Source organism: Chanodichthys erythropterus, chromosome 3 (genome assembly GCF_024489055.1).
Source record: "Chanodichthys erythropterus isolate Z2021 chromosome 3, ASM2448905v1, whole genome shotgun sequence".
NCBI lineage: Eukaryota > Metazoa > Chordata > Actinopteri > Cypriniformes > Xenocyprididae > Chanodichthys > Chanodichthys erythropterus.
Window position 1 is genome coordinate 38025951 of NC_090223.1, and position 71879 is coordinate 38097829.

The 71879-nt window shown below is 38.1% G+C and overlaps 3 protein-coding genes, 1 long non-coding RNA gene and 1 gene segment (V, D, J or C); 3 read left to right on the top strand and 2 right to left on the bottom strand.

The window, feature by feature from the left end:
* Positions 1-12379: 12379 nt before the first annotated feature.
* On the top strand, positions 12380-12843 carry LOC137017675 (uncharacterized). Its single transcript, XR_010894628.1, has 3 exons — positions 12380-12436; positions 12522-12615; positions 12723-12843. It is a non-coding gene; the product is annotated as an uncharacterized lncRNA (long non-coding RNA).
* A 133-nt stretch (positions 12844-12976) lies between these two features.
* LOC137017666 (uncharacterized) lies at positions 12977-15577 on the top strand. Its single transcript, XM_067382138.1, has 7 exons — positions 12977-13067; positions 13151-13268; positions 13385-13476; positions 13582-13696; positions 14766-15038; positions 15175-15350; positions 15435-15577. Exons 1-7 carry the CDS (start codon positions 13014-13016, stop codon positions 15450-15452), a joined length of 846 nt encoding a protein of 281 aa, XP_067238239.1. The 5' UTR covers positions 12977-13013; the 3' UTR covers positions 15453-15577.
* A 6920-nt stretch (positions 15578-22497) lies between these two features.
* LOC137017669 (protein TsetseEP-like) lies at positions 22498-28756 on the bottom strand. Of its 3 annotated transcripts, none has more exons than XM_067382143.1 (7): positions 28737-28756; positions 26966-27115; positions 24952-25089; positions 24461-24855; positions 24120-24187; positions 23878-23921; positions 22498-22711 (listed from the first exon to the last, which is right to left on the bottom strand). In XM_067382143.1, the coding sequence occupies exons 3-5, from the start codon at positions 25061-25063 to the stop codon at positions 24140-24142; spliced, it is 555 nt and encodes a 184-aa protein (XP_067238244.1). In that variant the 5' UTR covers positions 25064-25089; positions 26966-27115; positions 28737-28756; the 3' UTR covers positions 22498-22711; positions 23878-23921; positions 24120-24139. The 3 variants fall into 3 exon arrangements, with proteins under 3 accessions (XP_067238244.1, XP_067238242.1, XP_067238243.1); XM_067382141.1 differs by lacking the exon at positions 28737-28756 and adding an exon at positions 27540-27618; XM_067382142.1 differs by lacking the exon at positions 28737-28756 and having other exon boundaries at positions 26966-27350.
* Positions 28757-60294: 31538 nt separating this feature from the next.
* On the bottom strand, positions 60295-60863 carry LOC137017670 (immunoglobulin heavy variable 1-46-like). The segment is given in 2 exon segments: positions 60295-60636; positions 60718-60863. Coding segments are annotated over 2 exon segments (366 nt in total).
* Positions 60864-62341: 1478 nt separating this feature from the next.
* LOC137017658 (HMG domain-containing protein 3-like) lies at positions 62342-69738 on the top strand. Of its 9 annotated transcripts, none has more exons than XM_067382125.1 (21): positions 62345-62650; positions 62896-63060; positions 64711-64850; positions 64950-65154; positions 65236-65340; positions 65417-65607; positions 65683-65824; positions 66176-66823; positions 66916-66987; positions 67064-67164; positions 67235-67354; positions 67436-67483; positions 67604-67687; positions 67769-67834; positions 68360-68420; positions 68531-68581; positions 68796-68840; positions 68921-68982; positions 69196-69248; positions 69453-69485; positions 69600-69738. In XM_067382125.1, the coding sequence occupies exons 2-15, from the start codon at positions 62901-62903 to the stop codon at positions 68408-68410; spliced, it is 2133 nt and encodes a 710-aa protein (XP_067238226.1). In that variant the 5' UTR covers positions 62345-62650; positions 62896-62900; the 3' UTR covers positions 68411-68420; positions 68531-68581; positions 68796-68840; positions 68921-68982; positions 69196-69248; positions 69453-69485; positions 69600-69738. The 9 variants fall into 9 exon arrangements, with proteins under 9 accessions (XP_067238225.1, XP_067238224.1, XP_067238223.1 ...); XM_067382126.1 differs by having other exon boundaries at positions 69597-69733; XM_067382128.1 differs by having other exon boundaries at positions 69471-69485; positions 69600-69728.
* The last annotated feature ends 2141 nt before the right edge of the window (positions 69739-71879 follow it).

Consider the following 71879-nt stretch of genomic DNA (forward strand, 5'->3'; position numbering starts at 1 on the left):
TTTAGTGAATTTAAAAAGTGCTATTTTGAAATGCAAAATGTGTGTAAAACAGAAAAGGTGTTTAGACTTTTGGAGACTTGAGAAGAAGTTTTGCTCTCTGTGTGTCAGTTTAAATAATTGTGCTGTGCATGTCATTTTAGTGTGTTAGCAATTGGAAAAAACTGTAATAATCGTGAACATAACATAAAATTGCGAGTTTGGTGGTGTATAATTTGGTACAGTCATTAATCTCAAAGAGAAAGTTAATGATTATTTTTTAATTATTAGGTTTTTTAACAGTAGGCTACAGAGAACTGTGCATGCAATACACCATTTGTATATCCAGTGTCATCAGAACAGGAAAGTAAAAGAAAAAAGTTATTGATAAAGAAAATACGAAAACATAGGAAAAACATGAGGGTAAGATATTAATTTATTGTGGTGGCGACGTGCTCCTTCTCCGGCGTTGGTCTCACGCGTCTGTGTTGCGACGTGCTCCTTCTCACACGTAAAAAGTACACGACTGTTTCCTTTGGTTGGTAATCAATGGCACGAATCCGCCCCCATAGCAGGGTAGTCCGATAGACTTCTATAGAACTCAACAGCGTTGAAATTTGACGTCTTGGGTCAGCACACCGCAACCCGTTGTCTGCCTTATGGGTCGACACTACAATAAATAAAAATAAAAAAGGAATAGGCTACAAAAAATGATTTCTGCCAGGGCGAGTCAAATGGCGGCTCCCAGATCATTTTTATCTGGCCTTCCAACTGGTTTTTGATGTTTAAAAACCAGGGGCGTCACTAGGCCCTTTTTAGGGGGGCTTCAGCCCCCCTAAACTTCTGCCCAGCCCCCCTAAAAAAAATATTTGATTAATAAATTTTTGATCGCTTCAGTCCCCTTTAAAAAAACTCATTTGAAACGGCGGCAAGCTGCGGCAAGTTTCGGCTCCTCCCCTTATCTGAGTCTGCTTGGATTTAGCGCACTTTTCAATCTGCAGGGGCGCCGAGCAGAGCGAACATCAGAGAGCACAAGGTGTGTGTCGTGTGTGCGTGCATTTATTGATAGATTGCTAATGCTATGATATTACATCTGCATCGGTGCAGTTCTTTGTCATAAATGCATTGCAGTTTACATAATGTAATGTTACTGGAGCATTGGGAGCACACGGGACGGCTCGGTTTCTCATCCAATACCAATACGTTTCGCTGCATTCACCTTCAGCCCTTGTGTGATAGTTGTTTTTTATTCCTACAAAAATGAAGTGATTAACACCCATGAAAACATACTTTAGATTCAGAAAACGATCATGATTTATTTTAATTTACTTTTTACAATTACAGACATATTATAATGTATTTTGACATTACATTATGCAGCCATGCACAGAAATGACACGCATCATTGTCTGAAAGCACTAGATGGCCCAGAGAGAGAATGTGGAGTTATTTTGTTTTGTATTATTAAATATAGTTTTGTATTAAGTAATAATGAATCAGGAGGAGTGTCATGATACATAAATTAGAGTAAGCGTAGAGTAAAGGGATTTTTGATTTTCTTGATTTATACTATTTATACTAGATTTGTACTTGATTTATAGAAGTGGCAAATTGATAATTCATGTTGTTATTTTTAATAAATAGAAATAAATATAGAACAGATTAATCATATTGCCAATAGACAATTACATTAATACATAGTTTGTCTATATTCTTAATGAATAGCTATTAGCTGGTTAGTTAAAATACTTAAAATGACATCAATTTTCATGGGGTGACTTTATGAATATCCAACCGTATTGTTGATTATAAAGGCTAAAAAACTAAAATAATTTATATTTCATTGTAGATGGATATACGACATTTTTTCTTGTCGTGCGGGAGTAGGTCTGCAAATGAGCAACAGTCAGTCAAATAATATTTTTTTAATCATACCCTTATTGGGGGCTGAGCCCCCCTAAAATCAAAATCCTAGAATCGCCCCTGTTAAAAACCCTTGCAATCTGATATCAAAGTGCCCTCTGCCAGGGGCGGACTGGCCATCGGGAGCACCGGGACATTTCCCGGTGGCCTGATGGTCATTCTGGCCTGCCGGCTGCCGCTGTGCTGTCGATCAGACTGACGTGCAATAGGCTGTGCAACTGCGAATTAATTGACGCACTTATGAATCTTCGAATCAGAGCGATCGCGGAGTGAAAATGACACCACCACATGACCCAACATCAGCGAAGCACTGCCTAATTGGCTATATCCAGATGCAGGCTTTATCGTGAAAAATAGTGCAAAAAATGGAGCGTAAACGCAAAGGAGGAGCAGAGAGGGAACGCATAAAAAGGAGAAAAGCCCTGGCCACAGACGCAGCAAGTTGCTGCAAAATCCCAGCCATGTTCGCCGGTAAGGGAACAGGTCGGCCAGAATTACATTTACATAATATTTACCAGGGGTGGGGAAAAAAAATCGATCCGTTCGGTTCTCCACACTCGGTTCGGCACGCGCTCGGACCGCTGTTCTACTTAAATCTGACGAAGCATCTGTAATATGGTTTAATATAAATAACACGTAAAACAATCAAGGTTCAGTTAATATATGTTTCTGTTGATGGATGAACATTCTGGGTTCCCAGACATTACAACAACATGAAAAAATAAATAAAACCGTGGACAAACCATTCACTCTTATTAAATACGAACACTGTATCAGTGACAGTCTTTATATTAATTGAACAGCAACAACGAAGAAATCACTCACTGCTCTTGATTAAAAAGCTTTTGTAACTTTAATAAAGAATAATCTTTAATGCAATGCTGTTTTACATTATTACTTTATTCAATTTCTGTAGCCTACCAAGTCAGTTTATTTTATTTGTATCTTTAATCTATTATATTTAATTGTGCTGTTTTTTGTAGTTAGAATATTCTAAATAATATGAGAAAATATATATATTTTTGAAAGTATAGTTTTTCCATAAATATAGCACATACAACGCCGTTGTAACAACGGTACCGAAACCGTGACTCTAAAACTATGAAACAAACCGAACCGTTTGTTTTGTGTTTGTGTTGTTTTTGTTTGTGTTTCTGATACTTTTGATATACTTGAGTTGAGCATTGGAAATATATAAAATATAAATATTTTAACATGTGAATATGTATCTTTTATTATCCCTTCTTAAAATGTGTAAGCCAATTTTATATTTGTCTTTGGTGTGGTAGTATGGTCTATTCCTAGTGAGTTTTTGAGGGTTTATTTATTTATCCATTCATATTATGAATGGTAGTCTACCTGTTACATCAACTAACAGGGTTACCCTATAAGTTTAGTGTAACCCAGGTTACTAAGAGCCTTTTTAATGAAAAACAGAAAAGGGAATAAAAACTATAACACTCATGAATATGTAAATCAGTAATTTATTTTAATAACATTTGTGAAATAGAAAATAGGAAAATGCATAAATTCAAAAAGAAATAAACTAATTTGAAAAATATTCAAATAAAACAAATTTGAGATTGGTCCAATTAGGAGAGCGAAGAGTTAGCCCCGCCCTATGATCGGAGCTGTGCGAGAGAGAAGACGAAGCGAGAACGCGCGAATGTGAAAGAGAGAATCAGCAGTTACGACACGGTCCTAAAAAAGAAGAAAACAGAATTAGAACACATAAATCAGCAGTTGTATTAAGAAAAATAACAGATTTTGAGAGAAGAAATGTGAATTGATCATCGTCAGTCGATTATCACGGTTGATGCTAGCGCAAACTGTTATAGAGGATAGAGAAACTTCCGGAGGTTGGAGTTTTGCCTGTCTGGAAACTTCATAACTAGAAAACTAATGTTCAGGCTTAAAAGTTACTTTAAGCAGTTTACAAGTGTTATTTTAATGGTTTTTTGTCGTGTATTCAAGCTATGAAAAAATGGCTGATCGTGACGCACATGCGATACGGGCAGATGAGGCCTAAGCGCGTCATTTGAAAAAATGCTCTTTGCATGTTTATGCAAATTACAATGTGTTAATGTTAAATGAACATGGAGTTAAATATGTTGAAATGTTGTTTATTCGCAGATTAACTGCTGTAATGATGTATATCTTGAACGGAATGTCTAATTGTATTTTTGGCCTTGTCTTTTGCAAGGTTGGGTTTTTTTTTTGTTTTGGTTTTTTTTTTCCTTTCCCATCTCTGTCTGTCTTTTGCCTATCTTCTGCTTTCCATCATCTCTTGAGTCGGGTGCAGCATATTTTCTGGAATCGGACGATCGTCGAAGAAGACTTTGAACTTGAACTGTCCCTGCATTGCACTAGAAAGAGCCTGCGAGCAGGAACTGGCGAGCCATACCCATATAAGGATCGAGCTACGAATCAAGAAAGTGGTAGGATTGTGCACACGCTTTTCCTTCGGTTTTCCTGACTGAACTGTGTTGCTCAGAACTAAATTGCGGAAGACGGATCTCGTGTATGCAGCACTGAACTGGGTTAAAGTTTGGTGAAACCCTAATCCACACTGGGACTCTTATTGTGAGCATCAAGGGTTATCTATTGTAATTTTTCTCTTTTTTTTTTTTTTCTTCTGATTTTCTACTCTCAAATTCCACTGTCAAATTATTTGGTTTTATTTTATTTTATTTTTGTTGTTGTTGTATTTCTGAAGAACAAGAGGGAAAACAAGTGTCATTTGGAAGAATTGTATTCAAAGTTATCTATATTAAATAGGCCAATTAGAAACAAATTTGATAAATAGTTGAAATATATATTCTATATTATTCTATATATTCCATATTAGCAGGATAAGAGTCAATTAATTTTATTAGATTGAATCTAAATAGGTCAAAAAAAAAGATATAGACAAACAATTAATAAAATAGAAAAATAAATAAATAGAAAAATAGACAATTTAAGTATATAAGGGTTATAAGAAGAATACATTTAATTATTTTCTTCTTTTCATTTATTTACCCTTTTTGGTGAATATATCCATTTTTTTGTGTGTTGTTTGTTTGTTGGGTTGGTGATGTATTGAAACTCTGACTTTTTTTTTTTTTTTTTTTTCCTTTTATTATTGCATTATTAACATTCCCTTTAATATACTTTACCTGATTCTGATGCAGCCAGTGTTGTCGTCTTTTTCTTCTACCCCTGTTGCTGACACAGTCTCTTGAGCGAGTCTGATCTTCTGGTCGCTGGTCCAAATTTAGAACCCGTGTATTCCTTTTCCACTCATTTCCGGTATTTACTGTTTGAGAGGGAGGGTCGCACTTGCGCCGCGAGGTGCGCGTTACATTAGCAGGCTGGTGGACACATGAATTTGGTGGTGGTGACCATAGACATATAATAAACACTAGACGCCCTATTGGCCGCTGGACCGTACGTCAACGGCGCCGCCATGTTGTGCGGGGCAACGTTCCCATAACGCTCATAACTGGAACTGAGAAAAATGCCTGCTTCGTGTGCTGTTTGGGGCTGTACAAATCGCTGCACAACTGAAAACCGGTCTCAGGGAATAACCTTTCACAGGTAAGGCTTAACATTTGTTTCTGGTTGTATTTTCATTATATAATTGATAGTAGCTGGCCACCGGAGTCAGTCAGACTAAAATAGCTAGCGTTGTCACTAGTTAGCTGTGAAAGTTGAGACGTGAGTGTACATGATTTCTAATATAGTTTTAGCTTATGTTATTTTATAAACTAAGGTTTAAATATGCATCTCTATTTTATTAAAACCGACTTTTATGACAAGTACTCGTTACGGCTAGGTGACTGATATTTTGTTAATCTTAATCTAACCCTTAGGTTAGTTAGCTTTTCACACATTTAAGGTTTCACAAAGACAACGAGTTGAGAAGTAGCTAGAAGGGAAGTTTACCGACTCATCTACATTATTTAAAAGTTTGCCATTAAATGGTGATTTGTTTATATTTTTATTTCTTTTTCAGCCCATTGCAACCAGGGCTATAGCCTCAAGGAAAGCTGAGGAGAGCCTGTCAGTGGACTGTTCTCACCATTTCCAAGAGACTGATGGAAAATATATAGCCTTTTGTTGTTATTATTATTATTATTATTATTATTATTATACCAATACTATATTATTATTATTGTAGTCACTATTTAATTTACTATTTTTATTATTGTCTATATTATTCTGCAATTGATATTACATTGTATTTGCGATTATTATTATTATACCACTATTATTATCAATCTATTATAGTTATGATGTTATTATTGTCTATATTCTGTAAATGATACTACATATTCTATTGCTATTATTATAGTATTATTATACTATATGCTATTATCAATATATTATTATATTATATTATTGTACTTATACTATTTTATAAATGTTCTATTCATTACTATTTTATTTGCTGTATACTGTTTGTTTATTGACAATATTATATACTACATAAACTACTTCTTATTGTGTATAACAAACTATTTACTATTCTCAATTTCTTTATTTGCATTGCACTGTAGTTGTACCATCATATGTATTACCATAAAGGATCCATCAGTTATCTTTGTTGTTGTATGTTTTTGGAGTATCTTTCTGTAAATATCTGTATCATTTTAGTGCTATAAAATACAGAAAGCAGCCTGTGTGATTTGTATTTGATGATTTGTTTAATTTTATCAATGGTGGTCAATTCTAAGCTCAAAAAAGACAGAAAATCCCTTTTTTACAATAAGAAAACTTTATTTAATTTAATGTGAAAATTAAATTATATCTCAGTATGGGCGTTTTCACAATTCTTATGCAAGAATAAAGCAGTCAAATACATGACAAGCCTGAGCTTTGACTATTTCTTAATTAAAATAAATATTTTATATGTCTAACTATAGAGATCTTAAGTAACTAGAACGTTTTGTACACCACGTACATTATAAACCACTGAAATTGGTTGATAAATGTAAACGTTATTTTCGTTTTTATCCAGAAAAACCGCAGCTCGTCCGTTTACTTGTGTTTGTTAACAGCGCAGTCTTGCCCCGCACAATATGGCGGACTCGTTGACGTATCGCAGCAAAAGTCCAAAGCGGCCAATAGGGCGTCTAGTGTTTATTATGTCTATGGTGGTGACTGCAGCAGCAGAGGTGGCCTGGGGTGGAGTCAAATTCCCGGCCTGATTTACTGTCCCAGTCCGCCACTGCCCTCTGCATAAAGGTTTAGCGCGTTCATCAGCGGTGAGTTTAACAACGCACACGGTGTACAACCGCATTCAGCGGTGAGTTTAACAACAATCAACTGCAGGTAAGACGGCATTCAGAGGTGAGTTTGACAAAAGCAACGCTAGACTGCAGGTAAAATGGCATTAAAAGGTGAGTTTAACAAAGCTTCAAGGCGCGTGCAAGTAAGCATTTTAAGAGTTTTCTTGTCATAGGTAGGACACTGCTCTAATTATAGCATGCTGGATAACGTTTTTATCGGAGGTTTGTTGATTTTAATAAATATATATAATATGCTACGATTGAGTTCAATTAATCTTTTTTTGTTATTGTTGTTTTATTAAATCCTCTAAATTAATAACGCTGACGTCAACGTATATGGGCGATCCCAAGGTCCATTGCGATTTTACACTCGGTAAGTGGAAGGGTTAACGTTAATTAATAGAGATGGATTAACTTACACATCAAAAACTGTTGAATCAGGACAAGAAGTTGTGTTTAGAAACTAGATTTGTAAGGTGGCCATTTCTGATGACTGATGATATTTCTGATGATATTTCTGATAAAAATATAGCTTTCTGCACCACATGTGCGGGCTAGCAAAGTTAGCTAATTGAATTCAAGTTCATTTTTGTCGCATATAATCATGTAAGGTACAATTATTGGGGAATGTAAGATTTTCATAATGAGACATACTGTAAGTGTTAGCTGTAATGTATGTCTGCGTTGGGATTCTTCTTGTGGTTGTGTGTCGTTGCTCTTTGCCCAGTGTTTTGTGCCCATTTATACACATGCTAGTCAGTGTAACTTATAACTGCTAATGAAAGCATAGACATGAAAATAAAGCACATTAACAAATTAAATCAGTGTTAATTAAAAGCCTGTATTCTAAACTACTATGAATGCTGAGGGAAGTTTTTGATTAAAATCATCACAGGGAAAAGGAAATAATCTAGTTAAAGAGATGTGTTTCCTTGTTAATACAAAAGTATAATTAATAACATAAACAGATTTAAAAAATGGCACTGATTATCAACCAAACTGGCATTTTGAATGGTTGGTATCAATATCAGCCATGAGTGTCAAGATCAGTCCATCCATACCTAGTGAGATATTGTATTGTGAGTTTGCAGGCAACACCCAGCCCTACAGTATTCTGGCCTAATATTTATATAAGCACCCACAGACCTCCTCCACCACATCCCAAAGCATGGGCAAACTAGACCAACATTTTCTCAAGTTCTTAAGTATTTTTGTAGTTGTATGTAGCATGATCTTCAAATCTGAATTTATATTCTTTCCCTTCTCTCAACAGGTCCCCCTAGTCCCTTCATCATTTACTTTAAAACTTCAGCTTCGTTACAAAGCAAAAACAAAGGCACTTTTTAGAGCCACGTTTGTCTTAATTGTTGTCAGTCCATCTGGTTCTCTGTTGTTCTTGCTCTCTGTTGTTCTTGCTCTTTTGCTCTTCCCCCCATCCCTTTAGTGTTGTCTTGTTTGTCCTTGTTCATCATGAGTGACCATTGCAATTTCGAACAGGTCCTTAATGAGCTTGATGAGCTCGTTGAACATTCTAAATTAAATTATGAACTCCAGACCTTGGAAGATTTCATCAATAAGATGCCGGGAGAACAGGAGGCAGCACCATCCACCAGCCATCAACCAGTCCAGAAGGCTCCACCATCCACCAGCCATCAACCTGTCAGGTGGCTGAAGAGAGACAGTGATGGAAATGTTGTCTATGACAGACCAAGATCATCCCGAAACCAAACAGGTCAGTTTTCTTTTTTCAGTCATATTACTTAAAGGAGAACTCCTGTGATTTTTCACACATATCTAAAACAGAGATATAGATTGTTTTACCACTTGGGATTGAATACACAAATCAGTAACGTGTCTGGTATGAGATTTTTATTACATACTCATCCAAAGTGGTATAGACAACGAAACTGGGCCAATAGAAGTTTGTATCATTGTGTGGAATAAAATAAGCTTGTCAAAATCTATGGAATTGTAATGCTTTAAAGGTTGAGGGTTTTATTTTCTGCTACAGCTAGTAGTCACAGCTACAGTCGTAAGACTGGTGCTCATACTAGGATGTTGGACAGCAGCAATGAGATGACCAACTACTGTCCTCCTGACACTGTTGGTATGTTCTTTATTTTGTCTCTATTAGTTCATTATGTTTATAGATTCTAATAATTAGAATGTAAATTACATGTTTTTGCATCAGAATAGCCGACAACATCCATGTTGCACACTTTGATAGTGTAGAAAATTATTATTATTATTATGTACTATTTTAACAGAGACTTTCCTTGAAGAGCTAAACCACTCACAGGGTGATGATTTGGATGATCAGGAAACGGCACCAGCACCACCACGAGCTTCCTCAGACTGGTCTACTCGAAAAAGTCTCCTCTCAGAGAGGTGGGAGAAAGAGAGACCCTGTCTGGTGAATGCCATGGTGGCACAACAAAATGCAACAACTCAGATCTGCCAACAATGTGGCAACAGTCCAGCTGCTGTCAGTTGTCGTGACTGCCGACCACAACCATTCTTCTGTGCTGATTGTGATGTCAGTATACACCGAAACCACGTGTTCCACAACAGGGATGCAACAATAGCTGGATTCTTTCAGCCATTGCCTCCAACAACCTGTGTCGTGGAGAGGGCTCTTTCTCAGTGTGGTAAGCTGTATTTCTTTTTTTTTTTTTCTTTTTTTTGAGTGTCCCATTTAGGGCTGCACAATTATTGCAATCGTAATTGCAAATATGATCCAATGCAACTGCCTAATGGTAAAATCTGCAAATAATCATGAATAGGTGACATTTGACTTTTATATTCACGTCATCCTCCTTGACTGTGCAACTTCTGGTTGGTGAGTGTGCGTAGTGCGTGAAGGGTACAAAAATTCTGACTGGTGAACTTCAGTCGGTCAGTGGGTGTTTTGTCTTCTTGTACACTGGCTGTGCTTACCTATCAGAGGTGGCACAAATTAAAGAGACATTTGGAATATTGAACTGAATCAAATCATTCACATTAAAAAATCATATTGGAAATGGTAATCGCTTTATCTGTCAGAAAAAGTGCAATCATATATTGTGCAGCCCTAGTCCCATTCTCAGTTTATTTAAATAACTTCACAGTATTATAGGCTTCACAGGAATATTTTGAGTACTTTCTCTGAAACACACTTAATGATCTTTTATCTTTAAAGCTTTTCAAATCATTGATTTAAAAAAAAAAAAAAAAATCATTACAGAATACTTCCCAGTTAGTACATAGGATGATGCATGTCTTTAATCCCTGCATATGATGTGTCTTACAGTGTGTATTGTGCCGTTGGAGATGCCCGAGAAAATATGTAGTTGTTCTCCAGGATCGTTGAGTGTCAACCCAGGAAAAGTTGTTGCTGTGGTTACAATGAATGGTAAGAATAAAATGAACTTAAGGGAACATTCCCAATCAAGTGGCTGTAGTGTCCATATCACACTGGGTTGGACTTTAACCTGATTCCACCCCATAGGGCTCTCCCACTCGCTTCCTGCCACTTTTCATTGTCCTATTTGAATAAAAAAACAAGGCTGTGCTATTGGCTTTGTAAATGTGTCCTGATCTATTTCTATTCAAATGTTCCCTATAGTGGTCTGAGCTGGGCAGGATTTTCAGTCCTGCACCCCCCCGTTCCCACAATATTCTGTCCCGTTCCGCAATAATGTGACGGTTTAGTCCCGCTCCCGCCCGCATCTATAACCTTATGAGCATCTCCCGCCTGTGAAAGACCGCAGGATAGGCAGGAGGTAGGTTCAGTTTTGTGTTCTGTCTCACGAAAGAGGCACTTGACAACTGGGTGATAGTAATGTAGGCTACTATTCTTTAGAAATTCACAAATATCTGAAGTAGCCCAGTGGTGTCCTCTTCTTCTGTCATGCTTTCAATTTAAAGTTTCAACAACGGAGCAGCAGGAAAGAATTGAAACCACGTAAACAACACTGTCAGTAAGGCTGCTTAAACCCCTTTTTTATCTTTTTTTTTTTTATTGCTGCCTAATAGATCATCTAGCTGAACTATAATTACATACACTACTTTCATTTGCAGAAGTGCAGTGAATCATCTGTTCCTCCCGCACCAGCAAACACACCTGTCTCATCCCGGCCAGTCCCGCATAGAGCTTTCAAAACCTGTCCCGCGCTGCAGTCTTTTGTGTCGGGACATGTGGGAGGGGCCTCTAGTTCCCAATGCATTTGTAGTGCATAATCCAATGTGTTCTTGATTTTTCCAGGACGATATGATCTCAGTATGCCTGAGATGAAATGCGAGGCATGCAAAGCCACTTGGAGCGCTGGAGTGGATGACCTGGTCCGAAATGACTACTGGCCTGCTACCCTTCACTTTTCCACGGTGTACGCTACAGATGTGTTTTGTTCATATGAAGAGTTGAAGATGGCAGCACCAGGACTGTCCTGCCAAGCATTTTTAAGAATGCTTGATCAACGAACTGTCCGATTTGGCCGTGTGAGTATTAGTGGTGGGAATCACTAACAACTAGTACTAGTATTGACGTGTATCGCAGAATGACTATGGTGACATTATCAGCACATTGATTATTATAATTGGAGCATGTTGATGATATCAAAACACAGTGATTCAGCTGTACTTGATACATCTATAGAACATCATCTAAGATTCAAAGTCTTTGTGTAAAAACTACCGCTCAGTAAAAAATCTAAATTCGTACACTACATGTACAAAAGTATTGGAGCAATTTATCAACTCAATCACTCAAAACATTAGACCTGTGTATAAGATCAAGTAGTGATGTCCTTGTCACATTCTAGTCATGCAGTTTGCATTCAGAAAAAAAAAAAGGTCCATAAAGACATGGTTGGTTAAGTTTGCTGTGGGAGTTGAGTTTGCTGTGGAATTTGCCTTTTTTTTTTTTTTTTTTTTTTTTTTTTGGTCGTGATGTTTTCCAAAAGATTTCCAATGATGCACTGGGCTGCCTGTGATGAGCAGCTGCCTGTGGAGGCTCGATGCTGGAGGATTTGGTGTCACCTTTGACCTTATTAACTTTAGTTAACTTTACTGTGAATTATGTTGACATGTTTTACTGTTCTGAAACAGACTGGGAAGATCACAGCAGACAGCTTCAGAAAAAGCTTTTTGGAGTGGGAGGCTGTTAGATTTGAGGTGGATAAGATCTGCAGGGAGGAGCATTTTGTCTGTCCTGCGTGCACCCCAGACATGTTTGCTGTTTCTGTGGATGGAAATCGCAAGCACTACCGCTTTAAGAATGCAGCAAGGTACTTACAAAATGTGTGTAATTTGCAGTGTTGTTAAAGTAACCTTTGCTGTGTCATATTGAAAGTGTACCTTTCTTTCATTTAGATCTGAAGAACAAGCCTTATTTGATGGCATCTTCATTGCAAAAGATGATGAAGTAGAGAGATTTGTGGATTACATTCATTCTACCACCAACCATGTAAACTTGTTGTATAATATTTCTAAAAACACCACCAATAACATCTTACAGTTGACATTGTTTGGGTGAGTCCTGACTATTTATATGAACCTTTTTCCATGTTGTAGGTGTCTGGAAGAGGTGTCTGTGGAGGGGAGTGGTCAGCTGCCAGGGAAACGTCTCAGAGATCCTCAAGTAAAATTGATGAGGAGGGACTTGAGCTTGCAGTCTGTCGACATGGAGTTTTTCTTGGCGCTCTCAACATGTTCAGGGGAGAAATCTACGCTTATCCCCTCTACCTGCAGAACAAGCTGGCAAATAAGCCAATAAGCTTTTTTGCCATGGATGTAACCTGCAAGTACTGGCCCTACCTCAACAAAGTGGCAAAAAGCTGCCCGGAGCTCCAGCACCTACTTAGCATGAAACCATTTCTCTCAGTGTTTCATGCCAAAGCCCATGATTTTAAATGTGAGGTAAGAAAACATTACCATGTCATTGACTGTCCCTAAACACCTGCAAAGGTATGTTGGCAGCTTTTAAGTATTTTCTTTAATAGGTTAAATGGAGTGGAGCTTACCAGCAAGGGGCCGGATTGACACTCGGGGAGGAGGTTGAGCAGTGTAACGCCTTCCTCTCTAGGATTGCTGTGACCACGAAGCACATGTCCAAAGCAGGTAAGGTAACCACACACTGGACTACTTAGATTGAAAGTGTTACAAGAAAATTGTAGCCAGTGAGGGACATGTGGTACAACACAGATTAGTGTATTTTTTTAATTTTTTTTTTGCAGGACGTACAGACATGCTTACACTGATGGCCATGCGCTGGAATCAGCAAAAGTTTAAGAACTTGGCTACTTCACTTGCCTGCCGATATCAGAAGGTAGAGATGAGTATTGTTATTTTCTTATATTGTAAATACCTTCTATTGTATATTTTTGTAGGTATAACAGTTTTCTTCTTTCATTTCCTTTTTTTGTTATTTAAGGCCACAAAACGCCTGGAGAGCCAACTTCAGGACCTGGAAAGCATGAGAATCCAGCTGGCAGTGACACAGGTTGAAGTTGAGGGCTGGGTCACTGATATTAAGGAGTGGGCAGAAGGTGAGAGTTATACTATTACTTTAATGTCTCAGTTCTGCAGAATAATGGGAGACATGCTTCTGCAAGTAATTACTGTTTTAAAATGAAATCATACATACAATGTTTTCTTGGTCATGTACTTATGCAATTAAAATGCCAAATTGTAGTATGTAGTGCATGCACACTGGAAATCATGCCGAAACAAAGTGCCCTGAAAGTACCTGAATGGTTCACAGTCCAAAAGTTGGAACATTGGACATTTCTCGCAGTTAGCGGATCCTATCTTGGCTACGTTGTCATTTTCTTTGGTACCCTGTTACATTAGCCTGGGTGCCAGCCCGAACCCCGCCCACAACATTTTTTGGACGGGAAGTTCGGTCTGGACTCGATCCATTGTGCAGTAATTATGCTCGGCTCCCAGAAGGCCGAGCCAATCAAATTGCCAGGGCGGGCTTTAATCGATGATGGACAGGCTATCTGCGGTTACGTAACCACCCACGTCATCAAAGAGCGCTTGATGACTGCAGCTGGAGAAGTAAGATGTTTAGATTCCGCTATCACGTCTGTAATAAAAGAAATCGACAGCGCATTAATTTTAAAAGACGAACAAAGAACCGCAATCAAGGCATTTGTCGATGGGAAAGATGTGTTTGCCGTCCTTCCAACGGGATTCGGCAAAAGTTTAAGTACAAGTTCAACATACGTCACTTACTGCGGAAGGATGGCTCTGATTGGTTGTAGGTCTATCCAATTGAGTGCAGAGTTTTTTTTTTTTTACTGGTTCGGTTAAGACACGCCCCATAATTCAAGTGCAATGGAGCAGTATCAGACTCACATTCTGCCTAGAATATGAGTATGACGAAGTCAGGCTACTGTTACATACTTCCTATACACGCTAAGAAATATGAAATGATTATTGAGACTCACCTGTCCTTCCTCCAGGAGCTTTTCTTTTATAAAGAAAAAAAAGGAAGCAAAGAGGAATAATCCTTATGACTTCCCTGTGGCATTCTGTTACATTGAGACTTAGCTCATTTCAGTTACTGTCATGAAAATGTAAGCAAAATGTTTGCATTTCTTTTCTTCTCAGCAACAACATCCCAAAAGAATGCCGATCTTGACGCGGTGACCAGTAGAATGGAGGTGCTGGTGGCCAGCATTAAAAGAAGGTCCCAGCGCCTTTACAAAGACACCGATGGCAGCAAAGGTCGGGCCCGGATTCGGCGCAAAATCAGAGAGGAGAAGGCCATTCTTAGCTCTGTTGTTGAAAAATACAACAGTATGGTTCCAGATACAGAAAGAATCGCCTTTGACATCATTCTCTCTGACGAGACAGTTTGGCCATGGCAACTTTCACATCGTGGTATGTACACAAATCTGTTGACAATTTTGTTTTATTCACATAGTAGCACAAAACCAATTATGCCTTATCACAGATTATTTCAGAAATTCTTTGGAAAATACTTACAATTGACTTATTTTCCACAACTGTATCCCAGACGCTGTAGATTTGAAAACCAAGAGGAAGGCGTTTGATGTTGTGATGGCAATAAGGAGACTTGAGGAGGAGAAGAAGATTGTTCTTTCTGAGATGGCAAAGCATTGGAAATCTCTCTCCACTCGTGCAGACACACTCAAGGAGATGTCATGCCAGCTTTCCAGTGAGGCAAAAAAAGTACGTATTTAAGTAATGTGTTGTAATACTATACTGTACATTGTAATTTTTTTTTCTGATAATTTTTTGTTTTACTCCCATAAGGTGAGCTGTGGGCTCTAAACGAAGAAGGGATCAAGGGTTTCCTCAGCTTAACTTTGAGAAAAAAGCAAGAAGTCACCAGAATGATGAAGCATGCAAGAGACTGTTATGCTCAAGTTTTGACTGGAACAAGTATGGACTTCCAGAATGATTGGGATGGATACGACAGTTATTCTGAATTGTCAGACTGAGTATGAGGAGCTCTCAAAGTGAGAAATCAGCATTAACTCACTTTTGTTTTGATTCCTTATATTTGTCAGTGTTTCTTTTTTAGTTTTTTAGGTTTTTTAACTTAATTTAAATTTGCAAGACCAGGCTTAAATGAACTGACAACATAAGTTATACGACTTACGGTTCTCAAGAACGTACACACACAATCTCAACTGGCTTATCACCCGTACAGCGTCTCTTTTTCCTTTCTCCCTTTTTCTGCTGAGTGACGCACATGCCCGCTTTCATACATTCATATATTTCTGATATACAAATCTTTGTAATGTAAACAGTTTAAAAATGTCATTACAAAGTGACAATTATATTTTGGATATAAATATAAATTCTCTTCAGCCTTCTGCTTTACTTCACCCCATTCTGTCAGGGAAATCTGTAGAAGCTTTACAGGTTTAACAAAGGCCATCCTTATATTTAACATTTTTCAGAAATTAAATACATGATTTCTGTATGTTTTATTTTGCCATTTCTTTCAGCCTAAAGGCCTGGCCCCCATCTTGGGGACATAGGAATGACTGTGTCACAGAAGAAGGTCTGCTAAAATGACTGTTGTCACATTGCTGGTTCCAAGAAACAAAAAAATGTGGCCATGTGGACAACAATAAAGTTCTACTGTTCTTCTAATGTTGTAAATAAAAATTATTTGTTTATAAATCTCTGCTTCATTATTCAAAATGTTTCCTTAATTTTGGACAAGCTGCTGTCTAAGTAACATTTTAAAGCCTTGTAGTACTCAAGGTATAGCCAGCTTTGGTGTTATGAATAACCTTACAGTTGACACTAACCATATTATTGTATCTGCACTGTTTTTGGGGGGGAAAAAAGACACGTTTGTAAAATGGAGCTTGCCCTCAATATGTTTTCTATGTGTAAATAAAGTTTACTGCTACACACTATATAAGTTTGTAACAAATAAAAAGGAACATTTAAGTGTATTGACTACAAAACGGCTTTCCCATGAGTTATAGCCATGTTTTCAACCATTGTCAGCACACCTGAGAAGTCAATAAAAAAAGTAATAGTACTTAATAAATTATTAATACAATGATCTTACTGTAATAATCAGCCAGACAGTGTGTCACATACAGTAGGTTCTGACATAACAGTTAACGTTAGGCGTTAATGCTCCAGATCCAGGCCTATGTAACGTTAGATGAGCAACTTTTCTCGTAGTTTTCTCTTCCTTTTCCAATTGGCTGCTTTGTAGTGAGAAATGTGCATTTTATTTTTACAATACTAAAGATACAGATAATATACATTCATTGAACGAAGATTATCTTTCGTTGCTATGGCGGTTGCTATTGACGCAGCTGAAACCACGTAGCTTGCATTACGTACTTCCGCCCGGAAGTATTTTCTTCACTTTAATTATATTTATAACATTTCTCCACAGAAAAAAAAAAAACAATACGATAAGTCAACAATACGATATGTTCATGTTAATGCTATCACATTTAATAATTTCTCCTTCGATTCTGAGAATTGTTTTTTAGTTTTTTTTTTTCTTTTTTGTAGCTGAAGGTTATGGAAGTGCCTCGTGTTGTGGGCGGAGTTTGCGCGTTCTACTGTTTGGCTAAAATATCTGAAATAAACCAACTTTTTAAATTTTTGTTAACACAGATTATCTAAATGCAGTGTAATTACTAGTTTGACTGCACTAGATATTTGATATCTTCAGTAGATATATCTTTTTACAACCCTAGTTTACAACCCTAATTTGCAAACCGAAAGAACTACAACTGTAGTGCTCATTTGTATCAAGCTGCATGCTGTGGCTATTGGGAATTGTAGTTTTTACCAAATATGTATTTTCCTTAGAATTTGAGGTTGTAAATAGTTAGTTGAAATTATAGTGAGGGGTTTAGTAGTATGGTAAACACATCTATGTAATCAGATTTTAAATATGTAATTGTTAAGTGGGTTTAAATACACTTTAACCATATTTGACAGCGCCCCTAGTTGTTGCCTATACTGTATATACCTCAGCATGATAGCTGAGGTCAAGAGCTCTCTATACCAGTTTATCCCATGTATGTAGCCCCTTTTGTTGCTGAATTATAAGCCTTCAAACATGCACCATGGTGAAGTTTCAAAGGTCAGTATTTCAAAGTAGGAGCTATATAGAATTTTTATATTAACATATGTTACTCTCCAGGTCAAGACCTTTCCAAAAATGTATTTGGTTTAGCTGTACAACAAAATTTTAATTTTCTCATTTCATGGACATAAGGCTATCTCAGGTCTAGTTTCAGAGAGCACTTTTAGGTGTCAATAAAGTGAACATGTTTGTTTGTTTGTTTCTGAATGTGTAAACAGATTAATTAATGACCCCACAACATGAGGAATACCTTGTCCACACACACACCCCACCAGGCTAGAAAAACATGTACACACACACACACACACACACACACACACACACACACACACACACACACACACACACACATTTCTGTGAATTGTGGGGACTTTCCATAGGCATAATGCATTTTATACTGTACAAACCGTATTTTCTATCCCCCTACACTACCCCTAACCCTAAACCTAACCATCACAGGAAACTGTGCACACTTTTACTTTCTCACAAAAACATAATTTAGTATGTTTATTAATCCATTTACATTGTGGGGACCAGCGGTCCCCACAATGTAATATAAACAAGTACACACACACACACACACACACACACGTGTATTTCTGTTTGGGACACACACATGGATTATAAGCATAACTATTTATGTTAATGCTGCTATGATGGTACACATACTGTAGGCCCTGTTGCATCCTCTGTATTTATTTCTCTGTTTAAAGATTTAGTTTGTATCTGTACAAAAAAGGGCAAATAGTTTTTCCATTAACATTTTCCTCCTTCCAGCACCTGTGAGAAACTACAAACCCCATTTCCAGAAAAGTTGGGATATTTGTGCACCAGTACCCATGGCATGGGTGAGCTGCATGTGTGTGAAGGTGTTGACACAGAGGCATGTATTAGGATTTTAGAGAGACATATATTGCCATCAAGGCAACGTCTCTTCTCAGGACATCCATGCTTATTTCAGCAGGACAATTCCAGGCCTTATTCTGCACAGGCTACAACAGCGTGGCTTCCCAAACGATTAGAAAATGTTATAAAAAGGAAAGGTGATGTAACACAATGGTAAACATGCCTCTGTCCCAATTTTTGTTGAGCATGAAATTATAACTTTCTTTATATTTGCAAAATACAATTGTGCTGGTCATTAACTAATTGTTGAGTCATGTTTTTGTGGTTATGGCTTTTGAATTAATTTTAAATTAGTTAATAGTCATGTGCCTCAACAAGTAAAGTCATAACATGATGCTTTTGCAAATCGTTAGCTAATGATTAATTAAATCAGACAACTGGAAGTTGAAATGCATGGCTTTGACCCATTGTGATAATTAACAAATTAATTTACATTATTAGTTAATATAATGTTATTTGGAATTAACACAATGTCATATTTAATTAACAGCAATTCATATATTATTTAATCTATGAATCATATAGAATGTCCGTTAGTTGCTGATGCAGTGATCATTAATAAATGGTTTAGTTCTTAATGAGTCATACATTAACTCATGATTATCTGTGCATTAGGTATGCATGAATTAATGCATATTAGTGCACCCGTATTGTATTTGTAAGTGTTACCAGTTCATCTTTCCACTTGTCCAGATGGATATGGTCATTACCTTTACTTTGCATGGGCTTGGGTTGTTGCTAAAATGTATATTGCATAACTGATTACTAATATTGTCATGTTGTTTGTATTCAGTGCATTTCAAAGTAATCTGTATGTATGTATGTAATCTGTACAGTAATAAATGATTACTGTATGTAATCAGTATGTAAGTTTCGTACATCTTAATATGGGACCTTCTGTGACCTCTAATGTTCCAAAATGTTGGTAGTTCAGGTTGAATCTGAAAGTTCCCAGTTCTCTCTTATCCTAAGGGTTGATGAGCCAAAGTCAACTCAATAGTCAGATGACAAATCACATTTGTATTTCTGTTTACATATATACAGTTATCAGCAAGTATTTACAGTGACATTATCAGTTGCATACATAACCATGACTATCACAATTCCAGTAACATAAAAGAGAGTAGAATATGAGAGCATATGTAGCAATCGAACTAATTTACAAAATGACAGTCAAGACTTGTCAAGACTTTAGAAACCTTTTCAAATCATCAAAGTACAAGTCAAAGCAAAAGTGATTACAACTGTGACCTGAGTCTGATTCGAGTCCCCAACTCTGCATCACCATCATCATCATAATCATCATAGCTGATGTCACGTAGCCAATCCAATTCTTCATCCATTTCCCCTTCCTCCTCTTCCACCAGCCTAGGAGTTTGTTCGAGAATGCCTCTGTATGTGCTTGCTACAGTCTGCTGTCTGAGTCTGAGGTCTTGCAGTCTTCTCTTATGAAGACTGATGAGGCCCTTGGACCCCTCCACTGTGAATCCATTCGTATAGCCTATAAGTCCACACATGAAGAATAATGGAATTACCGTCGCACTAAACATTTAATCAGAGAGAGCTTATTTATGTTAAGACGAATCTTCAATACAAAATCAAATTATCAAATCAAAATAATCTTTGAAGGCTATTTATTCTTAGTTTTTGAGCCAATACTGGCATGATTGCTTTTCACTTGAAAATAGTTTGACCTATGAATGTTAAAATGCATAAAGCAAGATAGTTTGACTTACTTGCTGTTTGTTTGCACACTGAAACGGTGGCCATCAGTGACTGAACCTTTTCTGCTGAGTCCTTAAGGTACTGACAGTGCTCTCCTTCACAAGGATCTGTTTTTCTTCTGTCAGTCGTGAGACAAGCATTAGTTGGTCAAAGAGCTTCTTCTTGGTGATAATGTCGACACCATCTGAAGGAATGAAAACATTATACATTAATTAGCAAATTTGATGATGATACATTTAAAAAAAATACTAAAAGTTAAATCTTCATACAACACCTGTGTTCTGTTCCTGCCAAGGCCAGATCATGCTCTCTGCAGCTTTGTTGGAGAGTTTCTGCACAACTGAGATTGTGTCCACAAGACCACCATCAGGTTGTTGGTTGTATCTCTGGATCTCTTCTAGCAAGCGTTTCTTTTCTTGGGCAATCTTCTGACTAATCTTCTGACACCTTTTGTTGCGGTCTATAATAAGAGCAAAAACAATGCTATTACAAAAGAGCTGCCATGGCATTTAATGAACAGAACCAATATATCTTCAATTTGCATTACTTACATTTACTAATACATACCATTCTGTCTGTAAAGGTAGTGCTTCTTCTGACAAATGCTCACAAAGAGTGCTTCGATGGAGATCTGCAAACCATGAGCATCAACCGGACTGGATGCTGCATTTCCTAGATTAAAGATAAGAAGAAAGAAAAATGTTTCAAACACACTCTCTACCAAAAGAGATGGCAACCTCACGAGTGTCACAGGAGCATATCATTTGAGGAAAGGCTGTTGGCAGCAAACACTCTGCAAGAGCAAAAGACAATCAGGATGACATTAAAGAATGTTTGGATTGTGAGCAAGTACTTGGAAAACATAATGCATGATTTACTAATGTTGTCTGAAAAAATGCAAATCAATTGAAAAAGAGACACCAACCTTGTTCACAGACAATGTACTTGCCATCATGGAGTTTCACAAACTCGGTTGGAGGAATGTATTTATAAAAGCCATACATGCTGGTTTGCCTACTGTGCAGAGTGTGGCGTTTATGTACCAACTGATCACACTCTGCACAAAACCACTCTGAGGGCAAACATTCCCCACAACAAATGATGGCTTCTCTCATGTGACAGTGATTACATGTCATCTGGAAGATGTTCTCAGCTGACAGCAAGTTGTCAATGTTTTGTGGCCTCGCCTGTTGCCAACATTGTTGGACCTCTTTCTGTCTTTGACACCAACTCGACAATGGTGGCTGCTGAGCAAAATCCTGCCCATCAATGCTCTCTGAATCCCGAAGAAGATCCTCAAGCCTTTGCATATTACAATCTTCAAAGAGAGTAAGAGAAAAATACAAACATAATAGAAATCCAGAAATCCAACATTGCAATTCCACTACCACTGACTTCTTTTGTGGCATTTCCATTGCTTTTAATACAGGGACAGTCCAGGGATAGCAGAGAAGGCAGAGGGTGAAAGGATAGTTGGAAATGGGCAATCAAACCCATGACTCTTAAAGGAACATTCCACCGTTTTTAGAAATAGGGCTTATTCAACTTTTTCATACATTTAGATATGTGGGCAAATACATTTTTGTCTCAGTGCATGCATTGTTTTAGTTTGGCAGGGTCGGCGCTAGCTTAGCTTAGCATAATGAATGGAATCCTATGTTGCCAGCTAGCATGTCCCGAGTAAAAGTGATCCAAAAAAACAAAAAAAAAAAACACCTAATTACTTAATTACTGGCCTGCGTATTCACAATGAATACAAATAGCGATGCAGATTAAGACTAGGCGATTTCCTAGGCAGATATTGACTTGGGACTATATAATGAGGAAGCACTGAGGAAGCACAGGCGAAGCACTGCTACTTGGGCGCAGAGATGTCATGCAACAGATGAAATCCACAAATATCTCTGCGCCCAAGTAGTAGTGCTTTGCCTGTGCTTCCCCATAATATATATGGTTTAGCTGGTGGAATCAATTGTCTCTTAATGGTGTCAATTCATATAAATGAAAACAGAAATATAGGTATACTTTGATTTATTTGAACACAGCTTTTTTTTTTACAAAAAACAATAATAAAGAAAAAAACAGCATGACAGCATGTTAGGGTGGAAACCATTGAAAGTGTGTAACGTAACGTGGCTCCTCCTTCTCGTCTAAAATAGTCACATCCGCAACCAGGATGGCTGTGCCCGTAACGGGTAACTCGACAACTCATAGCAGGTATTCAATTCATATTGAATTACAGACCAATGGGTGACGTCACACATGGTTGGCACCTGGTGGGAACTGGCAGGCTGGCTCCCATGTCTCCTCCCAGATTTTTCCACTGTATCAGTTAAAAAAAAAAAAAATAAAAAAAAAATTATATATATAGTTTCACAGCATAAATATTTTCAAAAAATTGTACGGTCTTGTATTTCATTGTTTTTATACAAACCTATACATATATAGTGCTTGATGCAATGTAACAGATAAACATCAGCCACTCTCATCGATAAAGTCATAGAAAGTTAACTAGCCAATAGCCGATATCAGTCAACAAGGATGATCTTGGCCGATACTGATGTTCTGCCAATATATTGGTGAATGTCTACTTCCTACATATAATCACACAGGGGCAATTATGCATGGTACTGAAAAGAGCAAGTGGCTAAATCCTGTAGGCAATATTTGACACTGCATTTAATCCATCCTATACCAACAGTGTAACCAACAGTGTAATTAATATACAGATTGGTCTCCAAAATTACAATATTGTGCAATATTTCAAGCAATTTTTGTTGTTTTAATCTTGATGATTACAGCTTACAGCTCATGAAAACCATAAATCATCAACTCAAAATATTAGAATAAAGAGGAATACAGAAATGTTGACCTTTTGAAAATAAATGTACAAATCTGACTTATCAAAAATTGTTAATGCATACACTCTATACTTGGTCTGGCTACTTTTGCACAAATTACTGCATCAGTGTGGTGTGGTATGGAGGCCATCAGTGTATGGCATTGCTGAGGTGTTATGGAATCCCAGGCTGCTTTGACAGTGACCTTGAGGTTGTCTGTAATGTTGGGTTTGGTGTCTATCATTGTCCTCTCTATGGGGTTCAAGTGTGATGAGTTAAGCACAGCAATACCATGCTAAGCAAACCAGTTACTAGCAGTTTTGGCACTGTGGTAGGGGCAGAGTCCTGCTGGTAAAGGAAATCAGCATGTACATAAAGCTTGTCAGCAGATGGAACCATGCTCTAAAATCTCCACGTGGAAGGCTGCATTGACTCTGGACTTAAAACCTAGTGGACATCACAATTCTCTCACCGCTGTTTGTTGGTTGCAAAACTTTGAGACCCACCTGTACATTTAAATTTCTGTGTGCTACAATATACATTCCAACCTTACTCTCCAACCTTTATCCACCACCTATGAGATGGTTAAAAGTGGAAGCAGAAATGACATTTATGAAGGCAATATAAACCAATATAAAGCAGTACTTACCATGCAGAGCAAGGTAACCATTTCACCCTTACTTCTGCTTGCCCCTACAGAAAGACACAAACATATAATCAGGTTTTGAATATCATCATTTTTGGGGCAAGGCCACTTGGCCTTCAGTTGAACTTAAATGGACTCAAATTACCACTTGCTTAAATGGTCAGTATATTGTGATATGTGAAATGCCAGATGAGCCACAGACAATGGAGAGATGATCAGAGCCTAATGAAAAATATATTTCTTACCTCATTTATCCTTCTTCCTGTTATGGAGTCATATTTGAAAACTTTTTGCCTACTACATTTCCGGCAACCTTAAATGACAAAAAATAAATAAATAAATATATATATATAAGTTTCATAAAACCTGGGGAACAACATTATCCATTGTCCTCGAACTACCTGGGCTGCCTATTGATGTGTGTGTATTCATCTCTCCTCAAGTGTGTATTGCTCATTGCTTTACTCCTAGAGTGTGTGTTCAGTACTGAAAGGTATGTATGCGAGGACAAACTCTTGTGTATCATAATAATGATTACAAAAAGGGGAAATTCAGACATAGTGTGCTAAGACCACAGTTCACTTACACTTTCTTTTTTGAGGGGGGGTTGTTCTTTCACAGGGAGAGAGACGGGGTATAAATCTAAAAGATAAAATGTCTCTTTTTCCTGGGCCCGAGGCTGGGACTCAGCCAGGGCCAAGAACTGATGCTGTGGCTCTGGCTGGGCCTGAGGCTGGGGCTCGGTCTGGGCCTGATGCTGTGGCTCTGGCTGGGCCTGATGCTGGGGCTCTAGCTGGGCCTGAGGCTGGGGCTCGGTCTGGGCCTGAGGCTGGGGCTCGGTCTGGGCCTGAGGCTGGGGCTCGGTCTGGGCCTGATGCTGTGGCTCTGGCTGGGCCTGATGCTGGGGCTCTAGCTGGGCCTGAGGCTGGGGCTCGGTCTGGGCCTGATGCTGGGGCTCTGGCAATGTCGTCGTGGAGTTCCCTACAATATTGTATGTGTATGTTAATTTTCAATATTTCACCATCATAAAAAAAACCCAGTTTAAAACTGTCATGTCTTAAATTACACAAATCCTACCTTCTTTGATCAATACAAAATTGTAGGCCTTTCTCATGGTGGCCACAATTTTTAGGTTATCCTCACTTTCCAGAGGCCTTATCTTTCTTGCCGAAAAATAGAATTGGGACATAGCCCAATGCACTTAGTTTTTTTTACCTGTAATAAATAAACGCAGACAGCAAACATTAGTTATTCCCACTGCATTATGTTCCATCCTATTGAAAAAAATTGCATTAAATATCCCAAGCTCGGAGCCCTCCCCCGGACAGCACACCAAATACGCATAATCTTTACTCTGTTTAATCGATGTAAGTGTGAACTCTATGTACTCTATACCAGTGGCTCTCAAACTGGATTTGCTTTGAATGAGAAAGTTGTGCTTTATCGTTAAGATGCTTATCAATGACAATGTAATGATCTAGAATCTACATATAAAATCTTGATTATAAATGCACTAATAAATTAAAAAATTAACATTTAACGTTTTTGTGATTATGACTAATCAAGTCAATCTATTGTGAATCACTTGAATCACTTCACTCAGGTCATGATGAACCGTTCTTCCTGCTGCTTAGCTTGGCTTAAGATAGCTGATGAACGTGGATAAATGTTTGAGTCAGTCCACATCATTAAGTGATTCAAAATCCAAAGTTGACTAAAGACCAAGTTAGTACAAACCAGCTAGAAAACACGGAATAGTGAACCCGGACACAACTTCAGAGAATAGAAATGGCATCAAAGTATACAAATGGTAGCAAGCAAAAGCTTAATTGTTTTGATTATGAGGGGGTCCTTGGAAATTGTTCTACCACACAAAGGGTCCTTGGCACAAACAGTTTGAGAACCCCTGCTTTATACAACCAATATTCATGTAATGTTGTGCTGGATGCTGGTGGTCTAGTATTTAGCAATCTGGGTTTCTAAAGGGAACACTAAAAGTCCTGACACCCTTCAAAAATAATTATATCGATTGGACACACACAAAACAAAATATGATAACAAAAATACATTTTGACTGGACTCCCTCTTTATGGCCACCTATCCACCTGGTCCAAACACTCTCCCCACCCCCCCACCCCCCTTGGTCGGTCTACCTGTCTCTGCCCACGGCAAATGTAGCCTTGGGGACAAACAGAAACACTAATTTGGGAATGCCACCAACGGACATAAAATAGCCAGCCGCTCTACAGAACCTGGTCTCGGTCTTATTCCAGTAGGTATGGTTGAATCCTTTCCACTTTTAACGCGACATTACTATCTCCCCTGTAGTAATTCAAATGCTTTTTTAAGTTGTGGCTTTGAAACAGGATACCTGGAATATGGCCTTGCTTTCAACAACATATATGTTGCACACAGCATGGCTTTCACGCATGTCCTGAGTTATTTTGCCACGTCGTCATGCACTTTCTCTAAAAATAATGCAGCGCAAGACACTATAAGTGTGAGATGCAAGTAGGAGCATGTTATCTACTTACATAATCATGCAAGACTGTCTTTAATAGTGACTATGGGTCTGAATTCTGTGATCTGCCTTTAGCAGAGACAGAGACTTCAGTAACACGCATACTGCAGTACCTGTGTGGTACTAAAGCAAGGTTATATTAACAATGTAGCCGGTTGTATATGTAAACAAATGTACATGAGCAACTGGTCAAAAAGAAAGTCAAGTCATCTTCATTTATATAGCGCTTTTAACAATGTAGATTGCTTCAAAGCGGCTTTAGTGATAAACGGATAATTTAGGTAACAGAGATTGTTTTCGACTTCATAGCGGTTCTTCAATAAAGATATTTTGGCGGTTCTTGAATAAAGACCGATGGCGTTCACATGTGCTTTCTATTCCATGCATGTCAAGCAAATTACAAATTAATTAAAATAATATGTTACACCAATGCCATCTATGACTACCTCAAATTCATTCACTGACAGATTAAACTTATTTTTGTAAAATGAGGCTCTTGCCCTATCACACAATATTAATGAAAGTGAAACAAATCATATTGCTTAATGAAATATGAGCATTTCTACTTACTGCAATATGGGCAGAGTCCACCACTCTTCCCGCATTTCTATTTTTTAGGACCCTTTCCCCCCACTTCCTGTCCAGGGTCATTTTTTTGGCAGCCACTTTGTTTTTTTGGGAGATGGGTGCGAAACAAGAGCTGCAGGTTTTGCGGCTCACCTGTGTTGGTAAAAGTATACCAAAGTGAGACATCAGATCCACAGTCACAGATAAGAATTACAAATCAAGATACAGTTTAATTTGGCTGTATACAGGAAAGAGAGGAACACATGAAGCACAATGCAATTCAGAATATGCATCTCTAGACTGACACAGGATTATTATTATTATAATCATACAGTGAAAGTGGCAGATGTAGGAGACACCCAGGCTACTCTAATCAATGTTGCCTCTGGCGTTTGGTGCAAAACAAGCAATCAAAATTGATATCAACCAGATGCCTTACATTATCACGGTTTTGTAACACATTACAGATATCATACAGGGTCATTTAGTGTCCAATTGACCTAATAATGAGAAATGTAGAACATTAAAACCACATCTTTGAATATTGGACATAATGCTCTATTCCACTTTCCCTCACCTGGTTAGGTGCTTGGCAGGAAGGGCAAGGCTTGAACTTCCTTTGAGAAATTTTGAAATCTACACCACACACACACACACATTTTCTACAGTGCACTTTAGACAGCGTCAACAAACACAACACAACTTATTGGCATAATCGATCATTTTTCATACATGTCAATGTTATATATTTTCTAATTTACCTATTTTGGAAGCTACTTATATATATATATATATATATATATATATATATATATATATATATATATATATATATATATATATATATGAATCAGTCAATAATTTATGACAGCACTACTTATTACATTATACATATGAATTGTTTTATTTCATATTGAAAAATTGTGGTGCCACACTGTAGTAGTTATGAATTAATTTGTATTGTTAATTATGGATTATTTTGGTTGTGTATTATATCATTTTGCGTGGATTTTTTTACAATTGGGCTGTAAAACAAACCAATCTGGCAACACCGTTCTTCATTCTGAACATTTATAATGTTGGATAATAGTTGTGGGCTAATGTAATACTGAAAATCTTACATTCCCCAATAATTGTACCTTACATGATTATATGCGACAAAAATGAACTTGAATTCAATTAGCTAACTTTGCTAGCCCGCACATGTGGTGCAGAAAGCTATATTTTTATCAGAAATATCATCAGAAATATCATCAGTCATCAGAAATGGCCACCTTACAAATCTAGTTTCTAAACACAACTTCTTGTCCTGATTCAACAGTTTTTGATGTGTAAGTTAATCCATCTCTATTAATTAACGTTAACCCTTCCACTTACCGAGTGTAAAATCGCAATGGACCTTGGGATCGCCCATATACGTTGACGTCAGCGTTATTAATTTAGAGGATTTAATAAAACAACAATAACAAAAAAAGATTAATTGAACTCAATCGTAGCATATTATATATATTTATTAAAATCAACAAACCTCCGATAAAAACGTTATCCAGCATGCTATAATTAAAGCAGTGTCCTACCTATGACAAGAAAACTCTTAAAATGCTTACTTGCACGCGCCTTGAAGCTTTGTTAAACTCACCTTTTAATGCCATTTTACCTGCAGTTGAGCGTTGCTTTTGTCAAACTCACCTCTGAATGCCGTCTTACCTGCAGTTGATTGTTGTTAAACTCACCGCTGAATGCGGTTGTACACCGTGTGCGTTGTTAAACTCACCGCTGATGAACGCGCTAAACCTTTATGCAGAGGGCACTTTGATATCAGATTGCAAGGGTTTTTAAACATCAAAAACCAGTTGGAGGGCCAGATAAAAATGATCTGGGAGCCGCCATTTGACTCGCCCTGGCATAAATCATTTTTTTGTAGCCTATTCCTTTTTTATTTTTATTTATTTTAGTGTCGACCCATAAGGCAGACAACGGGTTGCGGTGTGCTGACCCAAGCGGGTGTGTCTCATACGTTCTGAAAAGTGAAGCCATGGGCTCTTTGATCGCCCCCTGGAGGCTGGATGCAGTACAGGTCATAAACACCGCCCTCTCAATGCAGTGGAATGAGACTTCAGTGAAAACTTAAAAATAAATTCTGCTTCAAATAAAACTTTCTGAAAGATGGTTTTGGTCATTTAAGGTAGTTGTTATCACACTGATATATATTCAATTGTTCGTTTTTGTGATGATTTAGATTTTAGCTAGCAATTTGATGCTATAAAAACGGGGCGTGTCGTCATGATTCGAAGTTGATTGACAGGTTGTCTGAGGACTGTCGGAGCTTCGAGGGGAGATTGAAGATGTATTAACTAACTGTTAATTTTCGATTTCTTTGTTATTTAACACCAACAAAATGAGTTGTTCAGCAGTAAACTGTACTAACCGACCTAGGATCTGACGGATCACTGAACCTTTTTCTGTAACATTAAATATGGGTGTTATAAGCTAATTAATAAATGTTATTAGTTAAGATAACACACCTAATGTTAACAATGTCGGGAAAAAGCAGGTGATCGTTATCTGGCAGTTACTTATTATTTTTATGGGTATAAAATAATAATTAGCAGGACAAAACTAATGATAGCTTACTCTAATTACAGCAATCGATCTCCTGTAACGTTAGTTGAACTTGATTTAAAATGGCAGGACCGTTTCTGACGATTTAGAGTTGTTTCTAGTGGCATATTATATTTATTTTATCTACTGAATTTGCTGTTTTAAAAGTATTATTGCTCTAGAAATAGAATAGCCTATTATTTTATAGGTAGAATTTTAAATTGTATATAATTTTTATAGTCTATTTAAAATACATGAATGATGACGCAGTCGTCTGGGCGGAAGTTTGATATCGCGACTCCGCCTCCGGCTCCACTGACGGTTCCTTCTGCACATGCCCAGGCTCCAAACATTAGGCTTGTTTGAGATGAGCAAATTCTGCGCAGAACCGATCACCGGTGATCACCGCGGGATGCATGCCGGTTAGAAATGTGTCCGAGGGTGGGCCGCCTTGCTCTGATGTCATGCTGACGTGTGTCAAAAACCTCTCGCGAGGAGGCGGACGTGTCGGATTCTGCAGTCGAGCGCAGTTGCTCTCCAACGACTGCACTGACCAAAAGCATGATGGGAAACGACTTGCTGACGACACAGCTTAAAGCTTATTGGTTAAAACAACCGTGATGTATTGATCTGATTTAAAATGTTTGATTTTAAAACTTTAATACCATGATTTTATGCGTATAAATTATGTGTGAATATTCCAAAAGTCTCTGACAGTGCGATCTCTCTATGGGTTATGTGATTGTTATCATATTTATAAAAAATATATAAAAACATGTCTGTAATTAAAATAAAAATGATTGATACACACATCCTTCGAATGGAAATAAATAACAAGTACTTTGTGTGTATTGTTCCTTATGTTTATTTTCATATAAAAGCAACAGAACTTAAATTACATCCAGTTTATCAGCAACACAGTGCACAAGTGTGAATCCCGATATCCGCCTTTGATCTCGCAGCTGTCTGATGCACTACGAGAACGGAGAATTGTCCGTCTTGCCTGCACTTTTTTCACTCCTCCCCTCACTGCAGCCGCCTACTCGCTAGGCGCATCTCAAACAAGCCTTTTTTTTTTTTTTTTGACGTATTGCGTAACATGTCAGCGCCCATTCGGTCGGCCATTTTGGCTTCAGTTCATTACAATGGAAGGAAGCGACGTCGCGTCGTCCATCTTTTTTTACAGTCTATGGGATAATCTGAGCACTGCCTATAACTTGTATTATGAGCACTTCTTGTCTATTATACATATTTATATATATTATATAACCTACAGTGCTAATGAGTTCTGCTTGTCAGTGTAGTTACGGGGTGTTAAATTATGTGATTTTATTTTTACACTTAAAGTGTTAAAAAAAGCGCCAATTTGTCTTGACTCCGCCCCTATATAACTGTTGCCTTTTAAGAAGATGAGTCGACAACGCCATTTTCTTCATGCGACTGAGACGGTAAGTGTGATTGCGTTCTCTCTCTCTAAAATTAAAAAGTAAATAAAATTGTGTCAGCATTATTAGTAAAAAATATAAATGGAGTTGGACAAATTTGAAAATTAATAACTGCGCGTGTTTTTGTCAGGAATGCTCCTTAAAGTTCAGAGACTTGCAGAAGTAAGTTACATGAAGTTTCTGACGTCGATTCCAAACTTTCGGATTTCCTGGATGAAGGTAATTTTATAAAATAAATTAGTAGTTAGTCCTGTGCTGACATTGTAATGGGTATTTTTAGTTCCTTGGATTTTGGTTTGTTCACAGCCTTCGTGAAGTTCGGCATTCCCGCCTCCAGTCAGGCCGAGGCGAAGCTTTTCGATGAGTCTGGAACTGAAGTGGACGAGGATGTCTTTGGGGAAGTTCTGAAGCAGCAAGATTTGGGCGTTTTTCTGCTCAGATTGGAGAATTTGTCAAATGGTAATTTTATATTTACTTTGAAAGCGTTAAGTGCGGTATTGCTTTGTGTCTAGTCTTTGTGTGAAGTCTGTAAAAGTAGAACTGAAACGCGTTTTTTTGTGACTCATAACGTCACTCATTTAAAGTTATAGGCCCCGGATATAGGCCTAACGTACTTCATTTTCTGTCGTGAAACGTTAATGCTGTAAACGACATGAATTTTGTTTGTGTAAGTTTCGTTTCGTTTTTATACTGAAAATCTTATCTGTCGTGTGTCTCGTGTCGTCATATATGCGTCAGACACAGTCGCGCTGCTGTCAAGTTTTCTTACATGAGAATTACGTTCATGCGAACATTGTAAAAGTGTTTTGAATCTTAACCTGTAACGTTAATTCCCAAAAGTTTTCCAATTCCAGCCGTTATTTTAGTGCGCACTGGCATTCGAGGTGAAATCGTTCTTTGCTATCATACAACATGTTATTAAATGTAGAAATACAGTGTGTGTCTCGCTCCATAGCTCCCGACCCGAGCTCGTGTACACGAGTTCGGGCACTGGTAAGGACAGTAGGCTAACGGACGCTGGCTCACTACACATTGGTACACTTATGACTATATTTCGTGACAATACGTGACAATAAATCAGATTAAATAAATGCTAAATAAATGAGTGTTTCAGTCCTCCACATGAATGTTGCCAAGGTCATTAACTCTGTGATAGATGTGACCAGTGTAGGAAAAAAGATCACGGAGGCAGCAAGCTACTGCAAACGCTTAAGGGTTTATTTCCACAGAATACAGTTACAAAAAAATATAAATGCTAACCCAACTGAGGAAAACCAAAATGTAAAGGAAAAAAAAAAAGGAAAAAGAGCAAACAAAAACTTATACAATAAACCTGGGTCGCTGCATTTTGGCTCTTAAAATACCAAGCTCTAGGGACAGCAGGACCAAAAACAAAAACAACACTAACTACACCAGACACAGCTCACAAACTTATACATTGGTGGCCAGCACCAATTAACAAGAAAAGGGGCGAAGACATATACACGTAATGGCCATTACACATAATAAACATATCAAAACATCAAATATACACAAACATCACTTCAAATAACTATTTGCAGAATTACTTTGTTTATAACTTTGCTTATTTTATATATGTATATACAAAGAGGAGAAAACAGTCCTTGAAGTCCCCCTATACAGAAACACAAATGGTCCTGGCTAAATCGGCCGGAACTGTATATATAGGTCTGAAGTTTCCGTCCGAACCCCTTTAGATGGTGCACCAGCTCGCGGGACCCAGCCGTGCCAGACAAACAAAAAGAATGGTAAGAATAAACAAACTACTCGTTAAAGAGTGTGCGCACTTAACTCCAAACGAATGTTTAAATAAAGCTTATTAAACCAAATTAATGTTTTTGTGTTTTACTGTCAATAAATTTAATTAAATGCATAAACAAACTAACCTGACCAAAGCTCTGCAGACATCCGCCACATACTCCCCCACTTCTTGTTTCACGCCGGAAGGCGAGAAAGAAAGTCAGCCGTCGCATTATCTCGGCCTGGGACATGCTGAATGGAGAATCGATATGGCTGGACAGACAGATACCAGCGAGTAATTCGGGCATTGGAATCTTTCATACGGTTCATCCATTGTAGTGCTTTATGGTCAGTCTCAAGTACAAACTCACGCCCAAGCAGATAATACTTGAGTGTATCAAGGGCCCATTTTACTGCCAAACATTCTTTTTCCACAGTGGAATATCGAACCTCCCTGGGGAACAACTTACGACTGATGTAAGCTACAGGATGTCGATCTTCTTGTGTCCCCTGGAGAAGAACAGCACCTACTCCAACATCTGAGGCATCCGTTTGCAGTATAAATGGTCTATCAAAATCTGGGCAACACAAGACTGGTCCTTGACACAGGGCACTCTTAATATCCTGAAAAGCCTTCTTTGTCTCCTCCGTCCAGCGAATCTGGGTCGGGCAGTTTTTGCGTGTCAAATCCGTAAGGACAGCTGCCCTTACGGAAAAATTGGGTACAAACCTCCTGTACCAGTTTGCCATTCCAAGAAAAGATCTTATCTGGGACTTCGTCTGTGGCAGAGGGCAATTCTGTATCGCCTGGATTCTCTTAACTTGCGGTTTAATAACCCCTTGGCCGATCACATACCCCAAGTACTCAGTTTCCGCCTTTGCAATGGAACACTTGGAAGGATTAATGGTGAGCCCAGCCGATCTAATATGGTCAATAACCACCTGAAGATGTTGCAGGTGCTCTTCCCAAGTTGAACTATAAATGACAATGTCATCCAAATAAGCAGCTGTAAAGTCAGTCAAATCAGCAAGTACCTGATCAATGAGCCGCTGGAATGTTGCAGCGGCCCCATGAAGGCCAAAGGGCATCTTACAAAAATGGTAGAGCCCCCAAGGGGTCCGGAATGCTGTCAGCTCCCTGCTCCTTGCACTCAACGGGACCTGCCAATAGCCTTTAGCTAAATCAATAGTGGTTAAATAGTTAGCTTTACCCAAGCGGTCGATGAGGTCCTCAATTCTTGGGGTCGGATAGGAATCAAACTTGGACACAGAGTTAAGATATCTAAAGTCGATGCAGAACCGCAGACTGCCATCCTTTTTGGGCACCAACACCACTGGGCTGCACCACTCACTTTTTGATGGTTCTACAATATTCATGGCTAACATTTCATCTAACTCCTTGCGCAAAGCTTCCAAGAGGCGCTCAGGTATCCTATAACTCATACGCTTTGGGCAGGCCCCTTCCCGGAGCACGATGTCATGCTCAACCAAGCAGGTATGTCCTGGTCTTTTCTGAAAAACTTGAGGTTCACACAGACTCTGAATTTCAAACTGTTGACTTTGTGATAGGTGACTGAGAGACATACTAGATTGAGCTAAAACAGGTAGATACTGGGCCTCCACCTCTTCCTCATCCTCTACCTTCCGAATTAGGAACACTCCTGCTGCATCCTTTGGTCTGTCGAACCACTCTTTAAGCAAGTTAACATGTAAAATCCATTTTGCACGTTTCTGACCAGGAGTGGCAACTTCATATGTAACCGGCCCCAACTTTCTCAAAACCTTAAAGGGACCTTGCCATTTGGCAGTTAACTTACTCGCATCTGTGGGTAACATTACCAGTACCTGGGAGCCTGGCTGAAAGTTCCTTGTTCTGGCTTTCTGGTCATACCAGGTCTTTTGCCGTTTTTGTGCCTCGGCCATATGCTCCTGGGCCAATGTACTCATGGCTTCCAGCTTCTCACGCATCTGTACAACATAGTCAACAATATTAGTGGGACTTACACAGTCTTGTTCCCCACCCCACATGTCCTTCAGCAGCATCAGCGGCCCCCGCACCTCCCGTCCATATAATAATTCGAATGGGGAAAATCCAGTTGAAGTCTGTGGAACTTCCCTGTAGGCAAAAAGCAAATAGGGGAGCCACTGATCCCAGTCATCACTTTTGTCTGTAACAAACTTACGGAGCATTTGTTTCAGAGTTTGATTGAAACGTTCTGTTAATCCATCAGTCTGTGGGTGATAAGGGGTGGTTCTTATACCCTTTATCCCCAAAAGTTTATACACCTGTTTCAACAGATCTGACATAAAGTTAGATCCCTGATCTGTGACTATATCTTTAGGAAAACCCACTCTTGAGAACAGTTGTATTAGGGGGCCAGCTATTGCTCTAGCCTTGATGGACTTAAGGGGGAAAACTTCAGGATATTTCGTGGCATAATCTGTAATGACTAACATATATCGATTCCCTGCCTTGGTCTTTACTAAAGGCCCCACAATATCCATACCCAGCTGATCAAAAGGCACACCAATAATGGGGAGAGGCTCGAGAGGTGCTCTCGGAGGAACCCTTAGGGAGGTCTGTTGACATTGTGGACAAGTCTTACAATATATCGCTATGTCCTTTCTCATGCCTGGCCAGTAAAAGTGACGAAGGATCCGTGCTGTGGTCTTATACCTACCTAAATGGCCCGCCCATGGTACTGAATGACCCAAGGAAAGGACTAAATCTCTGCCCTCCCTGGGGACTACCAACTGGGGATCAGGACTGCGTTTGCGAAACAAGATCCCTTTACGAAGGCAAAAGACTCCCTGACTACCCTTCACCTCGGTCTGACCTGCCAGTGTTCTCTTCTCTACCATCCTGTACAGGGGACCGACTATGCTGTCATTTTTCTGAAATTCTACAATGTCTGAAGGCACTTTATAGCCCAATGGATTCTCAGGAACCGGCTCCCTTTCACTCACCACTGCATGTCGATACTTCTCATACCTCCTCTGACTCCTGGACTTCCGGGTCTTCCCAGGCTCTGCTTCTAGATCTGAATCAAAAAAAGGTAGGGCTCCAAGTAAACCTACTTCCACGTCTTTACTCTTAGCCATAGCCCGTGTCACAGCCGCATTACAAGCCCGCAAAGGAAGGAGATCAAACAAAACAGGCAGATCTTGACCCAGCACCACCGGGTATGGCAACTCAGGTGAAAGGCCCACCTCCATCAGATAAGTCTGTCCCTGCACCTGCACATAAACATTAGCTGTAGGATAGAACCTTTCATCACCATGAACACATTTAATTGCAACCGGAGATGTATGACTCCACAGATGGATTGGAACTAATTCAGCTTTAACTAACGTCTGCATACACCCAGTGTCTACTAAAGCACTTACTTCTTGTCCATTCAAACATACAGTCACCTGATGTAAGGACATCTCTGCTGTACATGTAGAATCCTCGGGTCTAGGTACCCCACACAAATTTGCATGTGTGGAAGGCCTATTAGGGCACCTAGGCTTAGTATGACCCTCCTGTCCACACTGATAGCACACAATAACTTTGGGGCTAGATCTCAAACTTCCACTAACTAGACCACCATTATCACCCACAGACTTGCCTCCTATTATGCTGGTTTTCGGTGGTGAAACAGATGGCTTACTGGGTCTTTTAGGGTCTTTGAAAGCTTTCCATTGATTATAAGACCAAGGCTGGCCTCGTCGTCGTGCCGCAACAAACACATCTGCTAGCTCTGCAGCCTTTGCCGCTGAATCAGGATTATGCTCCTTAACCCATGTTTGAAGCTCTGGAGCAAGTACTCGAAGATATTGCTCCATGATGATCACCTCTGCAACTTCCTCCTTACTCCGATTCTGTGGTTGAACCCACTTGTTAAAAGTGTCCTTGAGACGCACATAGAGCTCCTTTGGGGTCTCATCAGCTCCTACATCTGTGGAACGAAACCTCAAACGATAGGTCTCTGGATTAATATCATATTTCTTTAAAACTGCAGCTTTCACACTATCATAGACGAGAGATTCATTAATATCCATGTTCACATAAGCACTACGAGCTTTGCCAGTAAGTAGCGGCACTAACCTCACAGCCCAGTCAATTCTTGGCCATCGGCATGCAGTGGCTATCCGCTCAAAAGTGGTAAGGAAATGTTCCACATCATCATCTTCATTAAGTGGCTGTAAACGTGGCTCTGCCATAGCCCTTGGCTGTTCCACTGCTTGGCTAACATCAGATGATGAACCCAGAGCATCTACCTGCTCGCCCCCTTGACTTGATGGAACATTTTGAAGACCAGAAGGCTGAACCGGAGTTAATGTTGTTCTTGTATGTACCTCTTCCTGAAGTAGTGTGAACTGATGTTGCAGAGCCTTCCATCTATTCTCCTGCCGCGCCGTCTCCTGGTCGGCTCGCCTATCTCTTTCTTGCTGCATTCTCATATGTGCTCAAAACATGTCCCTTAACTCCTCCACTGTAGCGTTCTGTGAGGCACCTGCTACTAATGGCACCTCAGCATCAACTCCTCCTGTGGCCGCTGCCGCCATTTCGTCGCCCTTTACGACTTTCTTTGGTCCCATCTTGTCCCATGAGGGGAGGAAAAAAAAAACGCTCACCGCTGCCTCCTACTGGCACATCCCACCGCTGCCACCAATTGTGATAGATGTGACCAGTGTAGGAAAAAAGATCACGGAGGCAGCAAGCTACTGCAAACGCTTAAGGGTTTATTTCCACAGAATACAGTTACAAAAAAATATAAATGCTAACCCAACTGAGGAAAACCAAAATGTAAAGGAAAAAAAAAGGAAAAAGAGCAAACAAAAACTTATACAATAAACCTGGGTCGCTGCATTTTGGCTCTTAAAATACCAAGCTCTAGGGACAGCAGGACCAAAAACAAAAACAACACTAACTACACCAGACACAGCTCACAAACTTATACATTGGTGGCCAGCACCAATTAACAAGAAAAGGGGCGAAGACATATACACGTAATGGCCATTACACATAATAAACATATGAAAACATCAAATATACACAAACATCACTTCAAATAACTATTTGCAGAATTACTTTGTTTATAACTTTGCTTATTTTATATATGTATATACAAAGAGGAGAAAACAGTCCTTGAAGTCCCCCTATACAGAAACACAAATGGTCCTGGCTAAATCGTCGGCCGGAACTGTATATATAGGTCTGAAGTTTCCGTCCGAACCCCTTTAGATGGTGCACCAGCTCGCGGGACCCAGCCGTGCCAGACAAATAAAAAGAATGGTAAGAATAAACAAACTACTCGTTAAAGAGTGTGCGCACTTAACTCCAAACGAATGTTTAAATAAAGCTTATTAAACCAAATTAATGTTTTTGTGTTTTACTGTCAATAAATTTAATTAAATGCATAAACAAACTAACCTGACCAAAGCTCTGCAGACATCCGCCACAAACTCTAACAGTAATTTAAAATCCTTAAAAAGTTTATATTAATTATCCTACAAGTTGACATCTGTGCTATATTATTTTATTTAGTTATTTAGTTTTCAGCTTATTCAAAATTGAGCATAATCAAAATTGTTTTACCATATTGAAAGTCCAAATTTAAATTGTAGTGCTTTACTTAATTTATATTTCGTTATTGAATAATGTCTCAACTTAATTTTTGAAACCTTTTTTTCAATAGAATTAGCAAATACCCCTGCAGTGTCCAGTGAAGGAAGCTCCTCTGTGACTGCAAACTATGAATCTGATGAGTTATTCTGAGTGGCGGAACCCCTTCAAGAAAGCAGCAGAGAGCCGAAGATGAAGCTAGAATTGTGAGTTGCATTTTATATATATATATATATATATATATATATATATATATATATATATATATATATATATATATATATAATATAAAAAATATCACAGTCATTTTCCACCTGGCTACCACCATAAGTATATTTCAAAACTTTTTGGAAACATTGCTAACTCTTTAATAAATTATACTAAACCACAAAAAGTTAATAAAAGAATCTGGCAAAGTCGACATTCAAATGGGGTCAGAACAATTGGATCTCAATACGTCTTGTGTGAATTTACACATGTACTGAGCTTTGTGACTAAACAATCATGTTAACAGAATGGTTCTTGAGAGGTTGTTGTTGATTGTACTATGTAACTGTTTGCAGCTGGTCCAAACAATTCTGCAGGCTAAACCTGGTGGGGATGCAATCATCAGAGTACCAGAAAACCAGAAGCTTAACTGACAGCACCAGGAGGAAGATGATCAAGATTCTTACTGCAGATAAGACTGAAAATCATAGGTAACACTTGATTCAAGTATTCTGTATTCTACATCCACTTAAAATATCAAGAAATTGTAAATTATTTCTAGTCCTCGAAAATGTAAAGGATGTGTGTTTGTCTGACTTCAGCAGAACACAAATGAAGATTTTATAAAAATCTGTGCTTTGTTAGATCTTTAAAGGTTTAGTTCACCCAAAAATGAAAATTCTGTCATTATTTACTCACCCTCATGTCTTTCCAAAGTAGAGATGTTAATTTTCATGACCGACATCCGACGCTCATTAACCGACCATTAACTGATAAGATTTGAATGTTAACTTAGTTTTAAAGAAAAATAGATTTGACAAGTGTCTGTGACAATCACTATAGTATATAGTGCAATACAGTGCAGTGTCCGTTCTCGGAGCATATAAGCCCTGCCCGCATGAGTCGTGCCGCTTTCAGCAATCGTTAGTTTTAGCTTATCTGTATTTTATTAAAAGCTTATTTATTCTGAATCGCATCTCCATATTGGACCAATTGCGACATTACACTCTCTTGGGTCTGCAGCAACACACCCGCCACGTGACAATTATATGAACGGTTCTCGACATAATCAAACACAAACAGACAGACGCGAGCCAACATATTCAAATAAGAATAAGGCTTGTGTTATTGATATCAGACAGACTTCATGTAGGTGATTTTTGACATTTCACAACTGGCGCTTTATTCCCCATGAAAGTCGTGTAACTGTCCATCTTAAATGTTATGCTGTCCACAGCATTACTTAAAGGTGGTCTAAAGCGATGTCATGCATTTTTAGGCTGAAACATTTTTTTGTCACATACAATAAACATCTCCTCACTATCCGCTAGCTGCCTGTCCCCTGAACACACTGTAAAAAACCGTGGTCTCTGTAGTCGCCACAAGCTCCAAAAACGGCAACAAAAACTACCTGGTGCATCCTGGACCACGAAACATAATAAACATTCTCCAGCCAATAACTGATAAGAATGATTTTAAATGCACGTTCATGACTGATTCAGGAAGCGGGGAGGAGGTGGAGGAGTAGTGAGGGTCTAGCTAGCCTCTGTTTTGTTCTACAACGCTTCGAACGTCAACAGGAAGTTACTCCCCCCAGGATTGCTTAGAGCACCTTTTAATAAAGTAACTTTAAAGGGTTAGTTCACCCAAAAATGAAAATGTAGTTTATTACTCACCCTCATGTTGTTCTACACCTGTAAGACCTTCATTCATCTTTGGAACACAAATTAAGATATTTTTGTTGAAATCCGATGGCTCAGTGAGGGCTGCATATGGAGCAATGACAAATGTACTAAAAACATATTTAAAACGGTTCATGTGCATTCAGTGATTCTATCTTAACATTATAAAGCCACAAGATTACTTTTTGTGCGCCAAAAAACTCAAAAATAACGACTTTTCAACAGTATATTGATGGGCCGATTTCAAAATACTGCTTCGGAGCTTTAGGAATCAAATCAGTGACTCGGATCTCCTATCAAACTGCTAAACTGCTTAAATCACTTCATTTTGGCACTCGGAGTCATTGATTCGATTCGGAAAGCTCCAGTGTTTTGAAATCGGCCCATCACTATATTGTTGAAGTCCTTATTTTGTTTTTGTTTTTTTGGCGCACAAAAAGTATTCTCATTGCTTTATAATAATAAGTTGGAACTACTGAACTTGCATGAACTGTTTTAAATGTTTTTAGTACCTTTTATGGATCTTGAGAGAGAAAATATCATTGCTGTGAATGCAGGCCTCACTGAGCCATCAGATTTAATCAAATATCGTGTGTTTTCCGAAGATGAACGAAGGTCTTACAGGAGTGGAACGAGACCTGAGGGTGAGTAATTAATAGGGCTGGGTATTGACACAATTTTACACATGGGAGTCAGTTGTTATTACTATAATACTGAAGGTCAAATTAACTTATTTATTTACAAACACTTAAATTACACTCTGTGTTTTCATTATAAAGTTTAGAATTACATAATCATATTTCTACTCCAATTTGTTAATTTTTAAATATAAACATTTAAATCGCGGCTGTCATAATTTCAAATGATTTATTCAAACATGCATTAAATATTGAAGAACATTAAAAATTATAATGAATATGTACGGGGCATAGCTATATTTATTAGAATGTTGCTTTCTAGAGTGACTAATGAGTTTATGGTCACTGAATGTTTTTCTGAGGTAAATGTGATGTCACATGACATTGTTTACAAGCTGTTTTATTGAAGTCAGGTTGAAACACTGATTTGAGCTATTACACATGATACGGATTTCTGTAAGTTGTACTGTATATTTTAACATACCTTCAGATGTTCATGCATGTTTATTTTGTGTTGTAACTGGTATTAAAGCAGAGGAGAGGATGGTCACATGCGCTCATGCTGCTGCTTCTCTTTAACTGCGACGCTAAAGCAATCTGTCACGTCAAATTAAACAGCGCCAAAATGGTATTTATTTTTTTAATGCGATTTATTGGATGGGAGGTGCTACATATTCTGCTCCTTCATCAACTGAAAAAAGACTAGACTAATCAATTCTTGGGATTTAAGAATCAATATCGGTTCTTAAAAATGAGAATTGATTAAAATCAAGAAATCGTCTTGTACTCATTACACTGCCTTTATTAGAGAGAAGAATATGTTCAGCCCCCTCCTTCCGAAGCTTCGAATATTCATTGTGGATTACCATCGAAGCTCCGACGCTCAAAAAATAGTATTTAGACCAGCACTAATATTGTGTGTTATTGTCCGTTCAAGCACGAAAGAGAACTCTATTCTGGCTCACGTTTTTCTGTGCGTCGTGTGTGTGAAGACATTCACAGACAGCGCATTCTCTTTTTGGTGTGCTTGAATGGTTTAAAAGCATTTGTATGAATAAGAGCGTGATCATGTAATATAACGTGTTTCTTCATTTAATTTTGACAGCACATTTCCACCTAAACATATTAGAGAAATGTATGCCCAAGGAATTGTTTCCCTGTTTCCAAATCTTCGTGATCCCTACACAAAGAATGGATATGTAAGTGAAAATATTTCTTTGGAAAAATAGTTATGGGTTTGTTGGTCACTTTTGTATTGCTGAAAACATTTTTGTTTTTCAAAGGAACATTATTATGATCCTCAAAGTGGACAAGGGTACTCACTTGGAAAATAAAGAATATTTAGAGGAACAGTGCACCATCAGACAACCGTAGATATTCCCCCCAGTCTTTCAGTGGTGGCCCAACTGCAGAAAGAGAGGCTTCATCCAGCACTGAGGTTATCCTGACAGAAGAGCAGTGTAGAGAAGCTGTTTCTCTAATGAAACGTACATAAGAGGTAGAAACCATGAAGGTCAAAATGAGGGAGACGTTTCAGTATCGTCGCAAGATGATTCAAGAGCCAAGGAGATCCACTGACGTGCTGACTGAATTTCCCTGTTTCTTGGACATTAAAGGCCTGGTATGATTGGTTAGGGTTAAATAAATGTTATGGGCTTCATTTAAGTTAAGCTTAATTGACAACATTTTTTCTCGACTCCTGTTAAACCTAGAATATTCCACAAACCAATGTTCTCTCAGTGAAATGGGTGAAGTATAATGGAACTGAATATTGTTCTACCTTAATTATTTGTGGTGAAGTAAACCTTGATTTGCCAGTGTTTTATAAAATCAAAGACATTGTTAGAAACTAATGCGTGTTACTGGTGGCACCATGCCTAAAAACTGTTTATTTTGACAAACATCTGTATTCCTACAGAATTGATCCAAGAACCAGTGATTCTCTGAAAGTCTTCAATGTCAGTGAACTCATTTATTACAAACCTTTTGATTTACAGATGTAATATGGGTCTGCTAATTTCTTTTGGTATGTTTTACCTAACTGCAATCTTGTTCAAATCGATTTTTAAATTTTCATGACAAAATTTGATGAATTTGTGTGTTTTAAGTTTTAAATGTATGTGCAACAACTCATTAATGTGATTTAAGTGACATTCTGCCATGTTTTAAAGCTGCTTTTCATCATGTTAAAGAAATACTTGAATTTTTATATCTAAAAGAGTCTTGATTTTATGTTTGATCATGTACAGTACCACTCTAAAACAGTGTAAAAATACACTGAAAGGACACTTCGTTATTAACACTTTCAGTGTAATCCAAATGAATTAAAACAACACTCAAAGTGTTAAAAGCACCATAGTGTAAAACTAGTACAACATAGAAAGTGTAAAACTTTACACTCATGGTGTAATTTTTTGGCACTATATAGTGCTTTTTTAACACTGTAAATTCAACACTACAAACAGTGTACTTTTTACACTAAATAGAATGGGACCATATATGATCCGAAGTAGTGTTAAAATTAACACTTTAAGTGTTAATTTGACACTGCCTTTTTTACAGTGTAGTCTGTGGCAAACGTCAAGTATTTTCTACATACCATTCAGATCAAAAAGAAGATCGAAAGCTCAGAGGCACAAAACTAATTTTATCTTTAGCCAAGTGCCTATTATCATAATTCATAATCCAATCAGAATTTAATTAATAAGTCATTTGACCGGACCTAACTGTTATATATATAGTAGTTTATATTTTTAGATTATGTGTTTGCGCCAGGTTTGCGCACATGGTATGAGAAAGCAACATATACCTACATGACGACAGGGAGGTGACGGCGGTGCGTAAATCACTTCTGCTAGTTTTACTGAGATGTCTTGTCCCGTGCGAATTGGCCAATTAATATTACAGACATCCTGATGTAAAATTACTCCACGACTCCATGTAAAACTAATCCCGTCCGAATAGGGCTTAAGGCTTGTAGTCTAAGTGAGCCAATTTGGTCCTCATTGTTGCCATTTTGTTTGTTTTTGTATTTTGATTTTGTTGATTGTGTAGGTTTAGGATTTGTTTTTGGTTTTGTAAATAATATATAAAGAGACCATTTATTGCACCAGTGCATATTCATTTAGTTACATTTCTTGAGCGGGTCTACTGCCCCTACTGGGTATATACGGGTTGGTGTATGCCCTTACAGTAGGTGAGTAGCCTACTGATAGTCATTGCTCAAACTTCTAACAGTAAAATCTAACAAAGACCTTACAAAGTAACACCAGGTAAAAATCACAAATAATATGTATCAAGACCCCATGAAAACAAACAAAACAGTCTGTAAATACCGTAGGCTATATATTATTGCTGCCTTTAGGCCAATCTCTCTTTTTTTTTAATCAACTGTACATGTCGTGTTGATGTCTCAAGATGTTGCTTTCTCGCCCTCTAGCGTTTATAGGCGGGTTTACAGGCTTCTCTGTTTTGACATCACCATTGCTTTGACTTAAATAAAGTAAATTTGCACCCTCAGAGAAACAACTTTCTTGACTTCATATTTTTTCTAGTAGGCTAATATTCCATAATAATAATATTTTGATGACACTTTACAATAAAGTTCATTAGTTAAACATGTATTAGTGTAAACAATGTATTAACTAACATGAACTAACAATGAGCAATACATTTTTTACTATTTACTGATCTTTGTTAACTTTACTTAACTTTACTTGTTCATTGTTTGTTCATGTTAGTTCACAGTGCATTAACTAATGTTAACAAGATTTTAATGTATTAGTAAATGTTAAAATTAACAGGTTAATAAATGCTGTATAAGTGCAGTTCATAATTCATGTTAACTAATGTAATTTACTAATGTTAACACTTTACAACAAGGTTATTTATCAATAATTTTAATTGCGTTTCATACAAATATGTGAAATATTATGAGTAATGCTTTGTTTATATTTATTTCTTGTGTTAAGTAGGTGATGGAAATATAACCCCACCCAAATGTAAAAAAAAAGAAAGTAGTTTTATTCAATAATGGTGATGCTTTTGGCAGATGCTTTTATCCAACATGGTTTAAACTGCAATCAAGATATACATTTTTATCATTTTATCATGCATTCACTGTGAAATAATATATTGCTATAGCATCATGCTCTATGCCACATAAATATTTATTTAGGAAAACATAGCAGTATGTGAAATAGTGAAATATCTTCATATAAACATATTAGACCATCCATATTCCCCAAATGTTAACAATTTAACAGAGTTGTCTTGAGCAAACAATATTATATTAAAGAATGTTGCTGATTTTTTTTATTTTAAAAAAAATAATTTTTAGGGTTTAATGATTTCCTAGAATGCTTAATGGCATTTTGCTTTGGTGACTTTATTCATTTTTATAGCTGCTGTTGTTGTTTTTGTTTGACTGCAGTGTCTTCGATTTTCAGACTGAAGATATCTGAAGATACCGCTGATTCTTGCTATTATCTCTTGAGGTCTTAAATTTGTGCAGAATGGGAGAAGTGGAGGTATTTTTGTGGACTGTGATGAGAAAATAATTACTTGCCACCGGTTCAAATATAAAGAGAAAGGGAACCCTCTGTACTACTGCACAGATCACTGAAATGTTTTAATAATATTTTGGCCAATGAAGCTGAAGAGAATCCACAAAGAGAGCAACTCTTTAATTTCCAGGGAAGTAAATGTTCTTGTCATGTCTGTCAGCACTTCTGTTTTTGTTCAGCCCTGCAGTCTTTTGTGTAACTGTGACTCTCTTGCACAGTAATAAACAGCTGTGTCTTCAGTCTTCAGGCTCTTTATCTCCAAGTACACCATGTTTTTGCTGGTGTCTTTTGTGATGGAGAACTGGCCTTGTAGAGACTGAGCAAAAATAGTGCCAGTGCCACTGTCAATTCGGCCGATCCACTCCAGTCCTCTTCCTGGTTTCTGACGGATCCAGTGCAGCCAGCTAAGGGAGAGTCCAGAAACCACACAAGATAGTGTGACTGATTCTCCAGGTTTCTTTACTTCAGAGCCAGAAGAGGTCAGTGATTGACCGTGTGCATCTGGAACTAAGACAAAATGTTCACAGAATTAAAACAGCATTGGTTTTAAATATTCATATTTAGAAAGTTGCTTATGAGACCGATAAGCAGATTTAAACTTACATGAAACCAGTACAAATAGAATAATACAACTCAGTTTCATCTTCCTCTAAGACCAATGCAGTTCCATGAAAAAAAATGTTTCTGGTGTGTGAAGAAGCTTTTAAAACTGAAGCATTTATTGAACAGAGAATAGACGATGTTTCAGACTTCATTTGATTAAGGGAGGGTCTTAAAAACTAAACAAAATCTGCTGCACTGCCCTCACTGTTAATCAGTGATCAGATGATGGGAAAAACGTACGTGTATGTGTGTATATTTTGTGTGTGTGTGTATATATATATATGTTATAAAATACACTTTGATAGATTTTTGAAGTACATTTTATATAGTAAATTGCAGCTTTATTATTAGAAAAAAAAATCATTACAAATATATTTAATTATTTTATTATACACTAAAACCCGATAAGTTACGGTAACTCAAATCATTTGAGGAAACCGATTGCCGTAAACAAATAAGTATGAGTACTGTAAACTCATTTACACTGAGTTAAATTCACTTATATTTTAGTGTTGGTTTAGTCAATCATTACAGTAAAGTCAACTTATTGTTATTTTTAAATTTTATTTTATTAATTCAGTTTGAATTCAGGTAACAAATCTAACTATGAAAAATCTTAGTACATTCGGAAGTACACTTTAACCATATTTCAAAGACAATAGAAGCATTTATGAATGTACCTAAAAAGATTAAAGTCCCACTTAAGTGGGTCAAAAAATCACTTTTAAATCACTAATTGCATTTAATATAAATTTAAACTTTAATACAATTGAATTAAATTACATATGCATTTAGTTTTCAAAAACATTTAAGTATTTTAAAATATATTATATTATATATATTATATTATTATTAATAAATAAATATAAATAGTAAGTAAAAATGTGATTTTTTTTTTTTTTTTTTTTTTTTTTTTCACAGAGTCTGCGTAGATAAGATAATTAGAGCTAGAACTACTGCCAGTGTTTACTCTCCCAATCCACTCCAGAGCTTTCCCTGGCTTCTGTCTGATCCAGTGCATCAAGTAGCTTGTCATTGTAAAACCAGATATTTTACAGGAGATCTTCACTGTTTCTCCAGGTCTCTTCATCACAGCAGGAGACTGATCTAATCGGATTTCATCACCACTGATACCTTTGGAATAAAAGACATAAATCATATAAACAGTGAGCTTCTATAGTGCTGTTTTCTAGAATAACACAAATGTCAAATTTACCTTGTTGAGAAACAATCACCACAAATATGAAATACCAGATCATTGACACCATTGTCAAAACGTTTGCTAAATGTAAATTCTGTTTCTATTCCTTCACTGCACAGTGAACAGTGATCTGGATTTGTGTTATATAGAGGTAAATCATCATTTTGCATAGTCTGCTTTCTCAGGCCTTGTGTCATTGTTCCCATTCAGTCGGTCACGTTCGACGTACGTCGGACAGACCGATGAATAGGAATCTCGCTAGAGAGGCCAATCTACTTCGAGTGTAACTAAAACGAGCCAATGCACATTGGCATGCAATCATATGCATCAGCTGCTCGCCTGCTCGGGGTCGAAGTCCTCTCTTTTTCTGTTTTTGTTTCGTTTGCCGTTTTTGAGCAAATAGCTGTTTGACAGCGTCAGAAGGCTGTTCTCACGGCCGGTACGTTGCGCTTTTGAGCGCTGAAAAGCCGTTTTTACGGCTGGTAAGAGTGAGCGCCTTCAAAGAGAGAGAGAGCACACGACAGGCTGCACACAATCCCTGCCTGTCTTGCGGCGGCCGTTCCCCTGCGTGCTTCAGCACTTCTAAAAGAGTAAAGTCCCTGAAAGAGTTTACACAAGTAGATTCGCGTCTTTTTAAAGATGACATCCTACTTGTGTTTCTGGATGCAGTCGTTCCTGTCCTCACTGACGGCCACGATCACTGTTTCACATGTCTGGGCGCGTGCAGAAACGATGTTCGTGGGTTTTCATATGAGAACATGATCACGTCGACACGCCGGTCATGACTCTTCTTTCTCCGGGAAGCTTGAGTCCCATCTGTTGTTGGCCAGCTGCTGCTTGTGTGTAAAAGCACAGCCGCGGGTCTGCCCGACACTCTGGGAGACCGTGGAGATCAACGAGAGCAAACCTCTCGCTCCTCTGTGTGTCGTGTGCCGTTGAGCTGCCTGGCTGCAGCGCGGGTTGTCACGGCAACCCAGCACTCGCTCGGCGCTCTAGATGCGCGGTTCCCTTGCATAATCTCCATTGTAGCGCCCTCTCTGGTGCACCAGAAGAGGTCTACTTTGCTGATATGGTTTGGGTGACATGAGGTTGAGTGGTTCCTTCGGGGAACCAACCCCCTAGGGCCCCTCCCTCTCTAGCGCATTGCAAGCTGTGCAGTTTCTGGATTGGATTGCTGGTCCTTCTCATAGGGGAACCTAGCATTTCATTCAGAATTCCAGCTGAGGGACAGATGTCGATTGCAGCATCGGAGAGAGTGCTGTTATGATCTGGAAATGAGGGTGACGCTGCCCACTGTAATGGTGTGTACTTATGCTGACTCAGATTCGGAGTTTACAGCCATGCTTTCCTGGGTCTTCCAGATGTGCATGGAAAACTTGGCAGTATGGGGGTATATTGTTGCCATAAATATGGAATGCCAAAAGTGCCAAAATCTGCATAAGTTTTTCCTCTCTCACTACCCTCTTGGATAGGGTGGCTGTACACAGACCACACCCACCCTGCATGTGAGGCCAAGGCACTCTTTTTGCATGAGGGTAGTTCTGTGCTGGGGTTGAGCTGCGCTTGTTGACTAACCGTGATCAAAGTCACGGCGCAGGCCCTCAGCCAGACGATGTCCAACTCAGTGGTCCAGAAGTGCCCCCTGGCTTACCTTGTGAGGTGCGAGAGGTTGTCAAGCTAAATGCTTTCTCAATGCTCCCATCTTACGAGGTGGCCTTTCGGTGACACTGTCGAGGTCTGAGCCCAGCGGTTCTCCTCAGTTAGTAGCGGATCGGGGAGCTTCCCATGACAAACCATTGAGTTCCTCTTGGGCCGCCCCTCAGTCTGCTCGTCGCCAAGGGTGTCGTCCCTTGCAAGAAACTCTGGTCCAGCAGGCTCTGCTGTGTCCATTGCGGGGAGATGATGCCTCCCGTCTCTGCAGCTGTTTAAGTGGTTGGTGAGAATCACCCCGGAGACGGGCGACCCCGAGATGGGTGGGGCTGCTCTTCCACCCCTGGAGGAGGGCCGGGTGGTAAATCCTTTTATTGGGTTTGTTTCTGTTCCGCCACTGACCCAAGAGGCGAAAGTCGTGGAGGGAGCCCTTGTTCCCATGAGAGAACAGGGTGTTCGCATTCTTCACTATCTAGACGACTGGCTCATTCTAGCACAGTCTCGGGATCGGTTGTGCGAACACAGGGACTTGGTGTTCAGTCACCTCAGCCAGTTGGGTCTTCAGGTCAACTGGGAAAAGAGCAAAGTCTCCCCTGTGCAGAGGATCTCTTTTCTCGGTATGGAGCTGGATTCGGCTGAACAGATAGCACGCCTCACAGAGGAACGTGCTCAGTCGGTGTTGAACTTCCTGAATACGTTCAATGGCAGGACAGCGGTCCCACTGAAATTCTTTCAGAGGCTCCTGGGGCATATGGCGGCCGCGGCGGCAGTAACCCTGCTCGGTCTGCTTCATATGAGACTGCTTCAACACTGGCTTCACGGCCGAGTCCCGAGATGGGCGTGGCAACGCGGCACGTTCCGGGTGCCAATCCCTCAGGAGTGCCGCCAAGCCTTCAGTCCGTGGTCGGACCCTTTGTTTCTCCGGGCAGGAGTGCCCCTAGAACAAGTGTCCCGGCATGCTGTGGTATTCAAACAATACTGCAATTCTCATTCATGCACTGGTTACTTCACGTATTGATTACTGCAATGCTCTTCTTACTGGTCTTCCTTCAAAACTTCTTTATAAACTTCAGTTGGTTCAGAACTCTGCGGCTCGTGTTCTTACTAGAACCCCTTCTACCATGCACATCTCACCAACTCTCCAGCGACTTCACTGGTTACCAGTGAAATATCGAATTGACTTTAAAATCCTGCTTCTCACATTCAAGGCATTGCACAGTCTCGCTCCCCCATATCTTACTGATCTTCTTCATATCTACACCCCTTTGCGCACTTTAAGATCCTCACTCACACTTTCTCTTGTCTTACCACGTATACGCTTAACTACCATGGGAGCTAGAACTTTTAGTCATGCGGCCCCTCGCCTATGGAACTCTCTCCCTCTCGATATCCGTAATATTGACAGTCTGCATACTTTTAAATCCCGTCTTAAGACCTACCTTTTTACACAGGCTTTTTTATTATTTACTACTAATTTTACTGTCTCTATGATGCATGTGTGTTTTAAGTTTTGTTGTTATATAATGTATATTGTTATTGCTTGTTTACCTGTAAGGTGACCTTGGGTGTTTTGAAAGGCGCCGTTAAATAAAATGCATTATTATTATTATTCACAGATGCTTCTACCACCGGCTGGGGTGCCACGTACAACGGGCATGCAGTGTCAGGGGTTTTACCCCCTTGTCCGAGGGAACACTCGGGACAGACGCAATGGCACTCAGCTGGCCCCGGGGCCTTCGCAAATATGCGTTTCCCCCAGTGAGCCTACTTGGACAGACCCTGTGCAAAGTCAGGGAGGACGAGGAGCAGGTCCTCTTAGTTGCGCCCTACTGGCCCAACCGGACCTGGTTCCCAGAACTCTCACTCCTCGCGACAGCCCCTCCCTGGCCCATTCCTCTGTGGAAGGACCTGCTTTCTCAGAGACGGGGCACTCTTAGGTTCTAGGTGACTTACCCCCTGAGGTACTTAACACCATCACTTCGGCACGTGCATTGTCTACGAGACGTGCTTACGCCTCGAAGTGGAACCTGTTCGTCGAGTGGTGCTTTTCTCGACGAGAAGACCCCCGAAGATGCTCTATCGGAGTTGTGCTTTCCTTCTTGCAGCAGGGGTTGGAGCGTAGGCTGTCCCCCTCCACCCTCAAGGTCCATACTGCTGCTATCTCCACTTACCACGACCACATAGATGGCAAATCTGTTGGTCAGCACGACCTGGTCGTCAGGTTCCTTAGGGGGGCGAGACGGTTAAATCCTCCTCGTCCCCCCTCCATACCCTCTTGGGACCTTACTCTGGTGCTCAGAGCACTTCAGATTGCTCCCTTTGAGCCTTTGCAATCGGCAGACTTAAAGATTCTGTCTATGAAGACTTTGCTGCCGGTTGCATGGGCCTCCATCAAGAGGGTAGGGGACCTGCAGTCATTTTCGGTTGACGAATCGTGCCTGGAGTTCGGGCCAGGTGATAGCCACGTGGTACTAAGGCCCCGGCCTGGCTATGTGCCCAAGGTTCCTACCACTCCCTTCAGGGACCAGGTGGTGCCCTCGGAGGAGGCAGACCCAGCCCTGGCTTTACTCTGTCCAGTTCGTGCTTTGCGACTGTACATAGACAGAACCCAAAGCCTCAGGACCTCAGACCAGCTCTTTGTCTGTTATGGAGGCCAGCAGAAGGGAAAGGCTGTCTCCAAGCAGAGGATGGCCAACTGGATTGTGGATGCCATCGCCCTGGCTTACCAAGCTCAGGGTGTGCCCTGCCCGCTCAGGTTGCATGCTCCCTCCACGAGAGGTGTCGCATCCTCCTGGGCGCTGGCTCTTGGTGCCTCGCTGACAGACATTTGTAGAGCTGCGGGCTGGGCGACACCTAACACGTTCGCTAGATACTATAGCCTTCGTGTCGAGCCGGTCTCCTCCCGTGTTCTCGCCACAGGTCAGAGGCACGGAGAGGCCCTGGCTTCGTGTCGGCTTGCTGCGCTACATGCGCTTCTTTTCTCCAGAGAGTCCCTACAAGGCAGACCCTGTCGAGTCCTCCGATATCCCTTCGGCAGCCGACGTGGCGGAGGAATTTCAGGAATTCACAGAGAGATCAGTGAGTTAAGAACAGCATTATGCAGGAAATAACAATACATGAGTCTTGATATAGTTTACATCCATCAAGTTTTATGACTCATGGCTTAAATTATTTGTTTGGATTAAAACTGGACAAAATAAACTAAATGGATGTTTTTTATTTTTGGGTGAACTGTCATTTTAAGTGTCATATTTCAAGAATCAATAATAAAAAACATCTCTGTATGTATTCTCTTCTCTAGCTTGCTTACTAATCTCAAACCTGCCGTTGTATATTATAAATATTGTTTAAACCTTGACGAATTGCTTTGTTCCTCTCTTATAAGTCACTTTGGATAAAAGCGTCTGCTAATAAATGTAAATGTGTAGTGATAATATAATCATGAATGAGATGTTTTATTAACACAGTGGCATGAAAAAGTATGTGAACCACTTGCAGAATCTGTGAAAATGTGAATAATTTTAATAAAATAAGTGAGATCATACAAAATGCATGTTATTTTTTATTTAGTACTGTCCTGAGTAAGATATTTTACATAAAAGATGTTTACATTTAGTTCACAAGACAAAACAATAGCTGAATTTATTAAAATGGCCCCATTCAAAAGTTTGTGAACCACTGATTCTCAATACTGTGTGTGGTTACCTGGATCATCCACGACTGTTTGTTTGTTTTGTGATGGTTGTTCATGAGTCCCTTGTTTGTCCTGACCAGATAAACTGAGCTCTGTTCTTCAGAAAAATCCTCCAGGTCCTGCAGATTCATCAGTTTTACAGCATCTTTTGCATATTTGAACCCTTTCCAGCAGTGACTGTATGACTTTGAGATCTGTCTTTTCACACTAAGGACAATTGAGGGACTCAAACTCAACTATTAAAAAAAGGTTCAAACATTCACTGATGCTCCAGAAGAAAACAGGATGCATTAAGAGCTGGGGGGTGAAAACTTTTGAACAGGATGAAGACGTCACAATTTTTCTTATTATATTTAAATATCATTGTTTTTCATTTAGTACTGCCCTTCGGAAGCAAAAGAAGACACTTGCATGTTTCCCGGAAGAAACATTAAGTACAATTTACCTTGATATTTAAATTCAAAATGTTTGAACCTTTTTTAATAGTTGAGTTTGAGTCCCTCAATTGTCCTCAGTGTGAAAAGACAGATCTCAAAATCATACAGTCACTGCTGGAAAGGGTTCAAATATGCAAAAAATCCTTGAAAACTGATGAATCTGCAGGACCAGGAGGATTTTTCTTAAGAACAGAGCTCAGTTTAACTGCTCAGGACAAACAAGCGACTCATGAACAACCATCACAAAACATAAAAACAGTCGTGGATCATCAGGTAACCACACACAGTATTGAGAATCAATGGTTCACTTATGAATGGGGCCATTTTAATAAATTCAGCTATTGTTTTGTCTCGTGAACTAAACGCAAATATCTTTTATGTAAAATATCTTACTCAGGACAGTACTAAATAAAAAATAACATGCATTTTGTATGATCTCACTTATTTTTTAAAATTATTCACATTTTCACAGATTCTGCAAGTGGTTCACATACTTTTTCATGCCACTGTATAAAGGGTGTTGTTGACTATAGTAGTTCAAATATTTAATATATATTTAATATATTTCTACAGTATTGTTTTGAACTAACAAGTTTACTATAATTGCTCAGATGATATTTGTGATTTGTGAGAATAATTAATGTCATTTTTTTGTTTTGTTTTGTTTTTTTGTTACATTTTAAAGAGCCAGTGGATTATATATAAATAAATACAGATACATGTCTTTGTTGTTTTCAGATTTTGTGCAGTACTGTAGTTGTATTTGTCACTGTGACTCTCTTGCACAATAATATACAGCAGTGTCTTCATTCTTCATATTATTCATCTGCAGATACATCTGTTTCTTGCTGTTGTCTCTGGAGATGGTGAACCGTCTCTGAACAGACTGAGAGTAGGATATATAACCACCATCATATTGAATGTAGGCCAGCCACTCCAGACCTCCTCCTGCTGCCTGTCTGATCCAAGACAAGCTCGGGTCACTGCTAAATCCAGAGGCTGTACAGGTAAGTCTGTGAGATCCTCCAGGTTTAATGACCGCTGACTCAGACTCAGTCAGTGTCTGACACCAACAGACTGAAAAATGAACAGTTCAACATTAACATTTACAACAGTACACATGAATAAGTCTGATTGTCAACAGGTTTTCAAAAGCCCTTCTTACATTCTGTGAGAGCAAACATGAAGATAAAACCCAGTTTAGACACAATATCCATTGCCATGTTATGAAAAGAGGAACCTGATGCAGGAAAGTCAAACAAGTTTTGTGTCTGTAGATGAATAGAGTGGGGGCTTTTAAAAGAGACAAGAAGTAGGTTTGCATAGACTGCCCTCTAAAGGTACATTTACATTTTCTGTGTCCTTATTAACCTCCATGTCTGCCTTTCAGTGTATTGTTTGTTACTTTTTATTTACTAGCTCAGAGTTGTAGTAGATAATTACAGAGCAAAGTTAAAGGATTAGTTCACTTTTAAATAAACTTTTCCTGATAATTTACTCACCCCTATCTCATCCAATATGTCCATGTCTTTCTTTCTTCAGTCGAAAAGAAATTAAAGTTTGATGAAAACATTCCAGGATTTTTCTTTATAGTGGACTTCAATGGGCACCAAACAGTTGAAGGTCAAATTGTTCAACACGATCCCAGATGAGAAATAAGGGTCTTATCTAGTGAAACCATCGCTCATTTACTGAAAAAAAAATGAAAATTATATAAGTTTTAACCTTAAATGCTCATCTTGAACTAGCTCTCTTCTTCTTCTCCTCTATTAGAATTCCAGCAGTGTAGACACTGCTAAGCGTATTACTGCCCTCCAACAGTTCAAGATGACCATTTAAGGTTAAAACTTATATAATTTTCAATTTATTTCAGAACATGAGCGATGGTTTCACTAGATAAGACCCTTATTTCTCATCTGGGATCAAGTTGAACAATTTGAAGCTGCAGTGAAACTAATTATGACCTTCAACCGTTTGGAGGTCATGGAAGTCTACAATAAGGAGAAAAATCCTGGAATGTTTTCATCAAAAACTTTAATTTCTTTTTGACTGAAGAAAGAAAGACATGAACATCTTGGATGACATGGGGGTGAGTAAATTATCAGGAAAAGTTTATTTAAAAGTGGACTAATCCTTTAAGTGGATACATTTTTAATTGATCAAAATCCTTAACCAATCCCAGAATCATGAAAACTTTACACATTCCCAAAACATACAATATAAGGTAAATGTGAACACTGATCATAGAGATGAGATGAGTGAGTAAATTTCTTTTTTCTTTTTTTTTTTCTTCTTTTTTTTTTACATGGTTTAAAGTTGACATTCATTAATGCGGGATGGATTGTTTTTTTCAGTTACCAATGTGAATTATTTTTGAATCACGTGTGGCACAAACAGTTTCTCTAAAGCACATATGTTTATGTACAGCTCAGCAGCCTCTTGTGTTACTGTGTTTTTCGGGCACAGTAATAAACAGCAGTGTCCTCAGCCTGTAGATTTGTCATGTACAGATACACCTGCATTTTACTGTTGTCTCTGGAGATGGTGAATCGTCCTTCAACGGTTTTAGAGAAATATTTGATACCGCCGCTTTTTTGGAGCAGTTTTTGTTAAAAATCTCAATGACAAAACACTGAAAATATGAAGAGTTTATAAGGCAGAAAGTACATCTTAATTTGCATAGCCCATCCTCCAGCAGATTTTATATCAATAAAAGGAGGGTCAGACCAATAGAAAAAAAAAAAATCAACCATATATCTGGATTCATCTCTGGATTTGTTCTTTTTTTATTGTTGATTATATTTGCCACTACAGTGTATTAATTTACTTGAAAGATATAAAGATTAGTGTTTATCTTACTGTGGAAATGTATAGTTGGCCAACATTTTAAAATAGATTTGGCATGATTGAATATTGTTGAGTCTGAGTCAAACAACAGCCTATTATTTTCAGATTAATTTAGCAGATGCTTATGTACAGTACACTCACTTCAGGTTATGAATCTCACTCAATGACCATCCCTCCAATCTCTGAATCTGTTATCTTTTTGACCTTCCTTATTACCAGCCCAGAAATGCATACTCTCATTTGGGAAGTTGTTTATACAGGAGTATTCAAATGTTTTAAACAACATTTCTAAACAAGTAATGTGTTGAATTTTGGGGAAATTTGCAGTAATTGCTTCAGTAATTTCATGCATGAATAGTTTTTGTTCAGCCCTGCAGTCTTTTGTGTAACTGTGACTCTCTTGCACAGTAATAAACAGCTGTGTCTTCAGTCTTCAGGCTTTTCACCTCTAAATACAGCATGTTTTTGCTGGTGTCTTTGGTGATGGAGAACTGGCCTTATAGAGACTAATATACACTTGAGCATAATATACACTTGAGCCAGCTATACGCCCAATCCACTCCAGTCCTCTCCCTGGTTTCTGACGGATCCAAGCCATCCACCAGCTGCTCATTGAGAATCCAGACACACTGCAGGACAGAGAGACTGATTCTCCTGGTCTTTTGACCACAGAATCTGAGGAGGTCAAAGACTGACCGCTAACACCTGAAATATAGAGAAAAAATATGTTAGATGATTTAGAAAAAATAAATTGACAACAAAAATCTGGAGAATTAAAATCATTCTCACTTGAAATAATCATCAGGCGAACTCCATAAAGTAACATTTCCATTATCACCATAAAACTGTCAAATGAAGAGAATAAGAAGATATTTATCTACACTGCAGCAGAACATAAACACTGACTGAGGATTCAGTTTATAACACAGTCCTGTGAGTGTCTGAGTGACTCTGATCCTCCCTACTGAATCATTTGCATATATAGAGGTTCACAGGTGTAAGGATTTTTAATCTAGTTGTGTTTTAATTTGAATATTTGTTTAGTAGGCCTGTTCATTTACTCTTCAGTCATTCATTATTGACACACAGATTCTCAAAACAGCAGGTCACAGATCTCACGAACACAAAATCACCAGTCTGATCATAGTCAGAGGATGCAGGGGGAACTAATATCTTTGGCTGCAACTACTTGCTCACAACAAAGTCACGTTCATACAAACTGCTAAGTAGACAGAAATCAAAAGGTCTCAGATGAAGTGTCTGCTGCTCCTTTCATTTATGAGCCTTCAGTTTGACTTATTCTGCACATTAATGTGCTGTAACACCAGATTCAACTTAATCAACTGAAATAACAATTTCAGAAAAACACAGAATAAATCAAATATAACATTTTATTTGCCAGGAACTGTAAGAATGCATCATGCTAATTAATAATAATAATTACATAATTAAACAACAAGAAGCCAATAATGATAAATAATATCAATTACTCAAAGACTCCAGGTTTACTACTCCATTTATTGTTTTATTGCATTGTGTCTGTTGCTCTGAAAGTTCCTGAGCTTGGTCTATGACGAGACTAGACTGGACTTACACAGGCATATATTGTTTAGTTACAGTAAGTTCAAGTCAAAAATGTACTATTTATTTATTTTTTTTTTATTTTTTTTTTGAACAATGAATGAACAACAGCTTCTCAAGTATGAAAGTTAGAAGTCTGGCTGTGGCAGCTGGTGTCTGGAGGACTAGTGGCCATTCAAGGGCCTGTCTAAAGGTCAGTGAGGAGAACAGAAGTGAGACATGCTGGTATTTTAGGTGTGACTGACAGTGATGGGATTGCAGTAGTCATTTTTGTTGCTGAGCACTGACAGAGCAGGTGGCTTTGCATATGAGTATTTTCAGCAGGGCAGTGAGGCCCTGTTTTAATTTTAAGTTTGCTTTTTCATTGGTTAAAGCAAGAGCACATTTGTATAGATCACTCACCTTTGGGCCTGAAGTTATGGAGATAATTATGGTATCACATTGAAAATTAACCCTCTATCGCACGCATTATGATAATCTATAAAAAAAAATATAAAAAAAAGACTTTTTCTTTTCTTACAATGGCTTAACTTGAAGTGCTGTAAAAAAAAAAAAAAAAAAAAAAAAAAATGGAAAAAATATTATTTTAAGGTACTTTATGATATGTTGCCATATGGCAACAACGTACAATAGTGGAAATAACTTAGAATAAGTGTAAGTGTATATAGTTAATATTTTTCCTCAGAAATGTTGTTTGTATTGAATTAGTTGGTGCTATTATAAGCTTTAGCAGTAAATATAAACAACACCTTATACACATTTTCCAACATCTTGTGCTTTTATGTATTCCATTCTCTTTTGCTGGATAATGCTTTATATTCTTTGAATTTTTTCGTGAATATTATTTAAATTGCAAATGTAGACAGTTAAAAACAAATCTAATACTGTTCATCATGTATCAAAATATTGACATAAAACCAAAAACATTGCAGTTCATGAAAATTCAACATTACGCAGTCTTATGAGAGGAAGGTTATGAACATGAACCCCCCATAATCCTTGAAACTTCACCTTTTTTTCTGTACGAAACATTTTTTTTTTCAGAGGTGAGACACATGTACACATCACATTTGGTGCACTTCACCCTAACAATACACTTACATCCACTTGCACCTTTTTGAGACACAATGATAGGCCTGTGGTAGGTCTGGGCCAGTATACTGGCTGTGGTGGCAGGTCTCTGATGTTGATTTAATCCATAATACAAATGCCATGGGCCATGGCAGTCCTTAACATACGACTAATCAACATTATATCGCTAGCATTAATGATTTTATTGTTACAGCTTAACAGACTGCAGCTGACCTTTGCTAGCTTGCTAACCTATTATAATAATGCCATTCCATTATTGCACAGTGTTGCCATTTGACAACACAGACATTTTATCGATCTACCAAAAACTAATTTCAAAACTTTTTTTGAGTGGTGAAAATGTCATCATAACTTACCTGAGATGATGTTAACATTTTTTTTTGTGAATGTGACATGGGCGAGTCCTTGTTTGTTACTGACGTTTTAGTTTGCTTTCAGCAACTACCGACAAGAGACAGTAGTCTGTCAGAAATCATGCCACAGAAAAAAATTGCATGTCATGTGACTTAACCAAAGCACATCATTGGCTAAACCTAAGGTCTTCTCTTACCAACAAAAAAAACTAGAATGTTCTCTTAAAGAGACGGTGGCAAGGAAATTAACAAAGAGTATGTTGCCATATATGGCAACACTATGCTGTAGGGGGTTAAAAGATAAGATTCTAAATGGAAAAATCACTCACCTTTGGGCCTGAAGTTATAGAGACAATGATGGTATCACATTGGAAATTAAAAGATACGGTTCTAAATGGAACATTAAAGGGTTTGGTCAGGCTTCATATTTTCTTCATAAAGGCTCAAAAACATACTTTTTAACTGAAAACAAAATGCAATAACCCATTGAACATGTGTAATTGTTTAAGACTTTTCTCCTTGTAAAATAACCTTTTTGGCATAAAGGGTCTTTAAAAGTTAAGTCAAGAACACCAGGGTTCTATATAGAACCTCATTGAACCTCAATGCAGAATTCTCTAGTTTTTCGCTGAATACTCTAGGGTTGTCCCAATCATCATTTTAGATGCCCCCTTTGCGGCTGCTATGCGTCCTCGATGCACACTTCAGCTGAGCCTGCAAGTTTGCGAGCTACGCAGAAGACTTTACTTGGCAGTCAAAGCGGCATTATGTCATGAAAGTGCAAAGGAAGAGGAGGAAGACCGTAAGGTTTTAGGGTGCCATTTGCGATTCAGCCAAATTTGAAAGCTGCGCCCTCGAAATCTTACATTTATCAAAGCGATAAAAGGGAAATTAAACATATCTTGACATGAAGGAAATATAAATATTTTACGTTTTAGTGCTATATGTGTCACTCACTAAAAAATGTTGGGTTAAAAATAACCCAACGATTTTAAAAATGACCCAACATTTTTGGTAAATAACCCAACATAGTGACCCAATATGTGTAACCCAACGGTTGGGTTAATAAAATAACCCAATGTTTTTTACTGTGCAATATTGTACATTTTAACACCTTTCTAAATGTACAAAAAAATGTATGTTGTGTACGTTTTGAAAGTTACATATTAATACCTATGTATTAACAATGAGACCAGGCTGGTATGTTGAGTTGATTCCATATACAAACTAGGAAGTATCAGAAAAATTAGGGAAAATATCATGATGGTTCTATATCCATGAGTACTAATACTTCATAATCATGAAAAGAAAGCAAGTATATGATTCATAGTTTAATATCTGGTCTTTTCTCATTTGTCCTCAGTTATTGTAAAGCTGCTTCAACAGATGGAGTCACTGTGACTCTCGAGCACAGTAATAAACAGCAGTGTCCTCTTCTCTCAGACTCTTGGCTTCAAGATACTGTGTACTTTGAGACACGTCCTCACTCAGCGTGAAGTGGTTTTCCATTGTATCTGCATAATCAACTCTACCAGAGTTAACTCTCCCAATCCACTCCAGAGCTTTCCCTGGCTTCTGTCTGATCCAGTGCATCCAGTAGCTCGCCATTGTAAAACTAGATATTTTACAGGAGATCTTCACTGTTTCTCCAGGTCTCTTCATCACAGCAGGAGACTGATCTAATCGGATTTCATCACCACTGATACCTGTGGAAAAAAAGACATAAATCAATGAAGAGCTTGTATTGATTAAAGTTCTGTTTGACAGAAAAAAAATGTCAAAATTACCTTGTTGAGATACAATCACCATACAGATGAAATGCCAAATATTCATGTTCATGTTATGAAAGGAGGAACCTGCTGCAACAGTCAAAACCGATGTATGGAGATAAACAGATTGGGGCTTTTAAAGGGAACTAGGAGAAGTAGGTTTGCATAGACTGCCCTCTAAAGGTACATTTACATTACATGTGCCCTTATTAACTTCTGTAACCATGTCTGTCTCTTTGACTTTCAGGCTGTTGTTTTTTTACTTCTCATTTTCTTGCTCAGTGGGGCTAGTTAGCAATTAAGTTTATATATTTTTAGGTAATCCAAATTATTATTCAATCCAAATTCTGCAAAATATTCACTTGAAGCAGAAATATGAGATCCACTCGAGCACTTTCCCTTCAGCCCGTCTTATCCATGAAATAACTGCATCACCAACTTCAATCTCAGAGAAAGTACAGCTCAGTTTATGTTCGTTCCCAGGATTGAGGACAACTGAATCAGTGTCAGACCTTTTGCACTTTGTTAAAATAAAAGTAAGACCATGTCTACATCAGTCAGTTATGAAATAGTATAAAAAAAGAAAGAAAAATGCATTTCTAAATCCTACCGTCCATACAGACATATTATGCTCATTAAAAACAGGTAATTCTGAGGGCTTTTTTCTAAAATAAAAAAATAAAATAGCAAAATGTCAAAATTATTACCTAACATGGTGTAGCCTATATAAACTCACAACGAGGAAGAAAACCACATTAACACAAACAAGAACCGACAGAGACTGAGGGAGAACACACTGTACATATACACAAGGCAAACAAAGGGAACTTAACAGGATAATTAATAAGACACACCTGAACTGAAACTCAAATCAGTCTGTAACTATGACAACTAAAGAGTGGCGGGAAAACTGAACAAAGGAGGACATGACAAATGAAAAAAAACAAACAAGAGTCCAAAATAATGTGACAAACATTACTACATTAATGAACTGTTTATTAAATTACTAATTTATTGGACATGTTTGATTATTGTTGAGCTGAATTTGTGTTTATATACAGTTGAATTGGAGATTGAATTTGAAGAGTAAGCATGGAGAGTATTAAGTGGAAATGTGAAGAGTTGTTACTGATATGATGCTGCAGAAGAGTTATGTATATTGCAATGCTCTACCATTTGAGCTACGCGAAACCTGAAATATGATGCAGATAAAAGGGTACAATGCATTAAAATGAAAGTGTCCTGTTGTCGCGAGGGGCACAACTTTAGTAAAAAAAAAAAAGTTGCGCCATAAAACACTTTCTATAAAATAAAAATAAATAAATAAACTAAGACAAAATAAAATAAGCTCCACCTTGACAATACCCAGGGGCGGACTGGCCGTCGGGAGCACCGGGACATTTCCCGGTGGCCTGATGGTTATTCTGGCCGGCCGGCTGCCGCTGTGCTGTCGATCAGACTGACGTGTATGCAACTGCGAATTAATTGACGCACTTATGAATCTACGAATCAGGCGATCGCGGAGTGAAAATGACACCACATTACCCAACATCAGCGAAGCGCTGCATTGGCTATATACAGAGGCAGGCTTTATCTTGAAAAATAGTGCAAAAAATGGAGCGTAAACGCAAAGGAGGAGCAGAGAGGGAACGCATAAAAATGAGAAAAGCCCTGGCCACAGACGCAGCAAGTTGCTGCAAAATCCCAGCCATGTTCGCCGGTAAGGGAACAGGTGAGACTGTCCTCGCTGCAGCCTGTAGCACGATGACGTAGCTGGATCAGATCCAACGCGTACTGGACGTTGTTACGCGCATGCGCGGTGGTGTGTTTTGGTGACGTCATAGACGCATGCGTAGTAGAGAGGTGGTAAACGATCGCACGTGCTTTGCTTTGGTCTTCCAAGAAGAGTCTACAGAAAAACGCTGGACCAATTAACAGTGATTGTATATCGGTAGGTAATTAATCTGTGTAATTTTCATTTAATGTTTTGTTGTTTCAACATGTATATTCTTGTGTAGTGTTATGTATCCAAAGCGGTGTAAACGTGTTTAGCTGACATGACTTGAATAATGCTCACAGCGATTCTCATTTTAATTTTATACTTCAGTAAATAACTATGTGGATAGACTGTAGGGCTAGTGTAAATTTACCCTGATTTTCCTCGGCTAATAAATACTTACTATTGCATTGTTCTAGAATAGATGAATGTCTTTAAAAAGGGCAGTTGTCCAGTAATTTCAAGGTGCACAAGGTGCTGTAGCCAGTACCACTGCCCTTTTTGTGAGATGTACAAAAACACATCACAACTATCCATTGATAACCATGTAGAGAATCATCTAAAATTGGCAGTACATCATGATGGTGAGTATAATTTCACCTTTACTAATTTTATTTTGATTTGAGTAATTTGATCAGAGTAATGCATGTCATATGTGTGTAACTTTTACCCCCAGATTTTGTGATTGTTAAGTGCAATTCACACTGTAGAGAAAATGCACATTTTCACTGCTGTTACTGTCCTGCTACAGTAATAAGAAAAGTGCAGTTAATTACTCATCTTAAAAAATGTAAACAAAAGTTGGCTATTCCTGGCCAGGAAGCTCAATCTCCACTCCTGCATAGCCCAGCAGCCACTGCTCCACTTTCTACTATTTCAGTACAGACTTCTCATGTCATTACACAGGCGCCTCCCCTGTCTTGCCCCATGGCTATCCAAACATCTTCATCTCCAGTTACCTCCGTGTTTCAGTCTCCAGCAATGAGACAGTCTTGGACAGGTCCCTTATGTCAATCTTTGCAACCTGTGACAACGTGCCCTCTTTCTGAAGCTCCATTTCCTCTTTCTGCATCCACCCAAGTACTTCCATCTCCGACTGCTTCCTCTGTCCTGGTTCCACCAGAGCAACCAACAGTAAAGCGTCCTCAACTAAAGAAGAACAGAATCAGATGTGATCATTGTGATATGGAATTGAATAAAAAGAACTTGCGAGTTCACATTAGAAGAAGGCACACCACCGTTAAAGAGGCCATCACATTAGAAAGACATTTACTTTGTCAGGTCATTGACAGTAAGCATGGAATTTTTGCAGTGGCAAAATCTTTCAGTGCACCATCAATACCCATCCATGTTCAAAAAAGGATCTGGGGTGTGAATGATAAAGTTATGTGTGAACTAGACCTCTGTAATGCTAGTGCTGATTTTGCACAAAGGAGTGGCCTGAAACCATTTGAGTGCTGCCATCTTATGTCTTTAGCTTTCTGTCCCAAAGATGATGGCAGTTCTGTTAATCTCAAAGAGGAAACCCTAAACGAGATGGTGAAAGAAAAATGGTTTGGAGAAAGTAGGAAAGATGCATGCATCGAAAGGCAATGCATGGCAAACAAAGAAGATGTGCCACTTTCTGTAGCGATCACATTTGCTGGGCCCTCAACAAAAAAATATATATCAGTGTATGAGCCAAAAATGTCTTATTACTGCAGACTTGGAAGAGTGACTGTTGTATATGACAGTAAGAAGATCACGTGGGCCTGTCCATGTAATAAAATCAAACAGTCGTGTATTCACAAAGCAATAGCTAAATGGCATTTGTTTCAATGTCAGAGAGCTCTCTTCCAGAAGGTGAAGAGCACCGAAAGGATTGATTCCATGCAGATTCCTCAGCAGCAGTCTGAGAGTGTTGATGACTGTAGTGATCATCAGTACCCACCTAATGATGATGGCATGGAGAGGATGGTGCGCTATTTGATGAAAAATCTCTGCCTGTGGACCTTCCTCAAAATTTGGTTAGTGGTCTACAACATGGAAGTGAATTTAGACACCAACTAATTCCTGAAGAAACATTCTGCTCCGAATGTGAGGGTAATCATGTTCTAAGTGACCCAATTATTATAACCTCACGAGCAAAGATTCTGACCTTTGGTAGTTGAAGGTAAATATTGTTAAATAAAACATTCAAATTGTTTAAAGAGTGTACTGTTATTTGGTATTTAACTTTTCTGCTCTCTGTTAAGGAATTTCAACTTACTACAAAGTATGTAGCAACTGCAGCATGATGTACAGGTACCAGGAATTCACTGATGGTATCCATAACTTCAATGACCATCTTCTGCTCTCTCTTCACTTGTGTGTAATTCTCCGCAATGCTCTTCAGGTAATATGTGTAGCTATTGATGTTGATATTGTTTTGTGTAGTAAGTATTATCTTATGTAACATAGTCTTTTTTTCTTTATACTCTATGAATATGCCTAGAATCACACTGCTGTTAGCAGAGTAATGAGCATACTTGAAGCTACTGCTAAAGCAAAATTCCCCAGCAAAGACACAGTGCTCCATGCTTACCTCCACTTTGAAGCCTTGAGCAGCCATGTTTATTCTTACACCTGCATCAATTGCGGTTATTACCCCAAAGTGGTGATTATGGATCTCCACAAGAAAGGTGTCTTCAGTATTCCTTGTAAGTATGTGTTGTGTACATTGTATTACAAATGCTTTCTAAAAACAGCATGTTCCTGATTTGTGAATTTGTGTTTTGCAGTCAGTGAAATAGCCACACCACCATCAGATTTCAAGGGTGATACAAACATTGTCTCTTTTTGGGAATCCGTAACGATGGAGATGATTGGCCGGGGATTTCTTTCAAGTAAGTTATTTAATGTGTAATATTATTTAGGTCTGTGTAACTAAAGAAACAATTTACACACTGTATTTCTCTTAAGGTGGCAGGAAAAATCCCTTTGTAGTTTGCCCAAGTTATGATTGTTGGGCTCCTTGGATTGGCCCTAATACCCGAAAGTCAGACATTGTTCTAAACACTGAGCATGCAAAACTGCAAAAAACTAAGTCCTGTGATGTTCCAGATCTTGACGTCACAGAGGAAAGGTTAGGTGATGAGCTCTTTAATCTTAAGGTAAGAACACATGCACAACATCTAATTATGTTTTGCAACAATTTTGGTTATAACCAAAGCCTGTCATATGTTTAGGTTGATGCAGTGAGGAAGCTGTGCAAAGAATGTGGATTGGACACAAAGGGATCAAGGATGGATCTTGTGTTACGTTTGCGAACAGAGATGCAAAACCGTTCTGCGTACGACAAAATCTTCCAGCAGATTTGGGGTGCTTCTGGTAAATTGCCTAACTCTCATCACTTAAATGTCTATATAATAATAATACATTTAATAATGCATAAATATGTAGCTTTGATTGAAGAACAAATGTCACAGGAGTTTATAGATGTATCCCGATGGACACTTTAATTTTCAGCAAAGCATTAATTGGAAGATGCAACATGGGTTAATTCTTTTTTTATAATTTAGTTTATTACAAAAAATAAACTTAATTATAAAAAAAAACTAAGTTAATAGTTGAAGTGTTATTTTTATTTTTTATTTATTTATTTATTTTGTAATGTTATGATTTGAAATATATTTTTTACATTGTACTTTCTTTAAATTGTGCTTTGTACATTTCTCTTAGGTGGCTGGGCAGTCATTACATGTCCATGTGGAATAGTGTATTCCATCAAATTCAACATAAGAGCAGAATCTCCCAGAGACTTTGCGGACTTGCTGCTGAGTTGGAAGCACTTTCCTAATGTTGTAATATACGACTTTGCTAGAGGACTTGCAGCACACGTAAATCTTCGTGAAGCAGATTCTCTACCTTTCAGTCCCCATGAAGGGAGACTTGCTGAACCAACTACAGCAAATATCCAGCTAGCAAAGGAAGGCAAGCTCAAAGTTAATCTACCATGGTTGAAAAATAAGAAGGAGAATGAGGATACCAACTGCCATCCTTTGACAGGATCATCAGAGCATTATGCTTTGTATGACAGATTCCATGAATTCAACACCAAAGACCCAAGAGATGCTCTTAGAAGAATCCAAGTAGTCCCAGAACTTTGTGGATGGGTAAATACTCAAACCGCAGAGCAACTTTTTGCTGAAATGCGCAAAAACAATTATTTCCTGAACATGCTCACGCCATCAGGACACACATTTTTGATGCGCAACATCATTCACCATTATAACACGGCACAGAATAAGAACATGGAGGACAGCCTAAGAAAATTTGTATCACCAAGTGATCAGTTAACCTTCAATGGTTATGGTCAGATAGTACTTGGTAAGTTTTTATTTATTTTTTTTAAATCTTACAATGACCATTCATTTTTTCATGTATTGTAAAAATCACTTTTTCTTGTACTGTATGTGAAGGTACAACTCCACAGTCCCTAAATGATAGTGAGAGACACACCTGTGATATTACACAAATAGACCAAGTACACTGTAAGTAATGTCATTATAAACACTGCACTTGCAAAATCTCACTTCACTTAATAAATACAGTTTTATCTCTTTTCAGACCCCAGCCAAGGTTCAGTGATTGACATGACAGCCCTACAAAATGTGCAGCCAAACAGGGCATGCTGGATGCATCCACAAAGCAGTGACCAAATAAAGATGGTATGTTGAATTGTTTTGCATTTTTATGCAAAGTGTATAATCATATTTACACTTGTTTTTGTTTTTATAGATAAAAAATGCTTTAAATGAAAAGGAATCACAACAACAATTTTTGGCTCAAGTAGGAGCAACAATTCTGGTCAGATCAGATTTTATTACCTTGGGACATCCAAATGATGTTGAAGGGACTGTGAGTATTATCACACGCAATATCATGCTTTTGTTTTGCGATAAGTGAATATTAAATTTGGTTTCTCTCAAATTATTACAGATTTTGAATGCCTGCCTTTCAATGGTCAGAGATATTGCTGACTTAAAGGTAAAGATTTTATATATATCTTCTGTATAGAACTGTTTTTTTTTTTTTTTTTTTTTTTTGATTGAGAAAGTGTGCACAAGTGATCCTTTATTAACTGTAATTTTAAATGGTATCTAACAGAACATAAAGGTCCATTGTTTTAGCTCGTATGTGACAGTGACATGGTTGCCACCATTGTGTGCAGACCCTTCAGCTAACTTACCTGTAAGTATGACTGAAATGTTTAATAGAAGTTAACTAGGGTCATTTTAGGTGGCTTTTAAAAATGTTTGTTGTCTGTATTAGGATCATATAGCAGAATGTGACTTCATCTTACTTCCTTCCTGGGCATCAAACCATTGGATGATATGTGTAAGTCTATTGTGTTTAAATTATCAGTTCTCCTTAATGCAAGTAACACTGAGATATTTTGACATAACTAACAGTTGTGTCTTCCAAGAATCATTTAATAGAACCAGTTTTACAGATCATGAAACCAAAAAGCAGAGAGATGTATTTGCTTGATTCACTGCACGGCACTGACTTCACCGATTGTCGTTACATTGATCCCTACAGGTTTTTTCAGAAAAAATATTAAGAGTTCAAAAGAAGTTCAGGATTATGGTAGTTCTGTTTTGTGCCATACATCCTTTTGCATGCATTTTTTTTTTGTTTTATGGCTCATTTTTCATTGATGCTTAAACTATTTAAATCTACCTTTATCACTGGAATTATATTTTATATACAAAGAAAGTTTTTATACAATGATAAATGAGCCAAGGATTTGTTTGGGGTTGTTCCACCCTTTTTTTTTTTTTGTTTATTAGTATTTAATTATTATTTTTATTCCATTTTTGTTTTAATTGTTGTTGTTGTTGTTGTTTAAATGCTTTGTAGAATACTTGCACAGCAACTACATCCTGGGCTGTGGAAAGAGTATGGACGTGATGATCTCAATGTAAGCAGTTTTCTTGTTCTCACTAAATTCCATTTTAGATATTCAACCCCATTGTTTTTGATTGTATTTTTGAGTAATTATAATATGTTTATTTCAATTTAACTCAACAGGGTGCTCCAAGGCAGAATTGTTCAAATAACTGTGGAGTGTTTGTGTTGATGGTAGGAAGAATTGTTTAACAATAAGAAATATTTATTTTCCTTGATAGCTTTGTCAGATTGCTGTCTTTCATTGTTAATTTATTTTTTAGTTTATGAGAAAAATCAATATCCAACAAACTTAACATATTTATACAATCAAACAAAACCATTTAATTAAAGTTCATTACTATTGTTTATGTCTGTTTTGATGTAACTTACTATTAATGTTACACAGTACGCACTCTATGTTGTAATGGGAGGCATCTTTGATTTTGCTGAGGTGAGCTATCAAAACTAATAATTTGGGAAAAAGTTTATTCTCAAAGGGTGATTGTGATTTACATTAAGCATGTTTTCCAGTCTGACATGGCTGCAGTAAGGAGATGGTGGTGCTTGCTCCTGCTAACAAATTATCCTGTGAAGTAAGCCTATTTACAAGTACTTCCAATAAATAAAACATATTTATTAGTAGTAGTAGGTGATGGAGGAGTAGAAGTAGCGTTTTTTTATCCTCTCTTTAATAATGTTAATTTGCACAGTATTTGGTGTTTTATGGTAATTTTTTTTTTCTCCTCTGTGGACTACTTTTATAGGGAAACTAGTTCACTTTTTTTTGTTTTTATATGTAATTTAAGATCAGATGCTGAAAGAAAGCTACTCAGAAAAAGGCGCAAAGAAATGAAAACAGGTATACCTTTTAAAATAGGTTTGTAACAACTAATCTGACAACTGATGATAAAATGTTCAAGTTCCTTTTTCCATAAATATTTCATGATTGATGTATTGGTGTGATCTTTCTTTCTTTCTTTCTTTCTTTCTTTCTTTCTTTCTTTCTTTCTTTCTTTCTTTCTTTCTTTCTTTCTTTCTTTCTTTCTTTCTTTCTTTTTTGGAGAATTGGAAATGGAAGCAGAGGCTGATTACATAAGTAAGGTGGGAGTTTTCCCTATTCCAAATGTTATTTTTAACATTTTAAATGTATGCTATTATTTGACTATTATTTTTTATAGAAGAATTTTAACCAATTAGTTTTTTTCAGCAGATGCCACCTGAGATCCTGAGACATATCCTCATGAATGTGGTCAAAGAAGATGGAGATGTGGCCTTCTTCAGACGGTCTCTGACGTGCTGGCTTTTCCATGATGTTGTTTGTGAGGCATCATTCAGAAAAGAGGCTCATTTTGCCTGGCTTGACAGTAAGTTTTAATTTTAGTTTTTTTTATATTTATACCAGTAGATGGTTCTACACCATTAAGTTTAAGCTGCAAATGCATTTTAAGCTTTGCTCAGAACTTTTTATTGCTTTAAATCTCTCTTACAATAGGTGTTGTCAACTGGAGTGCATACTCCAGTGACTACAAGGAGATGTACCGAGTGCCATATAAAGTGACCAGTTGCCTTTGTTGTGGGGACTTATTTAAAGACTTCCCGCCAGGCTATGTTGGAGATGGAAGGAAAGGAATCCTTCGTGCATTTCACTCGACCAAAGAGTTTGAAGGTTACTGCTCAGCAGACTGCTTCATCTGTGACGGCAATCACTATAGCCCCAAGGACAGCAATTTAGAAAGTTAAATATAAATGGTCACTTGAGTGGCAACTGCTTGATCTGACTGCTGTGTTTGTATATTGAACTTTTTCAAATTAATAAATTTAATAAATGTACTTGCATGTCTTGCAGACACTGAGCAGCAAATTAAGATGAATCTTATGTACAGATCTGTTGAAAACAAGACAATATAGCACTTTTGTTTATTTTGACATCTGACAAGTTTTTTTTTTTTTTTTCTTGGTGCTGCTAATATTTTTGCATTTTTCCCATGAATGTGTACTGGTATTTTAAGTTACAGACTTTATTGTACCTTTTTTTTGGATTAAAATTACAGAGACTATTGACTCATTTTTGCTTCCACTCAACAGCAAATATGACCTGAATAAAATAAAATGGCTTTATTTTAAAATGTTCTATAAACATGCATTAAAAAATAATACTTGCGGTGACATTATGCTATTAATACATCAAATTTAGGTTTAAAAACTCTAAAATTGTGTGATTTAAAATGTTGTCCAGACAACTATTTTGCATGTGTGTAGAGAAACTGTAAATAATATAGATCTTTAAATAAATGTAAATAATAACTTATCACTGTTCAATTAGATTATCATCTTAATACAATATTGAGCATGCGTGTCACTTAAGAGTAGCGCATGCGCATTATAATCCATAGATTATAGGTAGTGCGCATGCGTCTATGACGTCACCAAAACACACCACCGCGCATGCGCGTGACAACGTCCAGTACGTATTGGATCTGATCCAGCTACGTCATCGTGCTACAGGCTGCAGCGAGGACTTCTTGGAACAGGTCGGTCAGAATTACATTTACATAATATTTACCAGGGGTGGGGAAAAAAATCGATCCGTTCGGTTCTCCACACTCGGTTCGGCACGCGCTCGGACCGCTGTTCTACTTAAATCTGACGAAGCATCTGTAATATGGTTTAATATAAATAACACGTAAAACAATCAGGGTTCAGTTAATATATGTTTCTGTTGATGGATGAACATTCTGGGTTCCCAGACATTACAACAACAGTGATGAAAAAAATAAAATAAAACCGTGGACAAACCATTCACTCTTGTTAAATACGAACACTGTATCAGTGCATTCTCTTAAAGTGACAGTCTTTATATTAATTGAACAGCAACAACGAAGAAATCACTCACTGCTCTTGATTAAAAAGCTTTTGTAACTTTAATAAAGAATAATCTTTAATGTATAGTCCAAAATGCAATGCTGTTTTACATTATTACTTTATTCAATTTCAGTACCTAAAAACTAATGCCAGACCTCCCTAAAAAAAAACTGAAGTCAGTTTATTTTATTTGTATCTTTAATCTATTATATTTAATTGTGCTGTTTTTTGTAGTTAGAATATTCTAAATAATATGAGAAAATATATATATATATTTGAAAGTATAGTTTTTCAATAAATATAGCAACAACGGTACCGAAACCGTGACTCTAAAACTATGAAACAAACCGAACCGTTTGTTTTGTGTTTGTGTTGTTTTTGTTTGTGTTTCTGATACTTTTGATATACTTGAGTTGAGCATTGGAAATATATAAAATATAAATATTTTAACATGTGAATATGTATCTTTTATTATCCCTTCTTAAAATGTGTAAGCCAATTTTATATTTGTCTTTGGTGTGGTATAGATGGTCTATTCCTAGTGAGTTTTTGAGGGTTTATTTATTTATCCATTCATATTATGAATGGTAGTCTACCTGTTACATCAACTAACAGGGTTACCCTATAA

Excerpts from the sequence above, each read along its gene's own strand:
- LOC137017666 (XM_067382138.1), top strand. The coding sequence starts at position 13,014 with ATGAAACCATTTCTCTCAGTGTTTCATGCCAAAGCCCATGATTTTAAA. Across the intron at positions 13,068-13,150 it reads CCCATGATTTTAAATGTGAG|GTTAAATGGAGTGGAGCTTA; the intron begins GTAAGAAAACAT and ends TTTCTTTAATAG. Across the intron at positions 13,269-13,384 it reads GAAGCACATGTCCAAAGCAG|GACGTACAGACATGCTTACA; the intron begins GTAAGGTAACCA and ends TTTTTTTTGCAG.
- LOC137017669 (XM_067382143.1), bottom strand. The coding sequence starts at position 25,063 with ATGTCCCAATTCTATTTTTCGGCAAGAAAGATAAGGCCTCTGGAAAGT. Across the intron at positions 24,856-24,951 it reads TTTTGTATTGATCAAAGAAG|GGAACTCCACGACGACATTG; the intron begins GTAGGATTTGTG and ends ACAATATTGTAG. Across the intron at positions 24,188-24,460 it reads CCCCCCTCAAAAAAGAAAGT|GTTGCCGGAAATGTAGTAGG; the intron begins GTAAGTGAACTG and ends TTGTCATTTAAG.
- LOC137017658 (XM_067382124.1), top strand. The coding sequence starts at position 62,901 with ATGAATGTCTTTAAAAAGGGCAGTTGTCCAGTAATTTCAAGGTGCACA. Across the intron at positions 65,341-65,416 it reads TGGCCGGGGATTTCTTTCAA|GTGGCAGGAAAAATCCCTTT; the intron begins GTAAGTTATTTA and ends ATTTCTCTTAAG. Across the intron at positions 67,484-67,603 it reads GAGATATTGCTGACTTAAAG|AACATAAAGGTCCATTGTTT; the intron begins GTAAAGATTTTA and ends GGTATCTAACAG.